At 31.5% G+C, this 72,089-nt stretch overlaps 3 protein-coding genes across 4 annotated transcripts; 1 reads left to right on the top strand and 2 right to left on the bottom strand.

Annotated features, from left to right (window-relative positions):
- Window positions 1–6,255: 6,255 nt before the first annotated feature.
- Window positions 6,256–10,695, bottom strand: LOC124359355 (cathepsin B-like). Its single transcript, XM_046812033.1, has 7 exons — window positions 10,616–10,695; window positions 9,333–9,453; window positions 8,694–8,903; window positions 8,055–8,255; window positions 7,440–7,596; window positions 7,126–7,242; window positions 6,256–6,701 (listed from the first exon to the last, which is right to left on the bottom strand). Exons 2-7 carry the CDS (start codon window positions 9,450–9,452, stop codon window positions 6,496–6,498), a joined length of 1,011 nt encoding a protein of 336 aa, XP_046667989.1. The 5' UTR covers window position 9,453; window positions 10,616–10,695; the 3' UTR covers window positions 6,256–6,495.
- A 4,078-nt stretch (window positions 10,696–14,773) lies between these two features.
- Window positions 14,774–50,139, bottom strand: LOC124361035. Its single transcript, XM_046815073.1, has 13 exons — window positions 48,444–50,139; window positions 47,374–47,515; window positions 46,912–47,121; window positions 42,635–42,835; window positions 41,753–41,909; window positions 40,223–40,339; window positions 37,191–37,390; window positions 23,246–23,422; window positions 22,070–22,279; window positions 21,151–21,351; window positions 18,881–19,037; window positions 16,453–16,569; window positions 14,774–15,035 (listed from the first exon to the last, which is right to left on the bottom strand). The coding sequence occupies exons 2-13, from the start codon at window positions 47,512–47,514 to the stop codon at window positions 14,830–14,832; spliced, it is 2,094 nt and encodes a 697-aa protein (XP_046671029.1). The 5' UTR covers window position 47,515; window positions 48,444–50,139; the 3' UTR covers window positions 14,774–14,829.
- Window positions 50,140–59,190: 9,051 nt separating this feature from the next.
- LOC124359354 (cathepsin B-like) lies at window positions 59,191–69,247 on the top strand. 2 transcript variants are annotated; one of them, XM_046812031.1, is made up of 7 exons: window positions 59,191–59,300; window positions 60,577–60,704; window positions 61,591–61,803; window positions 62,265–62,465; window positions 62,974–63,127; window positions 66,944–67,060; window positions 68,880–69,247. In XM_046812031.1, exons 2-7 carry the CDS (start codon window positions 60,588–60,590, stop codon window positions 69,092–69,094), a joined length of 1,017 nt encoding a protein of 338 aa, XP_046667987.1. In that variant the 5' UTR covers window positions 59,191–59,300; window positions 60,577–60,587; the 3' UTR covers window positions 69,095–69,247. The 2 variants fall into 2 exon arrangements, with proteins under 2 accessions (XP_046667987.1, XP_046667986.1); XM_046812030.1 differs by lacking the exon at window positions 59,191–59,300 and adding an exon at window positions 59,305–59,376.
- The last annotated feature ends 2,842 nt before the right edge of the window (window positions 69,248–72,089 follow it).

The raw sequence follows: 72,089 nt of genomic DNA, 5'->3' as shown, positions 1-72,089 counted from the left end.
GATGAGTAGTTCACTGCAAATGAGAGTCGCGTTCGTATAGTGTTAAATTGGTTAGTAATAATTATTAATAACAAACGAAATTTTTATAATATCCGGTTTTATTAATCTTCATGGGTTGTGCAATGGGATATTGATATCTCGAATATGTTGATGACGTTGAGATGAAGGTGAAATATTTCATAAAACGAGATAAGTTTCTACTATTATTTATTAAGTATCAGGAATAATCTCTTTATAAAAATGGATTATTCTTGTGAAGATAGTTGAACACAAAATATATAGAGTAGTAAGCCTTGAAGAAAGATCAATCTGACAAATGCTGAGTTGCGTATTATTAACTGCTGAGACCATTCCTTGAATGGAGGCTTGGAGGAAAGGAGGCAAATATTTGATGCCGGTATAGTAATGCTTTTTATTTGCCACTACATGTCTTCCAATACAGCCCTTCTGATATAAAAATGTACATCAAATATGTATATTGTGTTGTGCATGTTGACTTGATTTTACCATAATATTTTTATGGACATATGGTTTAACAAATGGCTTTAGAAATCAGAAAAATATAATTTACTATATTACAAAATATTATAATAAATTCATAAAAATATGTAAGGCTTTTTAGAATATATTATAAAATGGAATGAATGGGGTGCATACTCTAGACAAGACGCTAGCCTGAAAGCCTAGTATAGCGTGATGTTTACATGTTTACGTGATGTTTAGTATACCTTTTATTACAATAATTCTTTTTACTATTTGTAATTCAAACAACTCTTCTATATTGTTAAACAGAAAGGTGATTGATTATTATGTTTTTGTTGTTGATTGTTAGTAAATAACCAAATAACTTTTAAAGTTTCTTCATTGATTTTATAATAATTTCCACGTCGAGCCTGAACATAAATGCCACGTTGGAAGCAAATTTAGAGGATGAGGTATCCGGCAAACGCTCACGTTACATTTGCAAAATAGCTTCAGAGGTGCATTTCACAGTTAGATGCTACAACTTTGACACTACAAGACCAGGATGAAAAGTTGATGCTCATTAAAACGATTCGGACGCCTTCAAAAGACAATAATTCAAGGTACTTCTTTTGGTATTACATCAGAGATCGACTTCCGTTGTGAAGTACAGGGACTCTATTTTCAACTCAGACGCAGTTTTTCGGCTGCCAGTTTGAAACAGTAAGAGATAGGAATAAAAGTTAGATACAAAAAATGTTTAGTTTAAAAAGAATTTTTATTTGATATAAAATGTATTATATGTTGCTCTTTAAGAATTTTGAGTGTTAGGATTTTTTGTATTCTTAAATTTTAAATATTTTTGAAATTTAGAAAATCCAGGGAAAAATGCCCGTACCAAATATTTCATTGAACAATAGGTCAATAGCAGGTTAGGAAAAAAATCTGGAGCTGTTCTGTACTGTAGGTAGGGTAACACGGTACTTTATTTTAAAGTCCTATTTCAAAACGTTTTGGTACACCCTGTACATACGGTTAAAGATAATTAACTTTTGTTTGCGCCAAAATTTTCGGTCTAATTAGACCTTTAAATTGATGTATCACACGACCCATGTTTACATTTGAAAATTTACCCCCCAAATTTTTCAAAATTGAAAATAATTTTAACGGATTCGGACAGGCCAAACTATGGAGAAAAGAGATAGAAAAAGTGTGGAAGTCAGTTATTAAGACAGATGTAAATACTGCACGGATGGTCAGACTCACCCTATATAACCTCTCCACACCATGAGAGCCGAAAACAGTAACACAATTTGCCGCTGAACTACAGTAGTTGACAAAAATTGTGAATTTAACTGTAAGTGTGGGAAGTTGGTATCAGAATGTTTATTAAATTTACAATTCATTGGGAGGTTAAGATATTCGGAAATGAGGACTAGATTACTGCAGGATACTACACCAAAAACATTTCAGAAAGTCGTACAATGAGCTAGCTAGCATTTATGAGCTTGATAATCTGAGGGGGGGGGGGTCAGTGAAACACACCTTCAGGTGATTCTGTGCAACGTAATATATCTTTCGGACGGGATTCTTGTGGAAGTAGTGTTCAACGGCCTCTAGCCACAAACTCTACTAAAAGACCAAGTGATCAATCCACTGGAAGATGTTACAAGCGTAGAAATAATGCCACATATTTTCTTCTGTTGTCTTCGTTTCTGGTTAGTTACATAATTGTTATAATTTTTTTTGTTTATTTGCTATATTGTACTTTACCTTCTTGTTACAAACATGTCAAACACAGAAACATTACGGCAATATTGGATAAAACAGTTTGAATTCCACACTATGAAATTAGCTAACTGCTATTGCCATATCCTCTTTTTAGGTGCTTGCATAAGTTCAGGTTTGATACCAAATGGACTGACATTGAAATTTCCTATGTCTGGATTTCCAAATTATATGCATAAATCGATTATTGTGATAGCAACTAACACAAACATAATTCTAACCAACACAGTATACCTCCTTTACAGAAAACAAGTGGAATTGCATAGACGTGAATTATCAAAATACCATGAATTGATAATGGAAAAATTTTCAAATGTTTCACAAATTATCAATAACTTCACGATATCAACAATACATTTTATGTCTAATAAATCAGCAAAACTTTTTAAAAAAACTGTCAGTTTTACGAAATAATTCCATGAATTGTAACAAGCGTCACACATTTAAACCAGATTCTTCAATGGAACCCTTACTATCAAATGGCAATATTAGCAATATTTTTTGATTCGCATGTTAAGTCTTCAAATATACTGTATTATTTTTTTGTAGAACTACTTGTAAATGTTTTTGAAGTAGAGCACATGTTGCAAACTAAACACCTGGGTTTATTGCAAGGATGTGACCCAACTGTCATGGTTTCTTGGTCTTTGTGCTTAGGTAATTTTGGATGGACTAAAATATCTTTCAAAACTGGTGGTTTTCTAAATCTTATTTTTAGAATGTTTTTGAAAATGTTTTTAGTTGAAGCAGAGCTGTCCAATAAACTGTATGCTACTCGAAGTATATTGTTAATTTTATAAAGTCCAGGGTGGTATTTTGTTAAAAACTTTGGATCATTAATGTCAAATTTAGATTTATTTGTTCCAATTGATAGTGATTTAGTGTTTAGTTTGTTGTTTAAAAGTTTGCGTAGATAACCCCTTTTGGAAAATGCTGATAATAAATTATTAATATATTGTTCTAAGTGATATTTGTCAACGCATAAATTTTGGCCTCTTTTAGCTAAGCTCTTTGGAATGGCTTTTTTGACATGGGACGGATGACAACTGTCATAATGTAGATATTGAAATGTGTTGGTGTTTTTTATATTGATCTTAGTTTTCAACTTCTGATTTTCAATAAAAATATCTATATCCAAGAAACTTACAATTGAATCAGATATCTCCCACGTAAATAGTGTTCAGTGATTGTAAAAAATGTTTTAATTGTTCGTTACTACATGTCCATATCATGAAGATATCGTCAATGTAACGTTTCCAAAATATGGGTTTGTATGTTTGTGTTTCTAGAAAATCATGTTCAAGCTTACCCATCACAAGATTAGCATAAGAAGGAGCCATTCTTGTTCCCATGGCTGTCCCTTTTTGCTGTAGATAAAAGTTATTTTGAAACCTAAAGCAATTCATAGTTAGAATGGAATTTATTAATTTTAAAACAAAATCTGACGAAGGAAGTGTATTTTTGGGACGTTTGTTTAGGTAGTATGTAACAGAATCAATTCCTTGTTGGTGTTCAATATTTGTGTACAATGATTGGACATCGATTGTTGCTAATTTAGTATTTTCAGGAAGAGGTTGAGCTACATTTTTCACAAGGTGCAAAAAATCATTACTATTTTTCACGAAAGAAGGAAGATTAGTCACAAATTCTTTTAAATGGTCATAAACAAAAGAAGAAATTCTCTCAGTTGGAGAAGATATTGAAGCTACAATTGGTCTTCCTGGTGGATTTGAAATATTCTTGTGGATTATGAGCAATATGTAGAATGTTGGTGTTTTCGGAGATTTATTTATTAGTAAATTGATGGAATGATCACTTAAGTTTTCTAGTAAGGCATTTTTCTTTATGTAATTAGATATTTTTGAACAAAATTCTTCATTAAGATCTCTATTTAAAATGTTATAAGTAGTTGTGTCACTCAGTTGTCTTTTTGCTTCAGCAATATAATCCTTTATATTCATTATTACAGTTTTGTTAAATTATTGTTTTTTGGTAAAGTATCTGCAAATGAAGGATCAGAAATGTTAGAAATAATTATATTTAAAAACTGCTCTATAGGGTGATCTGGATTCAAAACTGGGGGATCCCAATCTGAAGGTGGCTTAAACTTCAAGAGAGATTTGTGAACCTATATATATAAAGGTTATAAAGTACATTACACATTTGCACATTAAGGATATATATATATATATATATATATATATATATATATATATATATATATATATATATAATGGTAGCACATTCACCCGGCAAGTGAGAGATCCGGGTTCGACTCCCGGTGGAGCAAGTACTTTTTGCGATTCAATGTTTATTGCAATTATATATATATAGATATATATAATATACATATATAATTTTCATCGTGTATATATATATATATATATATATATATCACAAGGTTCCATGCCATGTACTCTATCTCCGTTGTAAAAAGCTCATACCAAAAGTTTTCTTCAGTTCAGTTTATACCAGTAAATACCGGCAAGGGACAGTGACTCTTGCACGTTTAAGCTTGAAACGCCTTGAGGTGTAAGGGAACTTCTCCATTCATCAGCAGCAAATAATCAATACCTATCTAGCCCTTTAGCCTCTCAACAATTCGGGGTTTTTTATATGTTTTATTGCTGAGACAATAATACATCGTATGGCAAACGTCAATTAATAATAATATCCTAAAATTTAAGTCATTCATACTATAATACACATACAGACATAAAATGTTTAAAGTCACACCTCTTTCATTCATCGCCAATGCAACCCACTTCGAACAGCGGTGTCATTCTTCTAATTGGGCGGCCTCCCAGTTGAAAGCCAAAAACTCACCTGCATAATAAAACGCTTGAGACACCAAGAAGCGTTTTAGGCGAGTCTTAAACGCCTTTGGCGTTGGAGCATCTTTGATTGGATTGGGCAGTCTGTTGAGGAATTGAACACCCGCTTGTGAAGGCAGGCGTTCATAAACCACCGTTCTGTGTCTACCAGTTCGGTAGTTTGCTCTGCCACGTGTCTCATACATGTGTATGTCTTGGCCTCTGGTTAAGGTACATTTATTCACACAAAACATAGTTGTTTCCAATATGTAGAGACATGGCAGAGTCAACAGCTGCAATTTCTTGAAAACCTGCCTGCACGACTCTCTGAATTTGATTTTTGCGATGATTCGAATTGCTTTTTTTGGAGTCTGAAAACTCTTTGGAACTGAGTGTTAGCGCAAGCTCCCCAAAGGATCACTATAGAGTGATCCTATAGAGGCCAGGTGGGGTATATCAAGCCATAATACGCCGTAATCAGTACCTGACTCGGGCAGTATTTTGCTAAAGACCTCAGAACAAATATGCCTGAGCAGATTTTGGCGCAAACATGATCAATGTGCACATTCCATGTCAGTCCTCGACCAAGTTACATTCCAAGGAATTTTGAAGAGTAGACTTCGTCCAGTGTGGAGTCAGCCATCAAGATGGCAGGTCCGCACTGGTTGCCCGCAGTGCGCAAAGAAAAATTTAAAACCTTGGTTTTTGAAGAGTTTATTGTGAGGTTGAGGCTGTTGAAGTATTGGACACAGTTGTTGATATCAACAAAATTAACAGTATGCTGCTCCTAAACTCCCTCAGGGCTGTGCATTTAAGACCTTGTTTATGCAGTACCCAGTACAGATTCTATTGACAGGTAAAAAACAAGAGAATTAAATCCTACAGGATTTATGCATGTACTGTTATATTAATTATTCAGTGAAATTTCTAGATTTCTTAAGACTTATCATCTTTGTTTTGATTTCAATTTTTTACAATTTATGTTTTATGCTACATTTTATTGGATTAGAGGTTCAAATTGAAGTAAATCGTAGGAATCTATTTTGGTATATGTATTTATATTACTACTATTATCGTAACACAGATTTGTTTAGTTTTAAACTCTGTAAGTTACAAATTTGTAATACATAACTAAGAGTGAAAGCTTACAACTTTCATTAATGGGTAGTTTTAATAATAATTGTACACAAAATAAGTTTCAGTTTCGTTTTATTTCATACACATATTACATAAATTTGTATTTGCGTTGTCTTCCTTTTTATTTGTTACTGAATATATTGAAAACTATAAAGAGACGTTATTTGGAATGTAAGATTATTACATTAATTGATATTATTTCATTTCAGAGGATTGTCAGCACTGTTTTGTGTTAGAAACGTCACTCAAATTATTAATTATATGAATAATTGATAAATAATTAATAGTTTAAAAACTAAACGTCAGGGTAACCGCCAGACATGTCATCCTCAAAGCCACACTCGTCGTTTCCTCTCTTGATCTTGAAGAAACCATGATCGCCCCAATCACTGTTCCAGGAATTGGCCACCAGCCAGTAAGGGACGTTCTTCTCCACCCCCCAGCCTATCACTTTAACGGCATGACCTCCCAGGTAGCCCCCCGACGTGTGCTGGTACACTCCTGGTAAACAAAACAAACAACGTAGCAAAATCAAATTTTTTAAACAATTTTAACTTTCTGAAAAAATTATTACAATACTTTCTTCATAGAGCATAATCGATATGTTTCACAAAAATACATAAAACAAACGTTGAATTCACATTATAACTTATGCATGTTAAGAATGAAGGAGGGATTTGTAATGTTTTTAATTTATTATACTTTTAAAAAATATTAAATTTATATGGCAAAAGTGAATAGGCCTACATCATAATATGACCATCATTATTAAGATGGCTATATTATTAACCATCATATTAATATATGATTTAAATGTCAATTAAACTTATTCTTAATTCGCAACATTATCGGGAAGGTATAATTTGTTGACTTTTAACTGCAGTAGTAATTGATTACTTACTATAACATGTAATAAAGTTCTTACCAGACTTGTAGCTTAGAAAATCTTCATAAACAGTGAACGATGCTTCCAGAGGACCGTTATTAAATATCTCCTTCTGGGTCTGTTTCACGTTGTTGCTTATCGAAAACGTACTCTTTACTGAAAAATACCACAGATTTTAACATGGCTATTTCAATATATTATCTATTTTACAATGTATAATTGAAATTATTCCAATTATCGGATATATTGTTGTTACTATCACTTAAACTGTTGTGGAACAAAACATACCTTAATTTATTTCAATAATTATCCTGCTTACAATATTTCTGTTGCATAGCTTACTGTAAACTTACCTTTATGATGGTCTTTGATGAAAGAATGATCCTTGTACTTTTTGTTATAGCATTTGCTTTTGCAGGGAGGAGTAGGCAGGTTGCCGTAAGCCTTACAGTTCTTCCTCTTGCCGGGGACATGATGCTCGCAAGTGGGAAGAGTGTAAGGTTGGCAGCCCTAGCAGCATTGATGATATGAGTTTTATGTAAAAGTAATTTAAGATTAATGCAACATTACTGATGCATTTTATTATTTTAAATTAGCATCCCAACTAAAAAAAAATAATAATTTATGTCATTCATATATCCTTAATTATTGTCTGTTTTCAAGTAAATATTTTTTATGTAAATACTAACATGGAACACCCAACTTATTATCCAAATCAACATTATGTTTAAAATATAATACAGCATGGCAGAATAAGTTCCTATCGTCAATTTACATAGACCGTAACTTGTAGCCTGTTACCCTATTTTGTGCATATCTGTACCACAAAGTGCCGCCCTCAGGCTTAACTTGTGAATGGTTGAAAATTTGCAATGAATTTGTTTAAAATCAGCCCAGATAGATGGCGGTATCCTAAATTGTTTTACTACTTACTATATTCCCCCAGTCCCTCCACGCAATGAACTTACCTCGTGAGAGTGATAGTCTCCTCCGGTGACAATCCCATTGCTTTCAAAATATCCCCAAGCCATGTCTGAAAACCCTCCATTACAGCCGTCACCACACTCATAGCAGCAACTCAGTAACTCTTCGGCGGACAGGTGGCCATTAAATGCCATCTTGGATGCTATACAGTAACGGTCCGTGAAGGCGGCAGCGGCTCCAACAGCCTGGTAAATCACATAAAGTTAAATTCTCTCGTTCGTTGTGCGCTTAATTCTTTAATCAATATCGTCATTTATCTCTGAATCAACAATCTATGAGAAGTTACTGAAAGAAAATATTACCGTTTTACGATGCTCTTCTGCTCTCCGATGCTGCAATTATCACAGATAATAATGTCCTTTTTCCAACACAACTATTTATGAAAGGCATAATGAAAATTTTCAAAATGTATTGAAATCTGGAAGGAAAATTAAATCTGTAATAAATTTGACAAAATGGAGGAGCTCTAAAGATAATGTGAGAAGGACATTGTTAGCATAGATGAGATAGAATGTATGAACATAATTACTGGATTCATTAGAAATTTTAGCTAAGTTAATGAGTTTACTTTGTAAATTGTATAAATTATACAACATGTAATATTAATGTAACTGCATACAGACCCAACAAGAACCACATGGTCCCTGGTCCCGAACTTCTTGGAGAGAGATGCACTTGGACCACTTCTCACGAGCATCGAAGTTCTTTGGAAGATCAATTTCGAGGCCATCGTCCACCAAAGCAGGGAGTCGGCTTCCTTCCGGCCGCCTGAACGTGCCGAGTAAATGTTTAATGTACTTTTTCGTGATGGAAGGGTTGAAATTTCTGCCTGCCTGTAAGTTATATGTTTAGAAAAATTAATAATACATATGACTCCGTATTTTTGTTAAACATTTATACAAGATTATATTATCCAAGTATATAAAGAAAATAACACAATAATATATATTCTAATAACTAATATTCCCTATAAATTAATTCTGCAAACTGTGACTAAATCAAATATAGAAACACAAGATTCTGAATTTTTAAATAACTAACTTACTATAGTTATGGTAAATGATAATCTATCGACCTTCAATCTAGTGAGTTCCCTAGTATCTGTTTAGTAATGATAAGGTGGTTCGTTGTATAGTCATCAAATACAACTATCCAAATAACCAAACCTTAACTGAACATAAAAATTGTTTGTCATCAAGGAGAAAATCCTAATTATTATTTTATTTTTAATTGCTGGTTACATTTCATTAAATTGAACTTACCGTCCACGTAGAGTGTCCCGAGTTCACGGCATCAATAATCTCATCTCTTTCCAACTGCTGGTCTAAGTCCAAGGCGGCAGTCACGGCCACCAACAGTAACACTAGATATACAGCCTTCATCCTGGACAGTTAATTTATACCACAAATATGAACATAAGGCTTTTTAAAACATCTAATAAGTATCTATTTTAATTCCACAGTTTCCTCTATTTATCTCCTTGTTATAATTGTCTAGCCATTCAAACACATTAAGTAGAACGGAATCATTTCTGAATAGCCAACATTAACGTGGTGAATATATTTCGATAATTATTTAATTACATTACATGAACATCTTTAATAATAATAAATATATACTACAGATATGATCAATATCTTCATTATTCTTCAAATTTAAGACTAAATAATTGAACTCTTAGCTCTACGCATGTTGTATTCAAACTTAACGTCAAAATATTATATACGTTTTTTATAGATACAATTTATTATCAGTCTTTCACAAGAATTAACACAAGTTTGTTTAATTAGTTTAAAATGTTAGTAAGTTAACATTAATATTATAATTAAAACTCAAAATAATTACTTTGAGTTTTGAATAGGTCTTTATCTTAAAAAGTCCGTTAAATTAATTTCTTTATAATATGCATTAGACATTTCAATCAACACGTTATTTTCAAATAATAACTTATAATTATACAGTAATGTATTTTCAAATTTTGTTGCAATAACCGAAAATGTTTAAGATATGTACGCAATAGTGTTTATGTCATTTTGTGCCAACAATCGATATTTCGTAGCAGAAATTCAGTACAAAAGATTAATCGATATATAAAAATCCATCGCCGAGGCCACAGTACCCAATAAGGAAAGGATCTATGGTAAAACCTTCAATTAAGTTGTTTAAATTTGCGACTTCACGTAAAACTCTTAAATCTGGCTAGAGTACAAACCCAATCAAATCGTCCCGATAAACCTTTATGAATTATTTAAAGTGTGTTTGATCAGTAAAATGAATATTTTTCAAGACGAGTAAAATAAATATTTTTGTGGTGGCACACATTTAATATTGTAAAGCACTACATATTCTTAACGAAATTCGCTATAATCACAATATAATAAATGTCATATATATTCGGAACTTTTTAAAACAGACAGAAATTGAAAAGACTTTTGTAATGCATTTTTAGAACATGTAAAACAGATAGGGTTGTAATCTTTGAATCAAATTTGTATACATTTATAGCATATAAACAGTAAAGTATAGAAATGATTTGATACCTTACCTGTTAACGACTAAAACCTTCAATTGAATCTTTGTATTTAAGTGGAATTCACTATCTAATACATATGAAATCACTCTAGATACCATTTTTTAAACTCTTGAGTGTCTTCAGATTGGAAAATTCACGTTGAATAAAACTCTGATAAGACATCACAACCATTAAGTGGTGTTAAAAAGTTAGAGCCGATCAAGGAAATCCCATTCTGTCATTGACATTGCTCTTACTTTTAGACTTTAATTGTTCTTTAAGATAAGCTAAACTGGTATCCCCATTTATGTACATCTTCAAATGATAACATATTGGAGAGAAAGACTAATAACAGTTTTGTTGAAGTAAGAGGTAGAGAGAGAGAGAGATTCTTGCTTGCTTAATTTATTACTCATTCTGAAATTTTACTTCCACCCTAACACACCCCCTCATTTGTAATGCCACCAAGATTATCGATAGCATTACGACCAATGCGAGCTTCATTACGGGAATTTACAAAAAATGGCCCATTCCCTTTTAAGCCTTGTTATCCCGTTCTTATAGGTTATGGCTAGTGCGAGGGTGTTATAATGGGGATAGTCGATAGAGTACTAGGTACTGATAAAAAGTGCTACAGTCACAGACAGTACTTTGTACTTATCTGCGTATAAGTCCTGCATATAGACTACTCTGTCATCGGCACATACAAGTGTTTTGGTGCATTAAGTCTGTAGCTTAATATTTTGTTAAACGATCGATACATAAATTATCAAAAGTTATCTTTTAGCTTTAGGTCAGATATGGGGATAGATTGATTGAAAGTAGTCTGAGGTTCTAACAGCGTATATTATTTTCCTAAGATATGAGACCTTGCAATGTTTTCTGTAAAAGTCAATTTATTTAGATATTTTACCAATTTTTATCCTCGCGTAATTCAGAAACTCAACTGTATTTAGATATCAGTGCTGTCAAATTGAGTAAAGGTCCGCCTGTTCCAGAACTATCTAGTAAACGTCTAACACATCAGTTTAGTTGAGGCCCACACATCTCTACGAAGAATTCCAACATGTATTATAGTTTGAACTCCGATTCTGGATTCAGGATCCTGACCTCAGTCTGCATACATATTCAATATTTGGAAACGGATATGATGGAAATGATGATATCATATGGTAGCCTGAAGTGATTTAAATACAGTTCCAAAAAGAGATTGCCTATGACACCCCTGTTACTCTAAGAGGAGATAGTTTACAGCTAACAGCGTATTTATTTGGAGTATTTATGCCTCTCATCATTTGAATATTCTGAGTTGTCTTGTTATAAATAAGGTAGTTACATGGAGGTATAAAAATAAGAACCTAATTTTGTTAGGATGGTATTGCAAAAATCTCTCTCTTTCAGCACCTCCAGTTAGATAATGATATATGCGAAAGATTTATTTTTTGATGTATCTCACACAGAACCACTATTGATTCCACATACTGAGACAGCGTTACAAACTAAACAGCATCAGTCTATACGAGAGGAATGTCAATGTATGACATACACCTCAGTTCAAATAGATCTTCAATATCGGATTCATAGCTAACCGTACTTCAAACTTCAAACATTCTAACAGTTAAGGAAACCAAATTAAATCTAAAGCAAAGAGTGTTAGGTTGAAAATTAAGTTAATTTCTGTATGAGGTTATAATAATGTTCTAACGGTAAATTGTCATTATTTGTTATTAACTAAACCAACCGTCTAGATGAATCTTAATTTCACAATCCCTGCCATCTCGGAATTCTCTAGTTCTTTTTTATTCGGGTGGCAGACACTGCACAAAATAGCCATAATAAACATAAAATATTTATACAGAACGTTTAGCAACATTGTAACAACATACAATGTTCAGATTACTAATTGGGTTTGCAAACTAAATGTTTACCATTCTGTATAGTATAATATAGTACTAATTATATTCCAAAAGCGGCAGTCGAAAGGTGAAGTAAAACTAATTTCTAGTATACCACATGATATTGACGGTCATGAGGCATTTTAAACGTAACTCATACCGATATTATGCTCAGATAATAGATTTCCTGAGCATAATAGACAAATGAGTTTCCTCGCCAGCTCTGAAGAAAAGGATAAAATAGGTAACGATTGGTAATTCATATAATACATTTTATTTCGCGGTTATAACGATAATTAGAAAACAACTGCAATAACCTGGTCAAACCCCTACTTGATAAACAAACCTATGGAAGGAATATGTCGATAAACTCCATCCCTCCCCTCCCTCCCGCTATCATGGCTATACATACATATATATATATATATATATATATATATATATATATATAGAGCCATGATTATATATATATGCTTGCCCCGGTGGAGCAAGTCCTTTTTGCGATTCAATGTTTATTGAAATTAAATTATGCTATTGCCACTTATAAAAATTTAATTAATATAAATAGAAGTTATTTGACAGGTATTTGGTCTTCCAATCATATGTTAGTTTGGTTATGGAAACACATATGTGAAAGAAACAGCTATAACTCATAACTCATAAACTTTTTCTGTGCTGTAATTATAGGTTTTAAGTTTGAGACATGTGTGCCTCCCCAACACACTATTCCGTATTCTAACCTACTATGAACTAATGAAAGATATAATGTTCTTAATAAACTATCACTACACATACTTCGAATATAATAGAAGAGTCTTGTTGTATTATTTATTTATTGTTTGAGATGTGTTATGTGATCTTTCCAATTTAAATTTTCATCTAATATAATTCCTAAATATTTTACGCTCCGTGCTTCCTTTAGTTCACAGCAACCATCGTTGCAAAAACCACCACTCATTATACAAGTAATGTATTTCAAAACAATTTTATTTTCCTGTTTATTATTCTTTTTAATAGAGAAATTGATAAATTGAGTTTTTTCTGGGCTCAATGCCATATTGTTTTTACAAAACCACCATTGAATCGAAAGCAAATCCCTGTTCATCTTAATAGCTACTTCGTTCCAATACTCTTCGGAATAAGACAAAGCAGTATCATCAGCGAAAGAAGTGATACTAGCATTTAATTTAGCATTGCACAAGTCATTAATGTATATTAAAAATAACGTAACCCATAAAACCGACCCCTGCGCCACACCGTGTTTGATTTCCCCCATTCCACTTACTACTCCGTTAACTTTAACACATTGCATCCTCCTCTGTAAATAACTTCTAAACCAGTTGTGTACTATTCCTCTAACCCCACAATTATGTAACTTTTCTAGCAAAAGTCTATGATTCACAGTGTAGAAAGCTTTTGCTATGTCTAAAAATAGGCCACTAACTTTTCTCCCATCGTTTACACTTTTAGATAACCTGTCCATAAATTCTATTAGTGCCGCTTCTGTATTTATACCACTTCTAAACCCAAATTGTTTCTGACTAAGTATGTTATTTTTTTCCAAAAAATCAACTAACTTCTGTTTCATAATCCAATTTTAGCAAAGGAAGATAGTAAAGTTATCGGTCTATAATTATTGCAAGCATCCCTTGAACCCTTCTTAAAAATCGGAATTACCATAGCGTTTTTAAGCCTTTCAGGAAAAACCCCTGTCTCAAAGATTAGATTTATAATATACAGGAATACATTATTAATTTCCTTACAATGAATCTTAATCACTGTCGAATTTACTCCATCAAGACCTGGTGTAGTTCCATTTTTCAAATAGTTTACTGCTCTTTCTAGATCATTATCTAATACAGGAGATAGAAACATTGATTTCGACAACGGTTGGTTAGTAAAGCTGTCTTTACAATCCATCAGCTCAAGATTAACTGTTTTATGAGTTTTTTGTTTATCTATTAATTTTTCAGAAATGTACAAGAAATATTTATTAAATGCTTCAGCTACAGCTAAAGGTTCAACTATGCTTATATTGTCTTCTTTTAAATAAATAAAACCATTTACTTTGGTTTGTTGACCACTTACCTCTTTTAAAACCTTCCAAGTTTCCTTAGAATTTCCCTTAAATTGTTCAAAATTATAGGGGTTGCTGTATATGTACACTTAACTCTATATTCATAATGATTTACTATAACAGTATGAAACGATGTGCAAATATTACTATATTGAAGCTTGATTATTACACCTGGATTAGGACGACTGTCGGTGAAGGGGCTGAAATAAAAACATGTTCTCTAGAACAAAATAATTTAATTTGTAGAATTTCCTACTGTTGCAGAATTAATTTTTTTAAACTTCTGGATAGCCTCCGGAAATGTCGCTTTCAAAGTTGCACTCGTTATTTCCTCTCCGGATCTTGAAAAAGCCACGATCGCCCCAGTCGCTGTTCCAGGAGTTAGCCACTAGCCAGTAAGAAGTTTTCTTCTCCACCCCCCAGCCTATGATCTTGACAGCATGTCCTCCTAAATAGCTTCCTGTCTTGTGCTGGTATACTCCTGGTAAAAAGGTAAGGTTAAATTCAAAATCGTCGTTGAAATAGCTGTCTAATACTAACGTAAACATTTGTCTTAAAATATAGTTAGCTGAGCCATAGGGGTTGGCAAATTTTATCTTGTATGTATGTCTGTCCATACGATTTATCGAGTAGGAATAAACATTTATATTCTATCTAGAAAAACTCAATTCAATTATGTTACATGTTCTTCAATTGGATTTGCCTGAGCGTTAACATAACCTAATTACTCATAGGATATTTCTAGAACAACTGTATCTGTGGACTTTAAAGTTTGCATGATATTTAATCTCTCTACATGGACGATATTAAGTGTAGTAGAATTTCTCTCCTGTCTTCTAGTGTGTGCAAAAATTCTCCTCTGTCCGATTATCTTCAGGATCTCTGCAACTCCTGCAAATCCTGTTACGTGACACGAACTGTGGTGTACTTCTACCTTGCAATATGATATATAAAATAAAACATGCTTTAAAAATATATACATACATTTGGGAATATATTTTACATAACTTTGCAGACTAAAACGTTTAAGAAAATAAGAGATATAGTTACTTTTCAATAAGTCTTCAGTGTATAAATAATTCTAGTTATATAAAATGTAAATGTCTGTTTGTACGTCATACGCCATGCCCTATATGTGGCAATGAATAGTCATGTGTTTGCACTTGATCATCAAAGATCAAGTTGTGGTGAGCGTTGTAGCTAAGTGAGTTACAGTATAGTTCTTCATATCAAAGTGAATAAAACATTTTCAGTAACAGCTTTAAAATAAGTAATAATATTTTTACCTTCTTTGACTTTTAATTTGTTATTGACTTACTTCACGCTGTGGAATATGAAACCGAGAAAAACTTTGTTAGTAATTTTCATATTGAAACAACTATAGATTTAACTTGTATTGGTGTTATTATTAATTTGAAGTGATTCAGGTTGTTGATAGATTAAGAAAGATATTGTTTAAAGTGATATCAAGAAAGGCTCTTCTTATTTCGAAAGAGAGTAATCGTCTTAAGGCAATATATGTGAAAGTTTTTGTATATGCAATAAATAGCCATATTAACTAATACTGCATCACAAACCTAAGTTTCTATTAACTGGTGAGATCAGATGCTATATTTTTAATAACGGTTACTCCTCGCAAAAGGAAACTAGCGCAGTAAATCAAGCATAATTTCTGTTACCACTAGACTTGGTTATATTTTGAGTAAGCAGAGTAGCATCGGGGTGTGTGAGTGTATATCGTTTTGCATTATTTATCCTATATTTACAAGGAATAAAACATTGTCAAAATAATTCAATGGATTTAAAATACTTTAATAATTGTAAGTTTCTTGCAATTTTTACATCAAAATAATTTACTTTCGATAAATGTATTAACACTCTTTTATTATTTGTTTTACCTTTCTTGTAGCTTAGGAAGTCCTCATAAACGTCAAATCCAGCCTCGACAGGGCCATTTTCAAAAATTTCCTTTTTTATTAGAGGAAGATCATTTGCTATCATAAATATAGCGCTTACTGTAAAGACAAAGTTTATTAGTATGGAGAAACATCAACTACGAAATGTAAATATAGAATCAAGAGATTAGTTTATGTTACACAGTTATGTTATACAGCTAATTATGCAATAAGAAATAAGACGTCATTATATATCGCAAGCTTTTAAACTATACCACTTTCTATCAAAAAAACCTATCCAAATCTTCAAAAAAAACAATGTTAAAGAACGAAGAGAACATATCATACGATAAAGAGTAACATCCTAATATAGAATGATATTATGCCATAACATAGTATTTATAATGTTAGCATAATGTATATGATGTATTATCGTTGATAATCTTGACTTAAAACACTATTTCACATTTATAACACAGTGAATGTTTTATAACATTTTAAAGTTCAGCTATGTTATTTATTTTTGTACATGATAGTTTACCTAAATTACTTGTTATTTACTACAAAACTAAAACAATCTATTTAATACACATAGCAGTTACTACGAAAATCAGTTTTAATGATACTAATTATAAATACAAAATAAATATTCACAGCCTAAGTTACACAGTATTTTGTAATGTAAATGTTGTATACATTGTATGTGATTCAGTAGTCTTTTTATTACTCCATATACAAATGAAATATGTGAGAATGGTATAAATGAAGAATGATATGTTCTTACTCTAAAGCTCTAAAGCGGATGTCCTAAAAGCGCCCCCCCCCCTAATTTTCTTATGAAAAGAAATGGAGTGATTTACTTTGGGGGATGTTTATATGACCTTCTAATGAGTTTGTTGATAAGATTTTTTACTCCCTACCCTCCCCCCAAATGGGTTATTTTAGGTTTATATCAAATTTATAAATGTAATCTCCTAGTAAGTGAAGAAGAAGAAGAAATGGCGGAGGATAGTTACTCAAATTTTGTGTTTATTCAAGTTTAAATTTGTATAAAACCCCCACAGCTTAAGTTACATTTAAAGCTACTATAATGAAGATAATACATTCACTCACTAGTTATTTTGAAAACTTAAATAGATTTATTATAATGATCAACAGAAATCATCAACTACGATTTACATAACATTTATTAGGTGTTCTTTTGTCTAACTGAAGCCTATTAAGAAGTCCTGGAAATTTCAATAGCTGGTTTTGCCATGTTATCTCTTATTGGTTACTAGTTAGTATATGAGACAAATTCAGTCCACTTTTAAACCGTAATACCATGTGACCTAACTATCCCAAAACATATATCATAATTTTATAGTGACTTGGTGGGTATACTTTTATTATTAGACTACTATTAGACCCAATTTAATGAACAAAGAGTACATTATATGGCAGAAAATGTTAAAAAAAGGTTTTATATGTAGAAATCCATTTCTACAAAAATGTGTTGCATGATGAGTCATTTTCGTTTTAACTTCTTTTTTATAACTGTATGTCTGGCTATGTATCTGTAGGATCTCGATACAATATTTATTATTGACTATAATGAAATAAAGAATAGATTTGTAATCTGTAATAGGAACACCAATTAGACTGAATGTGATGAAGCATGAAAAGCAACTGACCAGCTTACCAGATGTAGCTCTGGTCTAAAATCGCCTGTTTTCTTTTAATTTCTGTAATATAAATAAAGATTAGACTGAAAGCACTGAAGTTACTAGCATAAAATACGACCAACCTGTTTTACCAGATCTTGGAACTTTTGTCTCTAATCACTTGTTTTCCTTCACTTTCTGTAATATAAACGCATATTAGATTGAATGCACTGCATTTACATGCATAAAATGCAAGTAACCTGTTTTACCAGATCTTCTAAATATTTCATGAAAACACTTGCTTTCCTTCATTTTCTGTAATAGAAACACTTGTTTGACTGAATGCACTTAAGTTACAGACACGTATAATAACTAATCAGTTTACCAGATTTTGTAAATCTCTTTAAAAATCACTTGTTTTCCTTACTTTCTGTAATTTCTCTTACACAAAAAAAAACATTTTAAATACACAGAATAGATTGAATTTACTGAAGTTACTTGCATAAAAGGCAACCAACTTGTTTTACCAGATCTTACAACTGTTGTCTGAATTACTTGTTTTACTTCACTTTCTGTAATTCTGATATGTGGTTAGTAACACAAATCTTAACTTAAAAAATATGTATTGGAATTTAAAAACGATTATTTATCTTTACTGTTTATCGCACGACTGACGTATGGTATTTTATAATATAGGCATTATCTTGGAATTATTTTATGTAAATGGCGTATTATGTTCATTCAAGACTAGAATATACAATTTTACATACATAATTTGTATACCCTACCTCTGTGGTGGTCTTCAGTAAAGTTATGGGCTTTATATTTCTTGTTATAGCAGACGCTTTGACATGGAGGAGTGGGAAGGTCACCGTAAGTGCTACAGTTCTTCCTTGTCCCATTGACATGGTGTTCGCAGGTGGGTAAGGTATAAGGTTGGCATCCCTGTTAACAAAACATATATTCTATCACCGAATACATTAAGAATGCTTTACATTAGAAAGTTTGCAACTAAGGTAGCGTGAGTTTTGGGTGGTTTGGTCAACGTTTGAAACGTGACACTATCATACGTGATTTAGTATACCTCCCTGATGAGACAGTGAGAACATCTCTTATCTAGATTACACTGGATGCCTGCTGGATAAACCTAACGATCAACGATCTCTTTATGGGCCTATATGTCCCTGCTGTTGAAACAACGGAACACGAAAACGTCTAGGAACTCATTGTGTTGTGTTTAGCGACTGGCTAGGTTGGTTGCTAATCATCGGTAGGCCCCCTGTTTCAGAACCCAGATAATGGTGTTGCGTTGAAATTATGGCAAATACCAAATGATATTTCCAAGGTATTCTACTGTTTGGTCTTGCTGGACCTGTTTAGACAGACGTAGTGTCCACGTCCTAGTGAGGTTTAGGAGTCAATTCTGTGAAAGCTAATTTCAGATGCTGCACTGTGGCGAAGGTGAAACGGAATCAAATTCACTCACGCTGAATCAAGCATTCCTGCCAGAACTGTGTCAACTTAGCTTTTGTAAATCAAACTCGAAATTATAATTTTGCATTTTAGGAATAGATATGCTAAAACACCCAATTATCATTAAATACTAATATCCCTTTCCCTTTAGTCATCATTACCTCCTATTAAAGTTATAAATCAATTTAACACCAATATAGTTGAATATCATCATAACATATAATTCGCCATTTATTAAAGCAAACAGACTGGAGGTAAATAGATAATTTTCCAGGTAATTCCAAACTGTATATATTACCACAATAACTATTTAAAGCCTTGTTTGTGGTCTCATTTATTTATCTTAACTCCTCCAATAACTAACCCCCAATGTGTGGTCTGTTGTAATTTTAGATCAAAGTAAATATATAAAATACTATATAGTGACTGTACTTCTTCCTTAATTTGTGTTATTTCAACCGACGAGTTACGTTCCAAACGTATGTAGTATGATTGCTTTCTGAACTGTTGTCAATAAATTGAAGAAATTCTTTATTTATTGCGCAGTATTATTTAATGACACACATCAAAATTACTCGCAAATAGTATAATATATTCAATAATACTATTAACACAAAATAAGAGTACCCCACGCTACGTGCCACGTACAGGCTTCACTGAGGTTCAATGCAAAAGTCCATAACTAAAACTATCACGTTATTTACAGATAGAAAGACAGAAAAACCATACAGAACAAAAGTTTTACATATCCTGCACCCCGGCAAACAAAAGAGAAATTGTGTCAGTCTAATAAGTTACAGGCTTCAGCGTCGCTAAGCAAAATTCCATTATTGTACATGAACCATCTTGAACAACTGAAATAATATGTACCTTAAACATGTCTAATTCCCATTCTAAAATGTTCCAAAATTTATTCTCTGAAATGTTTTAATGGATGATAACATATTTGGAGCAATAACAACCGAGATAGTCAAGAACAACTGTTTTTATTTACCTTTGACCTTGAATAACTAAAGTTGTAGACACTATAGTGTATGAGTTTTAGGGAAAATTTTAGCATTCCAAAATTAAAGTACATACACTTATTTAACTTATTATCTTTAATTCCGAGATTAAAAGTGCTACAATAACTGGACAATGTATCGGTTTGTTTGTACGTTGCATTGAGGTTACGAAACAAACTGTTGAGCAATGTATAAAGTCTGTGCTGTATATTTATGAAAAGTAAATATAAAAAGGTCCCGCAGTAAATACAAAATTTATAATACCTCTCAGTTTCTCATTAAGTAACGTTTTGCTCCCCACTTGTTATTCCTATATACTGGTTTTCAAATTTAATTATTCAAATTTAATTATTCAAATTTGGAAGTAGATTTAGACCATTAATTTTAACTAAGCGACTAGGGTATCAGGATATTAATAGTATTTCACAACCTTTGAAAATTACCTAAAATTAAAATATTTACTACCGTAAACTTTATACTATAAAATTAAATAGAAATATTCTATGTTGTTGGATAAACATTCATACTTAAAAATTAATTAATCCATATAATTACAACCAGAAATATGTTTCATCACTTACCTTATGTGAATGGTAATCGCCACCCGTGACGATGCCATTAGTCATAAAGTAAGTCCAGGCATAGTCATCGTCTCCTCCCCCACAGCCTTGCCCACAGTAGCTACAGCAAGATAGAACCTCTTCGGCAGACAGGTGGCCGTTGAATGAGGTATTGGAGGCAATACACAGTCGATCTGTGAATGCAGCAGCAGCCGCTACCGCCTGTCTCACCGAAAATTATAAAGTCTTATAAATACTGAAAGGTTTATCAAAACTGGCAATATGGAACATCATAGGAGACACAGGAACTCCGTAATTTATATATGGAACTGTGTAATCTAAATCATAATGTTTATTCATTTACTATCAATAAGAAAAATTACAATATCTGTTTTAAGAACTGTATTTCAATTTATCATGTTCATTTTGCCTTAACTTTTTGAGTTACTAAAATAGTTCTGCATAACTAGGAACAGATGAAAACACTTTAAAATAATACACGTAGGGTAATATTTCAATTTTACATAAAATTTTGATTATTAAAAATGGCAATCAATTTTAGAAAACTACGCGACATTGCTTTGAAAGATGGTGTTTTCGAGCCTTCAACATGTTGGACTCGTACCGAAAAACCCATTACGTGAAATTTGTGGGAAATAAACAACTGTAACTGTGAGAGGAGCAAATATGGACGTCTTCAGTCTTCCTAATTTTGATAAAAAAATTTGTTTGACCACTGTAAATATTAAATTCATACTTTAATTTAAAACTTGAATTGAGGACTATAGGTACTTTTATATCGATTGATAGTCTAGAATTTGTGATGCGAATATTAGGTATCGATGACTACATTCTTCGATATAAAAAACGGGGTCCGCTTATCGTATCCTGCCTGTTTTAAAATTTAAATCTTTTACATATATTTCAAAAAGTAACTTACCCAGCAGGAGCCACAAGGACCCTGATCCCTTACTTGCTGAAGAGAAAGGCACTTCCTCCATTTCTTGCGGGCATCGAAGTGTTTAGGGAGATCAATAGAGACCCCGTCATCAACTAAAGCAGGAAGCAAACTGTCTCCAGGTCGCTTCTTCCATCCAAGTAGAGATTTCAAATAGTATTTACGTAATGATGGATCGAAGTTCCTACCTGCCTAACATATCACTTTCAATGAAATTTTGTAATCAATAATTTTTCTATTTGAATAGTTAATGAAACAGCTATAAATACTTTTACATTATTAAAAATTGCATAAACGTTTTACCTTTGTTCAATATTAGGAAGGGAGTAACCTTTTATGAAATCTCTGTAAGTTAAGGGTCCAATTTATATAAGATTACGTTATAAAATTATCCTGCTGTATTTTCATAACGAACTAAGTATGTAACTGATAATTTTGCTTGTATACAATAATTGGAAAAAACTTATCATTAAAAAAAATCAGCTAAGTAAGGTGTATATACGAAGCAATGTCCATGAAGAAATTTATAACAATTTCCTATACAGTTTCTTAAAAACATTTATCTTGTGACACTATCATTTTGTTAGCGTAACAATGTATTGCGTGTAACAATACATCATTTTCTCTTCTGAAACAAAAATATATACAACGTAAGTTTTGATAATGCATTTTCACATATATTCCACAAAATAATCAATTTGCGATTGCTATATTTATACATATAAAATTATCATTCAGCCTCGAGTACTACATTACTTTATTACTTTAAATTCAAAACTAAAAAGTACGTCAATCAACATAAACCGTTTGGTGACCAATGGATTAAAAGCAGTAGGAGCCATTACGATGCGATAATCAAAAATATATGTTATGTTTTCAAATATGGAATTAACATATTGAAAAGTAATTTGGAATTTGAAATTACATTTATTTTAATTATTTATTCTATTCAGTAAAAATTAGTTGATATTACGTTTGATTTACAGTGCAGTACATACACTTTATTTATGAATGACATTTCATCATAGAGCACGAACTTTAATGTTTTAGATTGTCTGCTCTTTTTTATATTCACTAATGATATTAAATAAATAAAACTATAAAAAATTCATTAAATTAATAAATTTATACTAACTATGAGTCTAATACAGAGCTTACAATCCAGGTAGATTCTCCAGAGTTCACAGCATTTATGACTTCATCTCTCTCCAATTGTTGGTTCAAGTCTACAACAGTGGACTCGGTTGTAACAAGAATACACAGAAACATGGCCGCCAGTTGTGTGTCCATTGTCACGATATAATATCCTGTGTAACCATAAACTTTGAAGTGAAACTGCGGTTTCAATACCAATAAACTTAATGTAGTAAATTTATTAAATATCAAAATATTAAATGTGGAACAAACTATTATAAACCTTTGTTGATTTTTAAATTTCCTTCGTATTTTTCAAAGGCAATGGGAATATTATGCTAAAACCCAATTATTATGTAAAACATTTTACTATTTATTACCTTGTCAGTGATAAATTGTTATACAAACATTCTTACTATAAATTTACAGAAAATACTTAGATCAATCACTCAGTGAAATAGATGAACTAATTAACTCCAAAATATATAAACCTAACTAAAGTATTAAATTTAATGCTTGTCTGCTCCCATGGCACAACTTTTTCAGGGTTTTAGTCACTGTTAAAGTTTACTATATATAAAACTGGGAATGGGTTGAATACACAAAAGCACTATAGCAAGATATACAAAGCATTCTTTATTTTTAAAATCTCAGAACAGTATTCTTAAAATTAAAACTTCTTTGATATTAATCCTGGATTGAAGCCTAACTGAATGAATAACTATACCAAATAGAATGGCGTTATTTGGGTCTTTCTAACCAGTGATAATTAAGAATACTTTAAATCGCAGTTTTCATCCTAGGACTTCGCCCCTGTAATCATAGTTATCCGATGTAATTGCCGTGATAAATTGAGGTGAAATCTCAAATACAAAGGCTCATCTTATAATACTTGCTGAAAATAGTGTCAGACGCCCAATACGCCTGCAAGACGATAATCCCAGCCCAATAAACCTCAGAATGAGAATTATTTCTTTTTAAAATTGCTAACCAAAAGGAACTAGGTCTAGAATCTTAGGTCTTGGTACGAACAGGTTTGACAATTATATTCTTCTTAACACTTTAAAAACCATTAAAGTTTGGAAATTAGTCAATAGTTATGTCAAAAAACATTTTAGGGACTATAGATGTACTATTGTGTACTAATGTTATCTTACAACATGAAGGGACATTTGTTTAGAGCACATAATGTAAAACCCTCACATAATGTATTATTATGAAAAAAAAAAACTGTCTAGAAAATATTTCCAAAACATTGAGTAGCAATAGTCAACTTAATTTTTAATTTATTTTAGTAAAGTTTTAACTAATAATACTTAAATTAATCGAGTAGTAGATAATTACAGTCAAAATACTGATACTCCGTTATGCAAAATCCGATACCTATAATAATTAAGTAGTCACTTTAAATTTGGATGTAATTTTTTTACGTTATTACTATTGTATTTTTTACTATATTATTCTAACAAAACATATATCTTTTTGGTATAAAGGGAATATTTTTATAAAATCTCATAGTTTTTTTTTATTTTAGAAATAAATAGCCTTATTAATTAAAATTGACAGTAATAATTTAAATAATAATAAATTATAAACATAACAGAATTTCTTTTAAATATTTTAACTATTTTATAAATTCCATACCTCATTAACCATGGTGAAAATACAAAGTAATCAATTTATTGCAAATAACAGTAATAATTTTGTTTCATAACATTAATTAATCATAAATTGTAAAATTTCATGTTGTAATTAAACTCGTTAAACCATTTATTTATTAACAACTTTGAAAATACCACTTTAATGCCATGTATATAATTTGTTCATAACAGTTCTGTATAGAAAGTATTACTGTTTAGCAACTAATTACTACGTTTCTCGAAATCGCGTGCTTTATTAAAGACAAATTAATTATAACTGCAACATATTCAATTAACTTACCTCATACGACGAAAAAATATATGAATAATAGCTAATCTGTTCGATTTCTTACATGATCACTCTGATACTGGTAACTGTACTGTCAGCAAAGTACATGTCAACAGATAAAAGATAGTGTATCTTTTATGTTCAAAAAATATCGCTACCAAGTCGTATTTATATATGTTAACTACTTCAATTAGCTACTTTTACATGCATTGCTTTTCATGTGGAGGGAATAATAACTTCTATGAACTTTCTATTATGAGTGTTGTTTCTAGGACCACCCAATCCAAATATATCACTAAGAAATAAGTTTCACAAGTAATAAAGGTTTAGTTGACATCAATATTATTATTTTTAAATTCTATCTTTTGGTGTTCATATCCACATAATTATGACTTTATGCCAGTATTGTTAAAATAAATACACTAATGATATTTATCAAGTTTTTACTATTCATTGCACATTAAATACTTTAGAATTAGTATAGTATACAATTTTTTAATAATTGCCGAAACTTATACACGAAATTTAAATTTTTGTTCTAAATTCAACCATTTTAACTGTAAATTATTATGTGTTTTCACCCTCCTTTTATTTTTTTTAAATTACCACATATATTTAGAACGATGTGACTACATATATTACTTACATCTATAGAACAATTGCTTTGTAAATTATAAGTATACTTGTAGTAGCCTATATCAATGTTTGGAACAGGGAAATTAATCAATGTATCTGTGATCAAAATATTGGTTTGTTTGCTGGGTAAAATAATCTTTTTTCCTTAAGACAAAGAAAAATAAACGAGGCTTCATTACTCAATTTGTATCTATTTTACAAACTAATAATTATTCTGGTCAACCTTCATGATGCAATAATATAAACACATCTATTCCCCAGACCAGTAATACAAGTTAGGAAATCACACGATTGTTAGGAGCTTTAAACTGTACTACATTTAGTTAAACATCCACTAACTAGTACCAAACAATAAATAAACATAAATACAGATATTCGAATTTGGATATTCTATATTTGTATATTGATTTTAGAAATCACCATTGAATCACAGCAGTATCGATATAATAAGGAAAACAAGATTAATATTAAAGCAATCTGTCTTAAATAAATCCAATAGTACTACTGATTTACCCCATATTGACCTCTAAAGATGCGGAATATTAATTAAAAGAACCTATTAATGTAACCTGTTCTGTGTAAATATGGTTTTATGACGCGAAAATCTTATGTTTAGTGAATTTAATTATTATTTACAATTTTTTTCCTTTTGTAGTGTGAAAGCGTAGAAGCTTGAAAGTAAGTGACAGCATTTCTTATTTCAACCTTTTCTGCAACCGCTGTTGAGCACAGAGTATGAAAATATCCAGGAATAAATTAAAATATTTACTACATATACGTTTAACTATACATTTTAGCATATATTATTTATTAGATATAGAATATAAACTTACTATCTAACTTTTACTACAGACTACTGTATATAAATATATGTATTTAAAGAAAGTTATAAAACATAACTTAGGGTGTATATTATGTCTGGAAACACCCAAATATATCCTTTAATAATTTAAATATAAATTTGAAACCTCTTACAATCGTGATAGAGATTGGGCATCTACTTTTTTGGAACAATGTTTTGTTATGTCACACCAACGGGGGACGTCCTGCCGAGGGTATCGTGAATATTCTTAATGGAAGCCTATACCTTGTGATACATAATTTTAAAGGTAATAGCTTACTGAATTGAATTCCACAAACCGCATCTCAAGGGAATTATTCTATCAGAAAATAGAGCATTTTTAGTATTGAAAATTTACTGATGTTTCAACAATGTAATTTTAACATGGTTCTTGCCACAAAATGTGTTACACTAATTTTTTAGCATTTTTTTAAAATGTTCAATTAAATAAAACAAAAATTTCATTTTAAGCTGGTTCTATTAGCACAAATTTGCCAGTTTTTATTACAGTACAATTATGGAAATACTTATGTTATTGATTTCGTATTACAAATAAAAAATAATGTATGCTGTTAGAAAAGTCTTACAACAAACGTTTTACCTGCATTTTGGTGTCAAAGCAATTTGTTCGAACTGTGTTTCCTTCTACGGTTTGACAATGAGCCAATCTTGTGTAAAATGATTCGACAGAGTTGCTCTAACATTTCTTCAGTTATCAAAGCAATCTCCTCTATAATCCTGTTTCTTAGGTCTTCCCAAATTATGAGGCTTTCTTCTATAAACATTTGATTTTAAATGACCCCATAGGAAATAATCGATTTGGTGACAAATCCGGAGATCTTGGAGGCCATTCGATTTCTCCTCTTCGGCCAATCCATTTATGAGGAAACCTTAAATCCAAATACTCTCTTACCTGTCTCCCATAATGGGGTGGAGCACCATCCTGCTGAAACCATACATTATCAAAGTATTCTCCTGATGCAATTTGAATAGCTGGGATTATTTCATTTTGGAGCATATTGTAGTAAAGTTCGGCATTTAAATTTCCATTGATGAAAAAGGGTCCAACAATTTTGTTACCTAAAAATTCCACACCATAACGTTCAGTTTTTGTGGTTGCTGTGAATGGGACTCAGTAATCCAATGTGGGTTTTCACTAGCCCAGTAACGGCAATTGTGCCTGTTAACATTGCCATTTAGGAAAAAAGTTGCCTCATCAGAAAATAGTATGTTGGTCAGAAAATCTCTATTGTCAATCACATTTGCGCATCACAAGTTCACAAAACTCAACTCTTCTGTCGTAATCATCCTCACTTAACTGTTGGACTAAATGAACTTTAAATGGTTTGTATTTATTAATTTTCAAAATCTTACTCACACACATGGGGTTGCATATCATGTTGCTGTGCAGCTTTTCTGAGCGATGTATGTGGGTCTTCACAATAAATGTTTGCAAAACATCTAGTGCATGTTCTTCATCTGTTGCAGATTGTATCCTACCCGACTTTGGCCGATTACGTACACTCCCTGTCATTTCAAAACGCTCAATAGTTTTTTGATATTGTTGAAACACTTATGGGATTCCTTTCTGGGAAAGTGTCATTAAACAAGTTACAAACTTCCCGATAAGATCTTTGACGATCGCCATATCCTCGCATCATCAACAGGAGTAATTCGTTCTCTTTCAGACAATTCCATTAAAATTCCAAATAAAAACTGAACTACTGTAATTAGATAACTTTGTTGACAGCAATGCTTCAGAGACACTGATTAACTCGAACAGGAATGATATGACCTTTGTCCATTTGTAATTCCCAAGCTTAGACCTGTCTAGTGAAAGCTCCATGCTCAACAAACTGAAACCTGTAGACCAGATGATTAATAACACAATAATGTTTCTCATAGGCTAGTGACCTTTGTCTCTTTAAACCTTCCTGCTGACTGGAAAACACCAAGTACAGATTCATAAGTAATCAGAGAAAGTGACTCATAAGTTTTATTCATTGTAATAAAAACTGGTAAATTTGTACTAATGAAACCAGCTTTAAAAATAAATTGTTTATTTTATTTTAATTGAAGATTTAAAAAATGCTAAAAAAATTAGTGTAACACATTTTGTGGCAAGAACCATGTTAAAATTTACATTGTTGAACATCAGTAAATTTTCAATACTAAAAATGCTCTATTTTCTGATAGAATAATTCCTTTGAGGTGCGGTTTGTGGCATTCAATTCAGTAAGCTATTACCTTTAAAATTATGTATCACAAGGTATAGGCTTCCATTAAGAATATTCACGATACCCTCGGCAGGACGTCCCCCGTTGGTGTGACATAACAAAACATTGTTCCAAAAAGTAGATGCCCAATCTCTATCACGATTGTAAGAGGTTTCAAAATTTATATTTAAATTATTAAAGGATATATTTGGGTGTTTCCAGACATAATATACACCCTGTATATATACCTGTATTATATATATTTTCTTGATTGGGAAACAAGCCAACATGTGCTATGGAACAAAAATACCAGGACCGGCGTAAATTATAATAGCCATAAATATATTTTTTGGCAGATTTTCTTGGTCGTGGTAACAAGACAAACTCAACATTGGCGACAGAAGTATAATTCACTCGAACCAGTAGTGCTCATGCACGTGCAAAGCATGGGGATTTGAAATTGAATGCGAACCCACGAGTAACAGCTTGCAGCATTAATTAGATATAGGAATCAAACATAAGCATTTTTGTTCCAAAATTCCACTCACAAATGTTTTATTAATTTTAAAAGTTTATTAATTGAAGGATAGGAATTATTATCTAACATGGTCACGGACATGCAATATGACATTCATCTTTTTCGTGAATAAATAACATGGGCCGTTGTGTGATTCATATAGTAATGACAGTAATAGAAAACTTTTATTAAATATTCCAGCAGTGGCGAATTTAAACCAATTAGTTTATTCTGAATTTTACTTAAATGAACAAAGTTATAAATGTGTACAAGTAGGGTATTGAATTTGATTTCCTTATACATTGTGGAACGGCATATTTCCAGTTGCTGAAGGAACAAAAAAGGAGAGACGGCATTAGCATGATTCAATAAACCGTTCGGTCCGTGACTACAATTTGATGGAACATGTGAACGCAGTGAGTTCGTGATTGTAGCAAGTGGAATCACAATGCAATACAATAGACATTAAATGCAATTTTTAGGGCAGAAAACCGTCATGTTTCACAACAAGGTGCCTTCAAATCCATGTTTTACTAATTATTTACACGGTACTGATTATGATAGCTGCCATCCACAGTATGTAAAGAAATCTATACCCAAGGGTGTTGCTCTAAGAGCTAAGAATCTATGTACAGATGACACTAACTTCCAAAATTATGTAACAACGTTATCAAATTCATTAATCAACAGAGGATACCGTGCAAAATTGATTAACAGTGAAACAGCTAAGCCTAAAAATACAAACCATGTTTTAGGTGTTTTGGAAAAAGATGCCAAATTTGTAACTCAGTACCATCCTGGAAAGTAAATGTAAATGGAATTATGAAGACCGCCTACAAAATATTGGAACAATCTCCAGAAAAAAGGATCTTTTATAGACCTCCTAGAATTATTTTCAAAAGACCACCAAATTTGAAAAATCTATTAGTTTATCCAAAATATATTAAAGATAACGACAACAGTAAAAATTTCAAATACAAATGCCATCCACGCAATAAACCACAGGAGAATAAACCTGAGGGCAGACAAAGATCTAGTTGCCAGGAAGAACACTAGGAAGCTGTACTGGCGGCACAGCCAGGGAAATTATCCGTGAAAATAAGTACATTCATTTACTTTTTAAAGTCTCTTATACGTTTATTATTTCCTCAAATAAATAGTTTGTCATAGTCTAAGATTTCAGAAATATCCAATATTATAAATATTAAAGTGTATTTGTTTGTTTGTTTTATTTTCACGCGTAAACTACTCAATATTTTACTGAAATTTGACATGGACATTCTTTCTGTTCCTGGAATTAATATAGACCCATTCTCGTTTTGAAAATCCTCCGGGCTACGCCCCACTGGTTTTTAAAGTAACCAAATATCTCATCCTGGTTTCTACTCTTCTGTGTAAATATTGTTTATTATTTCCAATTCTTTTACATTTGTAGTGAGTAAATTTTCTAATAAGTAATCATAATTGAGGCGCTCAGGATACAATAGCCCAATCCACAATGGTTATCTCTTTTTGTTGTGCACTTCGGCATATACCTCAAACAGACTTTTATAAAATGAGTTTCAGCCCAAGTCGTCTTTCAACAAAATCCACTAGATGTCAGCACTAGTTCATTTGTTTTCTGAGGTTTTTGTGAACTGTAAAGTGGCACAACACACAATCCGGCGACCTGAACTACAATCAACTGTTGTGGGTTAAGATGAATGCTTAACAGAACCCTACTCTGTTTATCATCTTGACAACGTGCTAAAGGCAGAAGATTAATACTCTTATTGCCATTTCTTCCCTTCAAATTCACAATGAATGAAGGTAACTGTTTAATTTTATATCCATTCTGAAATATATTCCCACTCATACAGGTATTTATATACTTATTTTAATAACATTTTGTTGCTATATTCTTAAACTAACATTTTGCAGGTATTGTTTATGTAGTACTATGTTACTGAATATGTATACGCATATATAGGCAACACATTTCTCTTTCCTGATGTCTACACAATACCTTCTTATGCGCCTTCAGAGATTATGAGTCATCGGGCTCTAATAATCCTTTACATGAACTTTACACCTTCCATTTGCCAAAAGTGAAAGCTACAATTTCAAAAAATAGCACTAATAGTAATAGGCAGATAAGTAACATCAACCAAGCATACGCCGCAGAAGATCACGATTATCGTCAAACCATAACTTTACTAAAATGAAACGTAATACCTAACTATTTAAATCATGAAGATGATCAGCCAGAACAAAATAGCTCTAGAAAATCATACGGAATGTGGAAAACTGGAAACAAAATATTATAAAATAAACAAAATAACACAGAAACATAGGTAAAACATTTACAAATAAGATTGTTTTGTTATTGAAGCTAAACAATTTGTAAATGAAGAATGTCCTCATTCATTGAAATGCCATGAAAAAATGTCTGATGAACAGTGTAAAAGTATTCACTGAGTATTAGTAGCTTGCAGATCATAATCTCTAAACAGCATTTCTGATCGGTAAAGTTAAAGTTGTAAACAAGGAAAGAGTGTACACACAGAATGACACGGAAAGAAACAGAACACTAGAATTTACAACATGGTTAGTGAAGATGGTGGAGAACTAAGGGTGTGTAAAAATGTATTTTAAACGTCTTAGCTGTGATGGGAGAGTTACTCGTGCCCTCTCAAACATTAGTGTTATACCCTCAAATTTAATGATAGGAAGGGTTTACCAAAAGGTTTATATGAAGATTCAAAAGGTAATGAATCGAATTATTAACAAGTTTCCAGCTTACTCATCCCTCTACCCGAGGATGAAACCCATAAGCCAAAACTATTTATCACCTATTCTAAACAAGACCATTTTGTACAATTTGTAAAAGGAACAGAACCCTGATGACTATGTTTCATCGCCAATTTTTCTGTAATTTTTTTGTAATATGTTTAATTTGCATTTTCATGTTCCATTTATGGATAGCCAAAGAAATTGTGATCATTTAAATATGAAGTTAAAAGCTACCTTACAATGTATTATAAAAGTCAAACAAGAGTTACATTGGCGACAAGCCGAGTTAGCTGGAACTGGATCAAAGAAGGACGATGAAAAAGGAAAGGATCCTTTGAATGACCTGACTGTTATAAGCTTTGATCTAATGCAGACATTACCCACTCCAGTCATATCTACCGACGTTGTATATTATAGATTCCAACTCTGGACGTACTGCTTAGGTATTCATAACCTATCAACAAACGAGGCTTACATGTATGGGACGAGTCTGTCGCTTCAAGAGGGCCAGAGGAAGTGGGATCGTCTATTATAAACTTTGATAAAGTTTATGTAAAGACCTCCAGTTTGACTATGTATTGTGACCAGTGCGGAGGGCAAAACCGCAACATGCTGCACTGTGTGATTTTACGGTTACAAATCCTAAGTATCACTGTACCGAGATTAATCACAAGTTTCTGGTCTCGGAACATACGTATCTAGCTTGTGACCAAGATTTTGGCCGAATCGAGAAGCAAAAAAGTACCACCCAGAAGTGTGTGTGCCTGATGATTGATTGCGATTAATACTTGCGGCTAGAAAACCACCATTCGTTGTCAAAAAGATGGAAAAGTTAATTTTTTTTTTAAATTTTGAACAATATCGCCAACAGAAAAGTGCACAAGAGGTAACAGTTAATAACAAAGTAGTAAAAGAAAAGCAAAAGCTATAGTGGTAAAAGATGCAATGGTTGCAGTTCAAGGCCTTTGAATCTCTTACAATTTAGTACGAGTAATTAAACAATGTAGAAGTACATTTTGTAAAAGTCAACCTCAAGAAAATAAAATCGAGTGATGTTGGAACACTAGATCTTCTATATCCCAGAGGCAGACAAGTTGATTTAAAAGAAGATTTACCGAGTCTGCTTGATTATATTCCTCCAAACAAATATGTATTTTACTGTAAAATTATTATGAGTTCTGCAAATGCTCCATCAACAGCCCCGTAGATTTTGAAGAAGACAGTGAGAAGGAAGATGAAAACGTCGAAGAAGAAAACTCTTAAAAAATGCAAAGCTAAAGAAACATAGATAGATAGGGAATGTTTTTGTAGATTTTTTTAAAGAAGTTACTTGCTAAATGCCTACAAAAAATGCAAAACTACAAAAATGTATGGCTCAAACCACATTGACTTATAAATCATTAATAAAATTGATAATAAACAAATGGCCCAACCCACATTTCAATAAAAAAAATACATGCAAATATGTAAAACAGCATAAAAGTACTATTTTTCATTAATACAAGCTCAAATTGTCAATATCATGTCAAATAATTAAGTGTTTGAAAATATTTCATTTTTGGCAAAGGCTTTAAAACTGAGTATCTCGAAACCATATTAGATTTCAGTGATTATGTAAAGACTAACCTAACTTAGGAAATGTCCTTTGAACTACTTACTTTGAAGCAGTCGACAAGAACTATGCATTATGAAATTTGACTAAACTGAATTCAACTAATGTACCTATTCCAGCCCTAAATGTTCTAAGATATTAAAAACATTTTACTATAAATTTAAAGACTGATATAAAACCCTTCTTAGTTCTCTTCTTTGATCTGTTATATATTTTCTTGATCGGGAAACAAAATAAAATCAACTATAGAACTAAACATACAAGAATTGAAATAAATTAAAATAGCCATAATTATAACCTTTTTGACGTATTAGATCGATTGTGGCAACAAGGAAAACTCAAATTTAACGTCGGAAATATAAATCACTCGAACCAGCAGTGGTGATAAACGTGTAGTAACATTACCGTGCAAAGCGACGGGTAACTGCTAGAAGTGCAGATATGAGAGATAATATAGTCTAACTTTTACTATACATTTAAAAACTGATATTAAACCACTCTAAATTGTCGTTTTTCAAAAGTAGGCATCTCAGAGTTGTATAAGTATCTATGTTTTCTTGATCGTGGGAAGAGGGCAAACTTAACATTGGCTTTGTAAATATAATTAACTCGAAACAGAAGTGCTCATACAGGTGCAAAACCAGAAAAATTGCATGCGAAGCCGCAGATAACTGCTAATAAGTATATAATATTTCGATATTTACGTAATATAACATGCCACTGCCAACTTTCATTACTTATTTAAATTTCGTGGGCTGTAAAATGCAGGAAGAATGATAATAAAATGAAGGTAGTGAATTTTAAGTCAAAAGATTCTAATCCAACAAATATCTTTCAGACTTCTACGGTGATTATCTGTAGCGAAGACTAATAATTGCTTTCTTTAAATCATTGTAACTAAAACCTTTTACAATTTAGATGAATAGCAAAATAAAAAACACTTATTTTAAAATTCGGAGAACCACATAGGAGCTAGCGAAGATGTACAACACAGATTTAAAAATATATATTTTTAATTTTTGGTATATGTGATTGCAATGATATAAAATACATACAAATTTGGGTTAAATGTAGTGTGCAAATAATGATTTTAAAAAATATTTACATGATCACTCAGTGACCGACCACTGTGTAATTACAAGCTCCTGTTATTATAAATTCATTGTTGATTTTGTGATGTGTAGTGCTCTAAACTGCTTTCTGGTTTCTTTTTATTTCATTTAGTCTGTACAGTACTTATTGCTTCTGCTTGTGTTATTGTTTATAAGTGAAACTAAAAAGGTTATATAACTTACCGAGACCAGGTTATGAAATCAGATATAGCATGTGAAGAGAAGACAAGAGTTAGCCAGGAAAAGAATCATGATGAGCACTTCATATGTTAGGAAGAGCACTTGTATACTGAGAAAGAAACGGATCAGGATTATGAAATCAGATATAGCATGTGAAGAGAAGACAAGAGTTAGCCAGGAAAAGAATCATGATGAGCACTTCATATGACAAGATCAGGATTATGAGCATGTGAAGAGAAGACAAGAGTTAGCCAAAAAGAATCATGGGGAAGAGCACTTGCATTCTCATGATGAGCACTTCATATGTTACTGAGAAAGAAACGGATCAGGATTATGAAATCAGATATAGCATGTGAAGAGAAGACAAGAGTTAGCCAGGAATCATGATGAGCACACTTGTATACTGAGAAAGAAACGATCAGGATTATGAAATCAGATGCATGTGAAGAGAAGACAAGAGTTAGGAATCATGATGAGCACTTCATATGAGGAATTGTATACTGAGAAAGAAACGGATCAGGATTATGAGATATAGCATGTGAAGAGAAGACAAGAGTTAGCCAGGAAAAGAATCATGATGAGCACTTCATATGTTAGGAAGAGCACTTGTATACTGAGAAAGAAACGGATCTGGATTATGAAATCAGATATAGCATGTGAAGAGAAGACAAGAGTTAGCCAGGAAAAGAATCATGATGAGCACTTCATATGTTAGGAAGAGCACTTGTATACTGAGAAAGAAACGGATCAGGATTATGAAATCAGATATAGCATGTGAAGAGAAGACAAGAGTTAGCCAGGAAAAGAATCATGATGAGCACTTCATATGTTAGGAAGAGCACTTGTATACTGAGAAAGAAACGGATCAGGATTATGAAATCAGATATAGCATGTGAAGAGAAGACAAGAGTTAGCCAGGAAAAGAATCATGATGAGCACTTCATATGTTAGGAAGAGCACTTGTATACTGAGAAAGAAACGGATCAGGATTATGAAATCAGATATAGCATGTGAAGAGAAGACAAGAGTTAGCCAGGAAAAGAATCATGATGAGCACTTCATATGTTAGGAAGAGCACTTGTATACTGAGAAAGAAACGGATCTGGATTATGAAATCAGATATAGCATGTGAAGAGAAGACAAGAGTTAGCCAGGAAAAGAATCATGATGAGCACTTCATATGTTAGGAAGAGCACTTGTATACTGAGAAAGAAACGGATCAGGATTATGAAATCAGATATAGCATGTGAAGAGAAGACAAGAGTTAGCCAGGAAAAGAATCATGATGAGCACTTCATATGTTAGGAAGAGCACTTGTATACTGAGAAAGAAACGGATCAGGATTATGAAACCAGATATAGCATGTGAAGAGAAGACAAGAGTTAGCCAGGAAAAGAATCATGATGAGCACTTCATATGTTAGGAAGAGCACTTGTATACTGAGAAAGAAACGGATCAGGATTATGAAGTGGATTGGTTAGAAACCTAAGTAAAATCTTTTTTTGCGTTCATTTAATTTTCTGAAAATGTACTTTCTTGACACAAATGTACCATTCCCTCAGTAAGTAGGTGAAATTAATTCAATTTCTTAATATGCATTTAGCAGCTGTATGCATACAAATTATGTAAGTCGATTTATGCAAAAAATATAGAATAAAAAAATGTACGCAATTTTTTTAAATAAAAGTAAAAGAAAACATTTAAATGGATTTGGATATAAAACAAAACCATATTAATATGCAAGGAAGATTAAGTTACATTTTTACGAGTTTTCTGTGTACAATATAAGTTTATTGAAAAACATGTCATTCTGTATTTGTTTTCTTTCTGAAATAAAAGGTCACTTGCATACATAAATCTAACATTACGGAAATAAGAGCGTTTATCTCCTTTTTAGGATGTATTTTTTATCCATTTGCAGGGAACTAAATTTTACCCTTTAAATTCTATAATATACAATGAAACTTGGATTCGTTCAGATAAATCCTGTACATGCGGTAATTCGTGAATATACAAAGTTTCATCTCGTTTAACTCATAGATCTTATTTGTCACATACACTAACTGTTAACGATATTCAAAAGAACATTTATTGGAATATTATAAACATTACAGAGGTCACAAATGAGTCAAAACTTTGTCATATGAACTAAACGTCTGGAGAACCCCCGGAAATATCACTTTCAAAACTGCACTCATTGTTTCCTCTCCGAATCTTGAAGAAGCCTTGGTCACCCCAATCGCTGTTCCAGGAGTTGGCTACCAACCAGTAGGGAACCTTCTTCTCCACCCCCCAGCCTATAATTTTTACGGCATGACCTCCCAGGTAATCCCCGGTCGTGTGCTGGTATACTCCTGGTAAAAAGAAGAACAGTCACAATGTTAAGATCATTTTTACAATGTGTGATTGATACCTTGAAAAAATATAAATAAAATTGGAGTAATTTTATTTTGTTTCCGTCATCTGTGGAAACAATATTTCACTGCTCTCTCATAGCTTACCTTACTACTGTAAGCCCGACTTATACTGATATAAAATAAATCTTATCCGTCCAGACATCCATTTGTGGTCTGTTATAAGAAATTTCTTGAAATGAAATAATGTTGCAGTATGGAAAAGCAACTAGCGGTTTAGTCGAAATGCCCGCTGTAAAACCGATTTATAACGATACAAAATCAATCTTATCTGGCCAGATATCTACGTGTGATCCGTTATAAGAGATTTCTGCTTATACTATTAAATTTCACTGTTAAAAATAACTCAGGATGTTGAACAACATTATAGTGTAACACAAATTCTCCTATAAACATATTGGCGACATATATACATCCGATCGGATAAGATAGATTCTGTATCCGGTTTAAGTAAGGCAGTTGGAACATGGATTTTACTTTTAATAAATATTTATTTTTTTCTATTTTTTGTTTTAGTAATAATATTAAATTAAATATGTTACAAACGAAAGTAGTATACATTATTTTATAAACCTCATCACTGGAAAATTTTTAGATACTATTGCATATTTAAATTATTAGTTTGGTTAAATTTGAATTTTCCTAATGTTTAAACTACATTACATATACCTTCATATATTTTAATAAAAAGAAACCATAATTAGTAAATAGTTATAGTAGTAAAGTGATGTTTTCTATTTCTAAGTACGAACTAAGCAATGATCTTAAGTAAGTCTATATAGAGGTGATATAAACATGGTGTCTCAACTATTGTGTTCTAAACGTTTTAGAAGGGTTAGAGCTGCTACAAGAAAGAAAATGCAACATCCCTTAATTACACACTGGACGATTTAAAATCTAGACATAAAGTTGAACCTATTTAAAATAATTTCATCCATTTAATCAAACAAGACTAGAGGTCCAGAGGTTGTATAAATATTGTTGTTGGGTATTATATATAAAAATATTTTATTCTCAACATCTTTCCTCAACGTCTCACCCTCTTATCAGCAAAGTATGTTCGTTACAATTAAAAAGTTCCCCAATTGTATTTTTTATCAAGAAGAGGTATGATTTGAAGAAGTGGTGTCGCAAATGTTTTTGTGACTCTTATCTGTAAGGAAAATGAGGGGGATCTTGGTAATACCATCATATACGTACACCTAGAGAAATAACGAGTGGTTATACACAGTTAAGCGCACGTCAGACTTTGGTTCAGCGTATGTGGCCTCATGTTCGCCCCATGGCGGAGTTTAAACGAAATCTCAACCCTCTGAGTTACGACATCAACTACTGGGAGAGACTACGCTGAACGCTTAGTCAATTTAATTGCATAGTGTTTATATAAATAGCCTAAATTAATACGTTTTAACAGCAGAACTGTAGATTTTACAATGAATAGATGTCTGATTGCTTGTAAATCTCCCACAATTAGGAATGAATATGTAATCTTAAAGGGTCAAATGTTCAGCAATTTGATACAACATAAACCATTTTAAAATATAAATTCCTACGGCAATGTTTTTAAATATTTTTTAAAGTTCTTTAATAGACACCGATTAAATTATTTATATTTTTATGCCTCAATTGATACTTTTAAATACGGATATGGCGTAAAGTAATTTTTCTATTTCATTGGTATTCATAAAATCTGTTTTTCTCTCCCATGTCAGGGCCGCTGCTCTTGTGTCTAATTAAACTTAATGTCCAACTATTCTGAAATGAATCTGGAGATTTCAATATCTTACAGTTATTATAATACCTGATATTCAATAGCAAATCGAATATAAAAAACAAATCCCCCCACTAACTCACTCTTCACTAAGCCTCCAACTTCACTATATTCCATAAATTTAAAATTTGTTATGCCTCATGACTTAGATAAAAAAAATTAAAACATTTTTATACAGATTAAAGATTCATAGGTGTTTACATGGTGTTGCATATGACCTAGAAGAATTATGTTTTGTTTTTAATCTTCCCAATATTCTAAAACGATGTAATTTTATACACACGTCTTATGCTCTATATAAAGACAGATAAAACATGACGGACTTAGTATTCCAACATGCTAGCTTAAAACATGTTAAATGTTACTGACTTTTTTGAAGCTATTCATTCAATTTCTTTCAGCGATCATCATTAATATGTATTACTGCATAAAAATATCTATAAGTGGTATTTAAGCCATTAAAAAGACACATACATGTTATTTTATACGAAGTTGCATACAAAGCAATGTGTAATTGCTAGATTATAAAACAATATTTATCAATACTGCATCAAATAATTAATTATATTTCATGCACAGTCTTGAAGTTTTAAAATTATTTTGAATGGTTGTTGAAATAAGTATACGAAATTAAGATATGGACAATGTTTTCCTTTCACATTAACTTCTAAATCAGATCGCGCTAACAAAATCACCTTATGTAGGGGAGAATTCCAAAAGAGGGTAAACTTTATTTAACACACTACTACTACTCTGTACCATATCTCAAGACTATAAATACTCTATTGTACTAAATTATTTTTTCATATACTTTTAAATCTATATTTATCAATTTTTCTGAATTATTAAGACTGTATTTTACCATATATGTCAATGATACAAAACATCGCACAAATAATAAAACTTAAGCACGTAAATAATGTATAGGTAAAACTAGTTTGCCTTAAACAATGTACAGTTTATAATGAATAATTAGGATAAAATTATATCGATACACTTACCGGATTTATAGCTTAGAAAGTCTTCATATACATCAAACCCAGCTTCCACAGGACCGTGTTTAAAGATTTCTTTTTGTGTTTTTGCTACATCGTTCACAATCGTGAAAGTAGATTTAACTGAAACATTGCAATAATGGAATTAAAGTTACTGCAACTTCGTATAAAAGTAACTAATAAGAAACTAGATAAACATAATAGTGAACCGAGATGAATCATGAATCGTAGATCCAGCAGTAATCTTGCAAACTCTCAAACATGAAGATTCTGTTCGTGACATGCTTGTGTAAACAACAGAATATTCGACATGCACGAACGGATTCATCTCTTTTGAGAAGAACATTTCTTGCATTTTAAAAACTTTTCCAAAGTTTTACATTCAAATCACATTTTTATTTGATAAATCAGAAGTATCGTCTTCATTCAAAAATTTGTTCTATTTAAAATACTCTTAAATACTCCGTCATTTTTAACTAAATTCAAAAAGGAGAATTTTTTACAATTTGGCTTTTTTTCTCATTTATTATTCTCAATTGGAAAGTTTTAAATATACTAAAAGGTAATAATGTAATACAATAAGATGCAAATTGAAAATGTAACGCAATCGTAAAACAGGTTTAAAAGGATTCTTAGACCTTCGTCTTATGCATTTTCGCGTCTTCCATTGAATTATTGAATTGGAGGTTAAGTGGCAGAGAGGACTTCGGAGGTTAAGTCCTAACTTCGCCTCTGTAAATAAAGACATTTTTCATTTAATTTCATTTCTATTATTTCGCTGACAGGGCAGATTAAATACCCGTACTTATGTTTCCTACTAAATATGAAGCCTTTCATAGAGATTACAACCTCTAATTTACATAGAAATATAATAAAATAATAGGTATTATACACTCATTGAACATAACGGTCAATGCAGTGTACCCACCAATTTCAACTATTAAATGATCAACTAATAAAAAGTAAAGCTCTAAATATGAGTTTCCATTCGTTGCGTTATAAATTTATAAGTACAGGGTGTCTAAGAAGTCTCCACCAATATTTTCAGTTATTATTACTGGACCAAAGATAAATCAAAATATCATATTAAAACTCAATAACTACACTAATAGCCACCATTTTGTTTTTCAACTCAACAATTTTCAATCTGAGAACGGCTTGTTTTATTAATTTTAAACTTATTATATATTTTTATAACCTAAAGACCTAATTATAGAAAAATTTAAATTTTTAGAAGCTTTATTTTCAAAAGGGCAGGTTTCTAAAACCTTTAAACGTAAATGTCTTAAAATCGACATATTACAGAAAATATACATTTATTACATTTTAGTTAGACAAGTTGAAAAATATAAAATATAATGTTTAGCTGTAGACATTATTTATATATTTATATGGTAATACAAGATGTTGATTATTCATAAGTAGTCGGAAAAGAAACTATTGGTAAATGTTATGCTTGCAGACTCTTTGTCGCAACATATTCATTACACTTTCTTTAGAGATCTGACTCTAAGTTATACACATAATGTGTCACACCTTTATGGTGGTCATCAGCGAAAGTGTGATCTTTGTATTTCTTGTTGTAGCAGACATTCTTGCACGGTGGTGTTGGCAAGTCTCCATAAGCACTGCAGTTTTTCCTGCTCCCAGGTACATGATGCTCACAGGTGGGCAATGTATAGGGTTGACACCCCTGCGAGATCAAATTAAAGTTTAACGGCACAAAACTTCAACTAACTTAAGTCCTAGCATGTCAAAATAACACTTTGATAGGATATTTATTATTTTTAGGAGCAACTTTTATGGTAACGAGTAGCATTCATCAGTGCTTTATTGTGCTTGGCCAGTGTTCAACTGTATGATTTCATACGATTTCATACTCGTACTATCAGCTGGTTTGGACAAAGCACCGTTATTTAACCAAAGTTAAAATTATATACAAAGTTAGTACAGATCTTTATCTGCCGCAACTTTACAGCATCATTTCATTTAAGATTAACGAACTTTAAAAAAAATGTATACTTTAAAAAAGAAGACCTCATTTCAATTACAAAATATTTGTGATGTGTTTTATATAAACACACATCATTGTCATGAAGATGCTACTAGGGAATACTGCATGTATTTATTTTATAGCAGTACGCTAAGAAAATGTATGTAAGGAGTGAATAATGTTGTTGAGTTTTTCTTATTTAGATAAATAAATTTTAGTCTGGTGCTAATTAGAAGTTATAAAAAAATATTGTGAAATTTATAGTTTCAAACTCCTATAACTAGCAGAAGATGTGTTTTACGTCCGATTAATAAAAGATAAAAATGTTTATTAATATTTAAAAACAATATCATTAAAAAATAACGGCCACCTACAAACATTTTATTTACAAATCTAAGCAGTTGTTTGCTGTCCATAGGATATACCTCGTGAGAGTGGTAATCCCCTCCAGTGACGATGCCGTTGGTGCTGAAGTACGTCCACGCTTCGTCGTCGTACCCACCATCACAACCGAGGCCGCAGGAAGAGCAGCAACAGAGCAGCTCCTCGGCGGAGAGATGGCCGTTGAACGCGGTCTTGGTAGCGATACAGCAACGATCTGTGAAAGCGGCAGCAGCTGCTACAGCCTAGGTAAAAGCAACCTTGATTTTAATTCATATAAACCTTTGATAATGACGCATCATATAAAGTTTATTAGCTAAACGTTTTTGAACCCTAATACTTGAGGTACTGAAAAGAGTTCACGTATGTCTGCCTGTCTAGGCGGTATTTTCAAAACGACTTGAAATGTTTTCTGCCATGGAATACGACATACTTCTAGCTTCTTTTAAATAAATTCAATAACATTAATAGAATTATTTCAATATCTTACATAAACATATGGCACATAGTGTGTTTCATGACATTTCCTAAGAAGTTTACAATTTCTAAGGAGCGTTTTATACAATTAACTACTTTTAAATTAAATTAATCATTTATTTTTTTAAATAATAACAATTTTTTGCAAAATAAAAACAATTTTCATACGAGATATTAATTGTAATATATATAAAATATTATTAAAATAGATTAATATAATATTAGCCTCACAATTGGTTTAGAATGTTTACTGAAAGATCTGTCAAGAATAACAGATAACACATGCATTTACCACGTATAAGCAAAGATGGCCAATAAAAAATAGATGGGAATTTATGTAGAAATAATATACGAACAGATCATGCGATGATTCAAGTACAAAGTACTATTTGTCCTAGTGGAATGTAGAGCGATAAGGAGGTACTTGTCTGCTAGCCAGCCGCTTATCGCATCGATTACGCAACAATGTAGATCTTTCTAGATAACACAGATTGGACTGAAGGCTATAGTGACTCAAACCCTTCTACCGCTTTTCACCCTTTTGATTATATACTGAAAAATGTAATTTAAAAGAGTAAAGCAGAAGTATTGAAAATAATTTAAACGTGAAAAATTGAAACTCTGGATAACTGATTTTATTTGCATGAAAGTAAGGATTAAAAATAAAATGTATGACAATACCAAAATGCACCGTGGCACTTTAAAATTGGTCACGTACTAAAATATGAGACCAATTCTAGATTTAAAGGACTATCCACAACTTTTTGAAAAGTGTCATGGAAACTCAAAAGCTTGATGGAATATAATAAATGAGGTGACTAATCAGAAAGTAAAAATATACAGAAATCGTTGTAGATATCAATGGGCTTTTATAAAGCGATTTATCAGCTGTCTCAGATGAACTTAACGACTCTTTTCTTTCTTTAGTAGATAAGCTAACTAAAATATAAACCAGATGATGTGATAAGTGTAATAAAAAGTTTAAGAAATGGTACTTCGCCAGTAATAGACAATATTACTTCTTCTATGTTAAAAAATGTATATCCAAAGATTCTGGAGGTAATGGTGTCTTTTTGGAGGTCAGTGCCAGTTTTGAAAAGGATGTTTTCCCCGATCGTCTGAAAGAAGCTGTGGTTATTCCATTGTACAAGGGCGGTTCAAGGCATTGCTGTAGTAATTATAGACCTGTTTCCCTTCTTACTACCTTTGCTTAAACTTATGAGAAATTAATGAAAAAGAAATTAATAAATTTCTTGAACAAACACATTTTTTAGTAACAAACAATTTGGATTTATAGAAGGATTCAATACAGAGTATGCTTTACAATGTTTCATGTATTCTGTCTTTAATGATTTGAACACAGATAAAAAAGTAAGTAGAAAATGTTTATACTTAAAGAAGGGATTTGATACCGTTCACTATGGAAAATTGTTAAGTAAATTAGAAAACTGTGGAATTAGAGGTAGAGTATATAAATGGTATCTAGAAAATATACAGCAATGTGTAAAATCAAACTCAACATACAGCAAATTGGGTTTTGTTAAATATGGGGTAATAAAAGGGTAAGTTTTAGGAGGAATCCTATTTTTAACTTATATAAACGATTTTTGTGATAGAAATTTCAATGGAATCCAGATATTTTTTGTTTATGACACTGCATTGTACTATGTAATGGATAATTGGGAAGACATAAGACAAGATAATACTGAAGATCTTAATGTATTGCAATGGTGATTTGCAAACAACAATATGCTTTTCAATCCAGAAAAAAACAAAATATATAAACTTCAGTTTGAGAAAGGACATCCATTTTACAAGTGAAATTATGTGTTGAAAGTTTTTTGTCAACTAACACAATGTAATATGGAATGTGCAAAGATAGGACAAACATATAATATAAAATACCTAGGAATGTTTCTTTATAAGTAAATTAATTGGAAAAAACCTGTACAAAATCTAAAATAAAAATTGAACATCCAAAGATATTTTTATTTTTTTAAACACATACCGTATATTATAATAAAACATTTTAAGAACATTATGTTTCTCTTTGGTGCATAGTGGAATAAATAATTGTTTGTTTTATTAGGGTGGGACGTTTGATATTGTTATAAATCCAATATTTTTAAAACAGAAAAAGTTAATGAGACTGATAGTAAAAAAGAGTAAAATATCGCACCCAATATTTTATTATCTAAAGATTTTCTAGTTAAGTACCGTACAAGTTTATTTGCAAGGTCCTGAAACAATGTTATGTGGCTAGAAACATGAATTAGAAAATAGTTCACATAAACAAAAATTTAGAAAGTAAGAATCATTACCTGTCCTAAAATCACACTTAACATTTTACACGAAATTCTTCTGTGCTTTAGAACCCAAAAGCATTGTATTTTCTTCCAAATGAGATCAAAAATTCCAAGAATATGGCATTATTTATGGAAAGAATAAAAATTTGGTAAATAAGTTTGGACAGTGTTGATTTCAGTCTTGATATAAAAAGTTAATAAATAATACATAGCTTTCAAGTTTTATTTGCATGAAAGATTTTACTCATATTTTGTTTGTTACGAATTGTATACAACATTTGTATACAAAAATTGTATAAAATAATTTCATACAATGTTAGTCTCGTCTAAAGTTAAAAATATTTTTTTCTGAACTTATTTAATAAGGAGAAAAAAGATTACGCTATTTTTTTAGCCTAATCGCGTTAATATAATAAATTAATAGATGGAACCTCTATAAAGGCATGTTTCATCTGAGTCCCTATTTTATTTTCTTAAGATGATTAATCTAGTACTTATTTTTTATAGTAATAATTTTTGTTATTTAGATTATGTGTAGTTAGAATTTTCTTCGATACGTGTATTTTTAAATGCTAAGTTATATTGATTTTTTTCTTTTGTTTGAATATTGTTCTGTTACTTTTAAGTTACATTTAAACATGTTATAATTGTATATATCTTAAAGGAACTAAAAAACTATTCTTCTTCTTCTATTACAGGCTGGGCATAGATAAAGGGATTTAGTTTCTCGGTATATTCTGGCAGTACACGATTTATCCGCTTACCTTATAAAACTTACTATTTCGAAAATATTTTCATAAAAATAGTATATTTAATGTATACAGGCAAAAACCTTCCCTCAATCATTTCCCCCCGTAAAACGTCTTCCGACGTAAAACACGTCAACATTGAATTCGTTTCTCTGCAGATGGAATTGTCCTAACTATTTCACGTTTACGTGTTGGTAATGAAAAAATAACATATATGGGTTTCTTCTGTCTGTATTATTTTGCATTTAATAATCATATTATATCTATTTATTTTTCTAAAATGTGAATTTTGTAGTTTTGAGGTATACTATTCTATGTAGATGCTGGGTGTCAAACTTTTTGTTAGTTGCACAGTGATGTTGCAGATATGATGGATCAGATCTAGAAGATAACATTCTAGTTTACTACTATTGTTATCATTTTACTTCTTTATAAAACAGTATGGAAAAGTGAAATCCTCTGTGTATATCAAATGTAAATTGCGGATCGAATAAGATCGAATAACGTAATTGAAATTACACCCTTTTATTTATTTACCTGTTGTTAATTTGAAAATAATAAATTTCTTCTTAAAGGTTTATCTTAGATTATGCCTAATTTAGAACCCTTAGCTAAACTTGTTACTTAGCATTTATAACATATTAGAATACTCTGTAAAAGGAATTATATTTTAAATTCAATTAACAATCAATTTTCGCGAACTTGCGCCTTAAAACAATTATATTTATTACATTTTTAGAATTCCTATTTCATATTCATGAATAGTAACAGAGAAATGGCAAAACTTACCCAGCAAGAACCACAAGGTCCTTGGTCTCTGACTTGTTGTAAAGATATACAGTTCTTCCACTTCTTGCGTGCATCGAAATGCTTAGGAACTTCTATGTTATCCAAGTCATCAGGAAGCTGAGGTAGTTTACTTCCCCCAGGACGTCGTTTCCAGCCCAGAAGATTCCTTAAATATCTTTTGTTTAGAGACGGATCAAAATTTCTTCTTGCCTGATTTAAAACATGCAAAGCAATGTTTGTAGTAACTATGTGTGATAGTAGTATTTAAAAATTATGTAAGGTCACATTGATAAGGTGTATATAGTTTGTTCAAAATTATACTAATTATTTACTAACACCAAATTGGTTTCTTAAAATGTACACTCCAATATAAATTTAACAGTTCTGAAAATAGTAGATTAGGTTGTAGATGGATAAAAATTAAAATAATCAGAAAGATGTGTTACACGAAAATAAACTAACCGTCCATGTAGTGTCACGAGAGTTCACAGCCTCTATAATGTCATCTCTCTCCAATTGTTGGTCCAAGTCCACAGCGACTACCAAATTGACTGCCACCACCACCAACAGGACAACTAAGTGGCTTTTAGCACAAATCACCATTCTGTAATGTAACAACACATCAGGGAGGGTATAATTGGGCTACACTGGGACCCCTTAGGCACAGGAAGTAGAGTCAATAGTGCAGTGAAACTACTGTAGTGGTTTTCAAAATAACGATATTACGATTCAACATTCAATGATGTCACTTTAAATATGCCTTTAATGGCAGGGACTGTATGTATAATTATGTATATAATTATGTCATGCGCCGTTACGGCTAGATTAACTTTGTGTCAAGTTATACTTAAAAATCTATCTGTTTAATCGTATTAACTGACTAACAGTTTTAATTGACTAGTTCCAGTTTGCTGTTGAGGTCAAGCATCGTAAGCGGCCAGATTTTAACCCTTTTTCTACACGACTATGGTAAAATTAATCCTACATATAAAGTATTTTAACAGGCACCTAAAATAAAAATCGGTATGTAAATTTATCTACAGTGTATATATATATATATATATATATATATATATATATATATATATTAGCTTCATAGATTTTGTTCCGTGTACATGAGTGGTTCATACTAATCTTCTTTGATAGATTTTCCCCTGTTTATCGAAACTTTTAGTGAGAAGCGATAAATCTATTTTATTTTTACCCTGACTATTCTTCTTACAGGTCCATTTAATTGCTGGATAAATGTTGAAAACTACATCGGTAAAGTTCTAACTGCGTCAAAAATCCAACTCAAGTATTGTGTGATATCCAAAAATAAACATATGGTATAAAAATAACCAAAACATGATTCTGTAATGACTTTGAAACAGAAACTGTAAGTACGTCTTCTAAATACTTTTGCACAATTTTATCATAAATATATATACGAAACATGTTTAACATTTCCATAAAATCAAATATAATCAATTGTAAATAGCACGCACTTAATAACAGCGAATGATAGAATAGTTATTGGTCAGAATACTAACTAGTTTTGAATGAAGTAGACTGCAAACATTGGCAGGACGCTCCCCGGAGATCAATCCCTCGCATTGAGCGGAGTTCTCGACCACTCTTCAAACATTTATCATACTTGAGCTGAGTATGATAATTCGTTGGATAATACTAACAAAACAACCCTCGTTATGGATACGAAAATCGAAATCTCCAGTACAAGTTTCAGTATGCTTCAAATTTTGTTAACTGTAATCAACCACTATAAATCAGATTATACTGTTTTGATAAAAATGTTTTATATTTATATACAAACAAGGCAAAGCTTTTACTCACGCACTCACTCACTTATTACTAATTCCCTAACTTCCTGATATTCCAGAAAGTTTCAGCAGAAATTTAGCACACGTATGCCTGATGACTTACGTATAAAAACTAAAGCATTTTCATAAAGATCAAATAGGGTTCCAAAGGGGTTGCAACGACTAGAACAACTATATTTCTTTTCTCAATTGCTCTATGTCACAAAAAGATTAAATTTGTTATACACGTTACTCATGATTTAAATAATAAAACAAAATGCATATGAAACCAAATTTCATAAAAATCAAACATCCTCAGGGGTTGAAATAGGGTTGTACACCATACAATAACTATATTTTGTTTTTAAACTTTCCAATGGCGTTCAACAATCAAATAGTACACACACTTGTCTTATGATTTCAACTGGACAAATGAAAGATTTTTAATAAAGATCAACTAGTCATAGAATCGAAAATCCCGTTCGGATCCCAAAAGGGTGACCGATCTCTTTGTCACAAAGCTTTGTCGCCTGGACAAAGTGTCTTGCAAAATGGGAAATTTATTTATGACCCAGTTTGCGTTTGATCCTGTTTTCGTTCTATTTTCGGAACTCATCAGCATGTAAGATTATTTAAAATGTAAGTCTAACCTTTATGACCGAAGAAGACTTTTATACTTAAGTATACGGGATAAAAATAACCAAAACAAAATTCAGTAACGAATTTGAAATAGAAACTGTAACAAAGTATTCTAAATACTAAGCACAATTTTATCATAAATACATTAGAAGAGTGATGTTTCTTGATAGAAATCACAACGCTAAAGTTACTGCACGCTATAAATACCTTAGATCGGAATGAAATACAGTAAACGGAAGTAGTTGCTTTTATACCATAGTAGGCTTTTCGGGCAAAAGTATTATATATTTTATTAATCGAGCAACAATCAAACGCTATTATGGAACCGGAAGTAGATCAAATTACCGTAAGTAGACCCTTGTTGACTGAAGTAGACTTTTCACACCGATATAATTTAATGGCCAGGCTATCTTAATTGGGGCAACAATGTAAACTTTATTAGTACGCTGGGAATAACACACCGAGAAAAGATTATAAGTGCCAGAAAAGTCTTTTTGACTAAGTAGTCTTCTGACACCGAGTTTCTATACTTTTTCTGGTCGTGGAAAAAGGCACCCTCTACTATTGCGTGTTTGCAATATAATTTAAGAACATTCTTTTTCGCACATTAAACCTAAAATAAGAGCCTAAGGAATCTTTTTACGATTTGAACCTCTTAGCTGTGAAGACTGAAATAATAGATACTATAAACTTATCTACTTCCGTTTCATTATTATTATAGGGCTCCATCGTTCTACATTATATTTGCTTCCACTAGGATATCAAACCACTAGGAGCAATTCAAACCACATATTATTTACAGACTACACGCGAATTATAATACTAATAAAATCAATTAACAAGTTTACCAACTAAAGCTGACGCAAAATTGTTTCTCACTGACCGGTCCCGTTAGACTTGTCTTCCACCAAAGGAAAAGCAACGTGAGATATGTATTGTCATTAGTTCTGATCTAAAAAATAAATATACGTAAATCAATTAAAAACACAATTATCATAATTATATAAATCATAAATTATACTTTAATTTGTGTCAATTATAGATTACGTTACGTCAGTATATAGCGTACTTTGCAATGTATATAATCATTGACTACTGTTGGCATGGAAGACATATTTCATATTTTAGGTTTTTCATACGGACTGTTTTGACGTTCCGTTGAATCCCCCTTTGTTTTAAATTTAGGTACGAGATAAAAATACCAAAATGCCAATACAAGTTATCTCACACGGCCAACTTAATTTTCGAACATTCCTGTAGATCTACAAAAAAATTGATAACATACCAAATGGTTGTATGAGAAAACAAAATAACTTTGTGTTCGAGTAAACAATACTTTGACGTTAATCGACCAGAGCGTCACCTACAGCTGACGTCGGCCTATACAGAGAGTTTTTCACGTCAATTATATTTCATTTTTTACATTCAGATTTTGCTAGTATTGATGGGTACTTGTACAGACCTCACAGCCTTCCTAAAGGCAACTGGGAAACATTAGTTATGTGATCTAAGAATGTACGGTTCCTGTCACGCACTACACTTTAAGTCTTAACAGTATCACTCAAAAAAAATTGTTGTTTATTTATTTATTTAAACGGTACAACACCAATTTTACAAATATTACTAGTAGATCCGGATGAAACCAACAATAGATAATAAGTAGACAATAAACAAAATAAAAAAACAAACAAAACAAAATCAAGGTATTTTAAAAGATAGGAACTAATTTTAAAACAGAGACTACGAAGCTCATGCACCACGCATCACTTCCAGTCTCTCAGGAAACCAATAAAACCCGTCCGGAAAGAAGAATTCCTGAAGAAATTTACGAAGGAGAAGCCGCTTCGCCAGTCCTCAAGAGTCTGGATATGCCGTGATTTATTTGTTTATTGTTGCCAAGTTTAACGTGCATATCCTTAAGCAATATTTTTATGGATAGTAGGTGAAACAATTCGGAGATATTTCATCGGTTAACCTGAGACTATATTTCCGTAACCAGTGTTCTAATCTCTCCAGATCAAAGTTATCCACTGCGAAAACTTGGTTAATGGAATGAAAAACGTAAGAAAGTGTAATTAACAATTATAAGCGTATGCATGCACCTAGCAAGTGACACACTACCGGGCAGGTCAGCAGTGTAAATAATGAACGACATTACATTTAGAGTTACTTCATTTTTGAATCGCAAGGTATACATTCACCAAAGCGGGCCACATTATGAATTCCTCTTATTCCGGGGCTCTAGTATTGACCATGTAATGAACTAAAATTTTATCCTCGTTTGTGCGGAAATTGTTCTTCGCGTTGTGCAGTATTTACTTACTCTACCATAATGGTTTCTCCTTATTTTGTTGTTTATCTAAACTCAAAACTTGTACTGTGGGCCGCTCACATATATCTCCTTCCTCTCTTCTACACTGTATTAAACAACGAACGCAATCAATTTGAATTGCATTCAACACTTTGATCTTGTATCCATGGTAAATGTAGCCAATAGCCAATGTAAATATCCAGAGAGAACTTATAGACTAGCCGGAGGTGTATGCAAACTCAGTGACCCACTTTGTGTGGTAGACGTCGTTTGGTAAGCTCAACTCCTGTAATTATTATAAAACTCTCTTTATCCCTTTTTTATCCTTGTCGCCTCGGTATTGTTTGTGTATTATTTATATTATACAGGGTGTTCATTAGAAAACTTCAAACTCGTATAACAGACTTAATAGCCCAAGTATCAAAATTCTATAAACGGGAGTTTATAGTACTAATTGGGGGAACAAAAAAAAACAACATTATATTGAAATGGCAACTAACACCTTGTGACACCTCAAATTGAAGGTCATAAAGAAATGCTGTATCTTAGTAAAAAAAATTAAATCGGCCAAGCCGTTTGGTATCTATAGCCAATAATGTAATTTCTTACACAAAAATTATGTCTACAAACTACCGTACTACTGCTAATAACAACAAAATTACTCACGGAATAATGTTGTAAATCCTTTCTAAACTTCAAACCAAATTTTAAAACAATTTTTATTTTCCCTCAATGAGTACTATACACTCCCGTTTACATAATTTTGATACTTGGGCTATAAGTATTTTCATACCAGTTTGAAGTTCTGAAATGAACACTCTGTATTCAGTCTAATTAGTTTTTCCTAACCGTATAGTTTAATTATTTGTTTAATAACAAGCCACAAAACAAATATAAATATTGTTTACTTATATATGCAAATTAGATATGAATGACAATATCACGTCTTTTTCTCATCGTATTTCTTAAAATGCGTTCAGTTTCGTTAAACTTTAAATTTATATTAAATTATTAATAAGTTTTTATTCAAATATTTTCAGAGATTCCATTAATGCCATTATGCCAAGTGTGTGTCAGTAAAGAAATTATAATAAAAATCTGTTTAGAAATTATTAACCTCTTCGTATTTGAAAAGATTACTATGTAACAGTTCAAAAATGTAACACTGAAAAACGTATAAAGCTATCACTCATTAAAGGACAGCCGGGTACAAAATAGATGTGCATTGTGTCAACGTAGGATATAGATTTGAACGCGTTAGTTATTTGCTATAAATATTTTCCAAACCAATCTTTTTATTTTGGTGGGTTATGAACTGATACATTCCTAGTAAATATTTTTGTCTGTCTTACCATCAAATTGCGTTTCATATTTTATTAATGAAAGATACAACATTAATTGTTATTAATTGTTGTTGCATTAATTGTATTAATTGTTACAGTTAACGGATTTTCATAAAATGGTGAAAAAAATTCATTACACAAATGTGACGAATAGGTTAATCATGGTTTATTACATTCTTTACTTAACGAAAATATATTTTTAATCTCTAGGTAATTTATGATATGGCACATGAGCACAACAGTCTTGTAGAATAATAATAACATTTACCAATACAATACTTTCATGACCTCCTTAACATCTATTTTGAATACTAACTAATCGTGAAGTAGCTCCTGAGAGTAGAGACTTACAATAAATATTACCTTTTTATTATTCTCATGTATTTTGTAACTTTTGTAACATTAAATGTCCAAAAAGAACACTTACACACAATAACATTACAACATAACATAACATAATATTAGAACATTAATTATATAATGTTTATAAGATAATCATCTTATAGTGTAGTGAATATTAATGTCTAATACATACAGTTCTAATCGTTGATTCAATTAATTATGATTGGCAGTTCTGTGGTTTATCAATTTCAATTAAAACTTACTCGCTGAACTTAATTTTGGCTAGTTTGTGTCCAGACGAATTAGTTTCCCAATTTCTTAGTATTAGGTTCACTCCTGTCTGGAATGTATTACTATATTTTATAATTTCCATAAAATTAATTCTTAAAGGTCAGTCACATGAAGTAGACTTTGTGACAACTGTAATATTAATCATTTATTTCTAACAGTATTTACGTTTCAATTTCTACAGTACGTATCAATATCATATTTCCACAGTACATATCAGTATCAATATCTCAAACATAATTCATGATCCAACAACATTGTGAAAGGTTTAGGAAATATTATTAGCATTTCAGAATACTTCAAAATTTTGTCTCTAGGACCTTAAACAACGGATTTGTGATTTATTTTTTTAGTTTTAATAAACACCACATTGGAAAAAAATAGAATACCAAGCTGTCCAATCAATTTAGCTTAGGTATTAATAAGATCAATTTTATTTATCGTTCCCGCAGGCCACGTTATTGAGCACAATTTGAAACAGGGGAGGTTCTAGGCTCTGGGAATTATGTTGGTAATGTTATGTAGAAAAGTCCTAATTATCTTAAGAAATAAGACCTATTTATCTCTTAATGTAATTGTCATGATGATACAAGACGATTAGTATATTATGCAATCGGTTGAAAACCTCACGTATCACTGACATTAGAGATTATTAGGAACGATTACCACTAAAACGATAGAATAGTTGTTAAATTTTCGGGGGTTTCTACAGTAGAGTAATGAAAGAAATAATTGAGAACATAACTGCAAGGATGATCACTTCTAATCTTTCTTAAAAACTCCGGTAAAAACTCTATCGAAAATCTTAAAGTTTTAGGGTGTACTCTATAACACAAAGATGGATACGGAAATAAGTCCTTCTCCCAGTTAACATTACAGATCTCAAAGATATTTAGGGACGATTAATTTATAGAAAAACTCAATATATTTGTACATCTGTTCAAATACGTTGTTTCGCAGTTGTGAGGATTAGTCAAAAAACCGTGGTAAAGTGTGGTTGGTGTAAGTTATCCTGTTACGATTTTCACTATAAATCCGTAATCGATTACCTACATAGATCGAGTTTGTGATGATATTTTCGTCCGGGAGAAAAAAAATGTATTGGATACCCAATGTAGTTAACATATTATTGACATAAGTTATAAATGCAAAACGCAAGTTATTCGTGTTTCCGAGAATTTAGAAAGGCCATAAAAGCATGCAAGCTAAATGTTTTTTATTTTACCTGGTAGTACAACTAGAGGTAGTACCAATATTACAATAGAGGATTTTTCTTCCTCTACATATACTATAATTATATTAATAACGTTAAATATGATTTCTCGTGGTATTTTCGAATAATATATATCTCCAGAAAATATCTTTGAGTAGCTTCACTCCTATTTTTTACCACTGAGACAAACAAACACTTGAGACTGCTCATCGATGATAGCAAATTAAATAACTTTTACATAATAATCTGGATTCACTACCTAGTACACATTTATATTGGTTAATATTTTCATAACCGTTTTAACCATCCGTAGGACATTTCAAATTTTGTTACGCAAGTTGAAATGACTTTGGAGCATAACATATCGGTTATGCCATGCTCACATGGCATTGCAGTAACATCCATAACATTGCGAATACAACGTTTAAAACGGATCATAAACCAGAAGGTACAGTATAGGTTTGTTCTTAATTTTTAAAATGCATTCTAAATCGTTAGGTACTTTATTGTCTTTAACGCAGAACACAATTTAAGTGTTTCAACAATCCATTTTATTTTTCTTTCACATTTACCAAATTAATATTAACTATATGACTAATTTACTTACCTTGCGAATGAATAAGTAATGATTAAGAATGCTTTATAAAAGATTTACTTATCTGCAGACCTAATCTCAAAGATAATACTTGTGCGTCGTAGTAAGAGTTGGATAGATTCCATGTGATGTATTGTACTGACTTAAAACTATATTCATCAAATGTGATTATATACAGATTTACCTGTCAAAATTGTTCTCCTCTTGTTACAGGCTTTATATTCAGAATCATAACACGGAACGGATGTGGACTTCGGCGAGTGATGAAATAGGTTACAACAATGAGCCTTCATGAGAGATAAATGTGGTGTCAAATATTAACTTTGATGTCGTTTATTTAATTAGCACTGTCCACGTTGTCCTCAACCAAATGTTCCAGTTGTGTCCATAGAACCCTAATGTAATAGATTATTTCGTCGTACGCAGACTGCTTTATTTTATTCCATACAAAGGATGGGTAAGGTATAATACTAATTTTTTTCTTTATTGAGGAAAAATCTGGAACACGAGGCCTTCTCGTACATATAACCTGGTTTAGTTAGGTTGTTAAACTTGCATCAATTTTGTATATTGGATGAAGCTGATATTTAAAATAATGATCGTACGCCACTCATACATTTACTGTACTACGTTTTTGTTTCAACAGCGTATGTTAATGAATAAGGTAGGAGTTCGCTTCTCCACGTGTCATATATCATATATAGGCTTCAGACTATATACTTAATTTCAAGTCTACAGCTCATTTCGTTAGGCTAAATGTATTTCTGAATCACATGTTAACATTTCTTAATCAGTTTGTTCATATTTACCCAAAGGATCAATGTAAAATGGTCCGCTCAGACAAATCCCATAGAGTGACATGTACCATCATCAAACTCGTTATTACCTCCGAGATAATAGAAAAAAAGCTAAGAAGTAAGTTTTTTCTTAAGATATCGTGCGAATCGATCGACACAAAATAAACTATTCCAATCGCTTACATTATCGAGTTTCTTACTAACCCTGATAACAAGTACTATCTCTGTAGATCAGATAGTTGTCTAGATGTCGTGTAGATGGTCAGAAAAAAATAATTTTTTAAGCCCCTCGAGTGATAATTACAATTTTTTAACAGAGAATAATAACAAGATACCACCGATAACCGTGGAACTGCATACGATTTCGGCAACCATGACCACCAATCAAGTGTGGTGATTAACTGAACTAATCTAATGAATTATGTCAAAGCGGGTTGGTGCTGAATGTGGTTGGGGGGGGCAGAACAATCGAAATCGAAGGGGTCGGTTGACTGCAACTGTGAGCGCCAGTGTTCACGACAAACCGTCAATCTCCATTCGTCATTGTTGTAACAGTTGGCCTACATATGTGCTACGGAGAGGGCACAATTCAGCTCGATGATTTTGATATATTTCATTAGTTAATGCTTATAAGATTCTACAATCCCATAATCGATTACAAATGATTCTTTAACTCTGAATAAGTTAATTGTACATGATGAAACATAGGTTTTTAACTATTAATTATTTTCTATTGTATTTATAATTCTATAGACACAAAGAATTGTAAAAGAAGAATCGTTAAGTCCATGTTAAGTTCTGGTTTCTTATTACCTCTAAGTCCTTGCTCAAAAACATAAAGATAATAAATTGCCACTTAATACTGTGGATACACAGTACAATAATACGATAAAAATCATAATTGCACATCTGCAGACCCATAAAACTATTTTTTACAATTTAGCTTAATAAATATTAAGAGCAAACAATAAAAGTAAGAAATCAATTAAGACAAGGAAACCACAATAAAGTGTGACTTAAAATAGTTACAATTTTAGAAAGTCGTAACAGCAACAGCGGTTGGCTGTGAAAAATAAAATAGCGAGACAAAAAACAATACATGCACTGTAAAATCACATCGTATCAAAAATACGATATATAAATTCGGAAATTACACCAAGGGCAGTAAAATAACGATAATATTATCTATAAATCTCGAAGAAAGTGAATGGCAAGGAACACAGTTTTCGATTTAATTGAATGTAGTTACATCACCACCCATTAAGCTAGATTTGAATCTCACGCAAAACATCAATCCTGTGAATTCACGGTATTGACTCTTAGAAATCGCCAGCACTGACCCCGACTATTTTAAGAATTTTTGTTGGATACATTTAAAGTAAAAGTTCCGTTATATTGCTGATTTTAAAGCATTCGACCTGTTAATGGAACTTAACGATGGTCATTACGATGACAAAATAACACATAATGTTTTATTTTCGTTAAGTTTTCATTACTTTAAGTCATAATTATTCATTATGGATTGACACATCTCAATATATTTTTAATAGCAAGCGTGCCTTTATTTTACTGATTAGAAACAAAACATTGCATTTTTTATCTTTACCTGCATATTTTTATCGTACCTTTTTATTTATCACTCGAGGGGCTCGAATAATTTAATTCTGTCTTTCTGTCAATCCGCACAATATCTCGAGAACAACCTGATTATTACCCTACACTTGGAATTTCCAAGAATCTTAAAGGCTATTCCGGTAATACTGAGTTTAATGGTGCGATGTCACTCCACAAAATGTGGCTGAGCAAACATTGATCCGATTGGTAACTATGGTGAGAACAATACAATTTCAGAATGAATATATTTCTAAATAAACTGAATACAATCATATTAAATTTTAACATGTGATTCAGAAATACATGCGGCCTTACGAAATGAGCTGTAGACTTGAAATTAAGCATATAGTCTAAAGCCTGATATATGACACGTGGAGAAGCGTACCTTGTTCATTAAAATACGGCATTGAGAGAAAAACGCAGTACAGTAAATGTATGCATGACATACGATAACCAATTTAAAAATCAGCTTCATCCAATATACAAAAGTCATGCCAGTTTAATAACCTAACTAAACCTTGTATTAAGAGGAGGCCTCGTATTCTAGATTTTACTTAATAAAGAAGAACTTCGTACTCTACCTTATCCATCCTTTAAATGGAGTAAAATAAAGGAGTCTGCGTAATACGAAATACATATATCATTAGGATTCTATTTTTAAACAAACTGAGTAAAATCATATAGCATTTACCTTTTTCAGGTAGTTAGGCGTACTCCTACCTTGTATACGAATACAAATAATGTAAAGCACATTCTCCAGTCTGTTATTTCCGTAGTACAACAAATTGTCTTAGTTTAATCAACGGAATGCCAACTTACTACTCTTACATTGAGTGATAAATTTGCACTGCAACAGCATTTGTTTGCATAAAATGCAGTGCAGGCGATTCAATCTTAGATACGGCCTGCATCACACATATTCCCTAGGGCCTTTGTCTGCTATATACCTCTAAACTGCATACATTTCTCACAGCCACAAATAGGAAATATATAAAAACAGGAGCTATTTTTTATAATTATTAGATACAATTTTGCTCCTTAACAACCTAAAGTAACAAATAATTAATATGTACTCATACAACATGCATCATCACAAGGTATTATCCTGTCCAATAGTGTGAATATTTATGCTGAATAACGAAGAAACAAATAAAGCGTCTTCTAATACAATATTATTCGTATAAATGATATAAAAGTATGTTCTTTGTCATGGTAATTGATTTGATATACACATTACAGGTGTAATAACATTGCAGGTGTGTGATTTACGTTGTTATTCAAATGCACATATACTTAAATATTAAATATCTGTAACATTTTCTGAGATTAAGTTTATCTATATAAGTGGGAATGTCAAGGAGGTGATGGATGGCTCAGATCACGTGATATGTCACTCCAAATGTGAAACGTGGAGTGAACAGATTGACTCCCAAACTGTGATATTTGAGGTAAGTTTTTCTCTCTGAAGTATCTCATATTTAGTGGCTTTAAGCATGATACATTTAAAAAAACAACCACTGAAATGTGTGTGTGTGTGTGTGTGTGTGTGTATATATATATATATATATATATATATATATATATATATATATATATATATTGCTTATTTACTTATAATATATATACTTATATAAGTACATATGTATGTCTTATAATATAATTATTTAATATATGTATATATATATCAAATATAAATTATTATGAGATACAGGGTATACCAATTATAAATTACTATAAATGGTTGGATCACAATAAAGAAATGTTTCTAATATATTTAAAGTTAACAGTTATTCAATCATTATCTTTAATCGTTACTTTTAGTATTATGTAACCTTTAATGAGTTCAGATAATAAATTCTGATAAATAAATTTGAGTGTGTATGTTATAGATCTAATTGTATCCTTCTACGATCCCAATGTTATTACAACTATATCGTTTTAATTACTTTTTATTTTATTAATACATAGTTTTTAAATGTATTAACACGTAATAATAGATAAAACATATATACGCCGAATTTAAGATAATTTCAGTATTTCACTTTTCTCACTGTCAATTCGTTAATGCTACTTCGTAACCATTCAAGAGTTGCTGAAAAAGTTTTAAAGTGCTGAAATTAGCGCATTTAAAAAAATTTTAATATTTTGGGTTTTAAATTAAATAAATATATCACTTAAAATGTGTAGTCTTCACTATGCTAAATATTTATTTTCAAACAGTTTAGAAATCACCCTGGCTTAGATAGTGCTAAGTATATTAAATGATTATTTAATTGTATTTGTTCTATTCGCTTATTTCAGTATGTATTCTTCCGATGGAATTCATTTTCCTTAACGTTAATGAATTAAATTAATGCATATTTATCTCTTGACATGTCTTCAATAGGAAAAGACCACTTTAGGTTTACTATAAGCGTATATTATTAATAGCATAAGAAATGTTTCAAGTTACTGGTATCATACAATATTGACTTAGAATATTTAATATCTCTGACACATCAGACAACTAGTAGAATTCCACAGAAGATTCAGATTATATTTTCGTCTCAGATTCATCTTATCCTTAAGCGTTTGATTAAAATATTTTTTTTAAATTGAATGATCTAATCACACAATTCATTTAAATTCCTTTATGATTTTAATATACGAAATCTCTTTAACTAAGTAGTTAGATTAAGATTTTCCTGGATATCCCTAACCTAGAAATTATGGTATCTCTTACAGCCGTACTGACAATGAGATCCATTTTATTATTATTGTTCTGCATATTTGCGAGAGCTCTGGCAGAAGAACTATCCGCAGAGTCTCAGGAGGTCATAGACGCTGTCAACTCTGCGCATACAACGTGGCAGGTATATGTTTGCATGTTGCCTAACATCTATATATCCATGCAATAAACCACGCTGTGGCATATGCAACCTGATGCAATCCACAAACTGTTACAAAAGCTGCATTAACCAGAAAAAATATTCTATTGCAGAAGACATCACATGTAACAACTAAAATGTAGTCAATAAATTATCCTGTCAACATTGCCTAAAGATAGCATAGACACATCTTCATCACTTAGGCTGAACAATCATCATGCCGATGTTCAAAATCAAAATTTACTTAAACCCGTGTCCGCACAAGATGTGCAACACAAATCAAACCTTTTAAAATTGTTTCTCTCTAATTCGCATCAAGATGTTTCAAAATTATGAAAATAAAGACAAAATTATTGCTAAGAAGATATGAACAAGCAAACATAATGGATCTTCAATCAAAATCATCAGTTTGATTAAATCTGAGGCACAGTTAATTTAAATTAATTATTAAAACGTTTTTATCTGTATCTGTGTTTAGGAAACGTTACATGTTTTATTTTACTTGCAATGTGTTTATAACCTTCATTCTTATATTTGTTTATATTTTATTTATACAAGCTTTTGTTAATGTCACTGAAAAGTTAATAAACGTGTTTTACTTTCTTTTATAACTATATACAGTATATATGTTTAGTTTTACTTCGGTTTTTATGTCCTTACGGATATGCAACCATTGTATATGACCTATTGTTCTTCAATTCCATTATAAACCCAGTTATGAGTCAATAAACTCCTCCGTTGTAGCCAAAGGTGCAAATTTATAGTACATTGCAATACATTTTTTATCTAAGAGGAGATCTCACGGTTTTTTGTCACCACGTTCAGAGATAATGCATAGAATTATAATGGTCATGTAATGTTTCTCTCATAGGCTGGGAGGAATTTTCATGGGTCTTACAAGAAGAACCAGGTGAGGAGGCTGTTGGGTCTTAAGAAGAGGGAAGGAGAAAGGGTTTTGCCAATTCAGCGATATGAGCGATCTCTGAAGGATATTCCGGACGAATTTGATGCAAGAAACGAGTGGTCAGACTGTGCCTCTTCTATCGGTCACATATGGGACCAATCCGACTGCGGCTCATGCTGGGTGAGTGAAACCCATCTCCACTTGATTTCAACCTCGATTTATAATTTATTATTTAAGCTGTCTTGAAGGATTACTTTCATGATAAATTTAATAAGAAAATGTTTATATTCCTTGTTGCAACCAATTTGTTTATCGAAATAATGGTCTAATTTTAATTGCTCAGTAACATAATATGTGCATTTCTGATATAAAATATTGTTGGATTAGCTTTAATGTTTATGTTATTTTATGTATGTTTATGTATTAATGTTTGTTACACTATATAACTCTGGAAGGTTCCTCAAAAAAAGTTTATTTATGATGTTAAGTCAGTAACAACAGTTTAACCTTGTATTTTCTCCTGCTGTTCAATACCTCTAATTCTAAATCTCACAACATTTATTACAAGAAATTGTATCATACAAAGAAAACCTTTTACGGGTTTTGATTTTTTCCTGACATTGTCATGTGATGAATTTCAGGCTGTATCTGCTGCATCCGTTTTGACAGACAGGATGTGCATAGCCAGCAAAGCAAAGTTCACAGCTCAACTGTCAGCGAGGGAGCTGATGACTTGCTGCTCCCACTGCGGTGATGGCTGCAATGGCGGCTACGACGACCAAGCGTGGAAGTACTTCCATCACCACGGCATAGTCACTGGCGGGGACTACGGGTCCCATGAGGTTAGTGCAGCTCAGTTAAAAATGATGAACAGGACGTTAAAGGCTCCAAAATTTTATTCAAAACCACAAGTTTATAAATACACTCTTTTTGTTATCCATTAAAAGGTAAAAACCAATTTAAATTTCTCTTAAAGGAAATATAGTAAAGTTTCAAATTAGTGAGTTCCAAAATGCAATAAAATCCAAATTAATCTCCACATCTTAGGTATAGAAATATAATCTGGTAAAAGTATGTGTTCTGAATGGAGGAAAACTTATCTTCCTGTTGTTTTTGCATGTTTTAATCTCTTTATTGTAATTATTAAACTAAATATTCAACTTGCAAATTTATGAATATTAATTAATTATTTGTCAAGTGAAACTGAAAACATTCTTTAGCCCAAAGGTATCATTTTTATTTTATTTATTGTTTTGAGCACCGTTAGTAACATTACTTGACACCAGAAAAACTGAAATGTCGGTATACTGAAAATAATGTTATACGGTTATATACAACTGTTACATACAGGGTTGCCAGCCTTACCCACTGAAGCCATGTGAGCACCATGTCAACGGTAGCCGGATTTCTTGTCCTGACATGGGGAACCCTCACACTCCGGACTGCTTCCCCTACTGCACTAACCGCAAATACAAGAAGCCTTTCCGCAAGGATCACCACAAAAGTAGGTTTCAGGGTACAACTAGAGTCATCTTACGTGGTTTTGACAATTTTGATTTTCAAACATATTCATTGATATTTAAAATGTTAAGTGATAAAATAACTGTGTCGAAATTTTTATAAGCCCTTTATCACTGTGCAAATATTTGAGTGCATTTTAGAATAAATTTCTAGCTAAAGAACTATGTCAGTCAACTGACTTTAAGGCGTCATAATGCAACATTGGAATGGACTCATGATAAAATAAGAAAGACACACTAATAACTATATTAAAGGTACTATGTACTGAAAAAGGTATTATAGCGTACAATAGTTAATGTAGATTTAGAGTTTTGTGAGCTTATCATATAAATTTTTATGTTGGTAATTATAGCATCGGAACACTTATAATAAAATACAAAGTAAGATAGATGAAGTATAAAGTTACATTGTAATTTAATCAGACCTTAGTCCGTTGCTATGTCAGTATTGTATAACCTTTTCTATAGTATAAGAGTAAAAGAATCCATATTTTAACTTCATCGAAAATTATTTCTATTACATCTTTGATTTTCTGAGTTTTCTAATTTCACTATAATTAAATACATTTCGAAATTTGTTTATGCTTTTTGACTTAAATTCAAATATCTAACTTATTTTGAATCAAAATTGCAATCTCCGAGAGCTGTAGTGATACTGGTTTCAATGGTTCGGCTACGAACAGATTAAAGCCACATGACATTTATGCTGTAAAACAATATGTTTTTGTCTATTATACGTATTGAATTCTAAAACAATAAAATTGCATTGAGGATGGTTTTTATACTTATACAAATTAATCCAACATCTTCCAGTATTTAATATAACATATTTTTATAACAATGATCTTTTAATGGGAACTGTTTTATAGTTATCTTTATCATTGACTTCAAAACTTTCAAATGATTTAAAAAATAAAAGACCTATGCAATTTATTCGTTTTCCATTTCATTCTCAAAATAAGAATAAATAAAATAGCTCAACAATGATTGTATACTAATTTGTGGTGCAGACACGGAAAGAAAACAATCGTATAAATGTACTGGTTAAGAAATTAATATAATATAAAAGTAATAGTGCATGACAACAGTTTGACCCACATTATCCTACTGGTATCTAAATAGGATACCTTTTATTGTGTAATGACTATCTTCAGTCATCATGGTGGTTATACTATACAGACAAGTCTGTTATCACGGTTAATATCACTATTTATCTTTCAAATACGTAAAGAATGTATATATTCCTAATTTGAATCACTCTTCGGTTTAGGTTTGGGATATAGTTATGACAAAAAGACTGAAATTTGTATGTAAGAAATTCGTAGGAGAATTGTCATAATTTAAAAGAAATGCTAGTGAGGGTATTGGATCAGAGAACAGGCTGACGCAAGCAGTTAGGGAAAATAAAAGTTAAGCGGACAAAGGATACATTGTTCTCCGCCTTAGCAAACTAGCAAACAAGAATCTATTGACCGACGTTAACCATGTTTTAGTTGATTTGTACCTCACTCAGTCCATTGTTTTCCAAAGCGTAATCGATTAATGATTAAATATATTCTCGAGAAAATTGCTGTTTTACTTACTACTTTCAGAACTTGAAAGAAAATAATTTGTTTGGTGAATTTAATTAAGGATAATTTAATTTATTATCATCATCCATCTTATCTAAAATAGGCTGGAAATCCATAGCCTCCTTTAGAACTTTCGTAATAGTTAAAAATCATTATACAGACCGAATTCAAAACAAAACAAAAAAAAACTGCATTCTCGGATCATAAAACTTTCAATGCGCGGGATTGAAAGTAAACCACAAACAAACCAGTAGAGCTACAATAACGGAAGTTACATTAAAATTTTGTGAGGTAATTTCAAAGGTTAACATATAAAGCAAATCATTACAAACAATAATTGATAGTTACTTAGTCAACAACAACAAAAAAGGTATCGATTCTTGAAACTTTGAAAATTTATTCATTCAAGTTTACTGTTTTGAGAATTAAATTTTACACTCTCATATTTGTATTAAAAAAGTTGTTATTAAATCACCGCTAACATTTTAATCATTAACGGGTGCTCAAAATATTTGACAATGATCTTGTTATAGAGAATCTATCTTGAGGTGTAATTTTGTAAACCATTATTTTTTAACATTTCATTTTTGACAACAACTTAATACAGCAAGTGTCGTTGAATTATTGCGGCCGGTGGCTGCCTGCTCGTCTGAACGTGTGAACCACCAGTTTGCCCAAAGCGGTGTTGTTTCCGCATACTTTCACTAAAAATGCAAAGGGTGAACGAATTTCTATAAATTCTGTCGTATATTTCCACTGTATATTTAAAGTTATTATTTGATTTGTTTTTATTTAATTTTTTTAAACAATCTATACACTAGATACAATTAAATAGAAACTATAAATTAACGATCGTGCTCGTCGTATGAATATATTATGTACAAGATGCTCATATAATTAAATAGTGTACGTTAAAACATTAGGCGTAAATACTTCTTTGAGTACCATACTAACGATTATTCCAGTGAATTTATTTCAATTACGAAACAAAGCTTCTCTTATAAGATGATTAAAGATTATATGGGTTGATATTCAATTGCCTACAAATTAGGTGAATACTGAGGTTGATTGGCAGGGATTTAACAAAATCAGACAACGAAAGACTTTATCTTAGTTTTAATTTTCTTGTCAATAAATTTCAAATAAATAAGGATTTTATAAGATAGGTATATATTCTGACTTTGATTTATTTTTTTATTTTCATTTTCATTCTGATATTTTCATAAGCTATTGACGCACATAAATCTTTTGATAAGTTTTATAGATAAATAAATAAATATATATATATATATATATATATATATATATATATATATATATATTCATAAAATCTGGCTATCACATGGTTTTATTATGATGTCCTAAGTATCCATAAATACTGATAACATATTGATAAATATACATTAATTCTACAATCTCATTAACAGTCACACAAATTACAATGTAATTCAATTTGTGTTAATCTATTCATTCATGAAATATAGTGATGACATCGTCAGAACATATTTTATGTTTACCAATATGTTCACTCAGTTTTACACCAGATTTATGGAGTTTTGTTGATTAAATTAAGTAATTAAATTATTAAATAATTAAATATTCTATCATTTCTAATTTTTTTGAGATTCAAAAGTTTTCATATATATATATATATTATATATATATATATATATATATATATATATATATATCTTTTCTAATTTTGTTGAGAGTCATTGTAAAACTTTGTCAAATTTCATTGTTGTAGGGTATATATTCGTAGGGTTGTAGCATAAACATATGTCTGGTTCTTCTAGGGATTGGAACTCCATTTAAACTTAACCGCTATAGTTGTGTAATTTTAATGAAAACTTTTGTGTTTTCTATTTAAGTTACGGAGAGCGTGGGCGTTATATTTAACCTTTATAGGGCATCGGTGAAACCAAAATATAGCTCTTTTAAATGTTGCAACCTATTTAAACCCCTATAGATGACTGATATTTATAAAAAAGTGTTTTTTCTATCTGAGTCCTGATGCATGCGTGTGCCAAATTTCAACTTCCTTACATTTCGGGACGTTTGAGAATTAATGATAAGTGAGTGATTGAGAATTTAGCTTTTTATACAATCGAGCGTACCCCACGTCAAGAATTTCGTAATAACTTTTGTCTAATTATGATATAAGACCAAGACTAATTATTACACATTCAGTATTCGAAGCCTAATAGAATCCCACTGTAATGTTTTCAGCCAAGGAATCGTACCAAGTGGAGTCCATAGTTGAATCTATTCAACAGGAGATTCTAAACAACGGACCTGTTCAGGCGGGGTTCACGGTATACGAAGACTTCCTCAGTTATAAAACTGGTAAGTAACACACTCAAAGTAGTGCAATTGAATTTAGGTTTTTTAAAATGCATTTTTGTGTTAAATTAAGACCTCTTTAAGGTAACTTACCTTAAAACAGAAAGAGAAGAATTGTTGCTATTTCATTTCACATTAAATTACAAGTATTTAAAGTGGAAAATGTAGGCTATTTTTGTTACCAAGGTTGGCATTATGTAATCTCTGATTGTATACTAGTCACAAACAGCAAACGTTAATGAGAATACTGAATAAACTATGTCATACTCTGGAGATCATGTTGATAATTATAGGTATTTGTATTGTTATAAAACGTTCTATTTCCAAATATCTGCTGAATTAATTATAATTCAAAATATTGTCAAAATTGTCTTTATTTGTTAAAATAAAATATTAAAGAAAGTTTTAGTCACATTTTTGTCAACATTAGCTTTATTAAACCATAAGTTAGATGACGTAAACGGCCGTTTTAACCTCCATCTATTACGTACAGGTATTATAATCAGCCGATCCGTTTTATTGTTACCTTTTGTAGCGTTTAGCTCAAAATTTAGATTTGTAACAGCAATTAATTAATTCTTATTGCTAAGACCATCCGTAAACTTAATTTTGTTTCGATAAAAGTGGTATTCTTTCCTTATATTATTTTTAAATTGGTGAGACAATAGTCTATATCCATGTAAAAAGAACATTTCAATAAGCAATTTGATAATTTTTAGAACTTTTTGGTCTAAGAGCTAGGAATGAAGTTGTAGTAGCACTAATTTTAATTTGTAGGGAAATTTTATGTATAAATACAAAATGTTATGTATTCTGTAGATTGAAGAAGGCTTACAAATATTTGTATCAAACAATCGCTGTAGTGTAGGTTCTTCACGAAAATTACTACAAAACCTAAACAAGTGTATTGTCAACATTTCTTTATATATAAAATTGTGTGGAAATCAATCAAATTGGTTTAAAGTGTATTATTGACGATGAAAGGTTTAAAAGGATAACAGGATTTCGGGTATTTGCCTTCGTTGAATGTTACAAAAGAAGGTTTTGTAACATATTACGATGGTAAATGTCCGAAATCCTGTTATCCTTTTAATCAAATTGGATAGTTAAATTCTGAATTTATATGTAAGGTTGCAACTGTAATCTTAATATTATGGATATCGCTTATTTAATTGTAACAATTTAAATAATACAACTGATTGAAATTAAAAAACATTGGAATCTTATTTGGTGTTTCTGTTAAAACAAAGTTAAGTAAAACAACACAAATAATACATTTAGTCAAATGTTTTCTTTTCCAGTAAGTGTTTATTTAGTACACAGCAAAACAATGGTGTTTATTATCATTTTTTCATATTCGTTTGTTAGTGAATTGCATAGCTTTTAGAATTGCATAAAAACTTTTTACTTCATCTTCCTCAGGACGTCCCCTATCAGTGATAAAAATTACATAAAGCGATAAAAGACAGGTAAAACTATAGTATACCTGCATACAAAATCTCAATATTTTCTTTTACCACTCAACAGATAAAATGGTGATTCCACACAGTTTTAACACCCTGTATATGCGTGCAGTAGAAAATAAGTCACCTGTTTACAGAAATATTTATAGATATTAACGATTTATAAATTTATAGCTATTAGATAGAGAATGGTATAACAGTGCATTAATAATTTCACTTATAGTCATTGAGTTTCTACAAAATAAATAGATTAGTATATTCTATACTTTCTTCATTTAAAACATTTAACTAGCCATTTTACTTTTGATTAATATTTTCTTTCCATTGTTTTCTGTGAACAAATATTCTTGCTGTTCTAGGCGTATATCAACACGTAACCGGGGACATGGAGGGTGGACACGCAGTGAAGATCATCGGCTGGGGGGTGGAGAACGGAACCGCTTACTGGCTGGTGTCAAACTCCTGGAATACCGACTGGGGCGACCACGGCTTCTTCAAGATCCGAAGAGGGGTCGACGAGTGCGGCTTCGAGAGCGAGATATCAGCTGGAATCCCAGACTTATCGAATATTTAGAACACATTCGAACACTTTTAGAAAAGCCCTAAACATAAAACGCAAATCAAGGACACATCAAATATGGATTTTTATATCTTCACTCTCAAGAAAGTTTTCCCACAATTTGTTCTGAACTAGGAAATAAATACGTAGATTTTTCTTGGACTAATACATCATGTGTTATATTTGTCTACCATAATTTCCCCCAAGGCAAGAATGTTAAGTAGTTTATAAATAGAAATTGAAATGTTATAAAAAATAAGATTTCTTATTCAGAAGCAGAAATTCAACAATAGTATGATACATTGAAAAATAAATAAGAATGTAGTATTTTAATTCAAAGATAGTTTTTTTTTACTTCTATCATGTTTATTATATATCTGAGTAAAGCGTGTTTTTAAAATGTCAATAGAGAAATATTTACGTCAATCACATGTTGACATTTATTAAGAAAATTCAAGCTAAATAAAACGTTTAAATATTCTAAAATGAAAAGCTATGTTAACTTTACTGTTACTTTCTAAGTACGTCATATTCATGAAAATTTACAATATCCAGGTATCCATGCTATTTAAAGTTGTTGAGGATAGTATTTACCCACGACACTTACACAAATTAATACATTACGTGGAATATTACAAAGCAGCTGATACATTTTTTAATTTACAATCTGTTTTATTCTGTCAAGTAATGTTTGTTTTAATTATTGTCATAACAAGGATTTATTATCATGTAGTGTTAATATACAATGGTATCATCCATACTGCTAAATTAAAAAAATAATTCATGCAGAGAGGGTCGGCAAGAGATTAGGAAATTAATGTGATCATACATGGGTACCTGGGTACATGGGTAACATTCGGGTTAATAGTCTGTACTAATTTCCAATAAGTCATTTAAAAAACTCAACATTTAAAACCGGCCTCACAATTCCTTATATTGCTAAATATTTTTATTTTGATTTATTCATACAACACCTTATTTATTAATAAGGCCAATCCTCTTTAAAGCTTTATTCTGGCCGTTTTTATGGGCCACTGGAAATGCGAGGATCGTATCAAACAAAACAAGGGGTGGGGGAATCTATACAGCACAAGACCAACGGTACTGATAAAAGTGTTACAGACAGACAGGATTTGAACCTGCGCTATTCCCAACTCATATCCAAAGTCCGAAGTCTTAGACCGAGCGGCCATTGGCATTTAAATAAAGTGATGATATAGTGATGATTAATCATAATCAGCTTTTTAGTAAATAATAATAAAATATTTTACATTTTTATACTTATGAGTATAAAATAGAGAGTCGTGCAGAGAATCTTTCAGGGAGCTAGGATTGCTGATTTTGCTCTGCCTCTTCGTCTAGAGGTGATTACGTAATGCAAATTAAAGCGTGATTTAATTCGTGGCGGTAACGTTCTCCAACATGGGACAAGAGGCAGGGACAACTTTCGAACTCGGCAATACAGATTGACATTATAGCAACGCCTCCAGCAAGTGTTGGTGTCACACTAATCAACAAGCTCCATGAGAGTGTCAAAACCTCTAACAATCAAAATCAATTAAAAGCGTCTCAAAATACCTTTTGATGTCATTCTGTCTTAATTTGTACTAGATCTGAAGTCAGTTTGAATGTGTTTGCTCTGGATCTGGTCAGTTTGAATATGTAAAACAATACAATAAAAGGATTATTATTATTGTTATTATTATCAACCTCTTTATGTTAGAATTTTTGTGCGTAGAAGAAGATTCGAAATTCTTAATCCTAAACATTCGGGTTAAAGAAATTAACTGATGATACTGTCACAAAACTGTCACATTGACTGTGTTGTTGATGGCTTTGGAGAGGCGAAAACAAGTGCCCAGCATATTTCTCGAGGTTTAAAAGAGCTTTGATTTTGTACATCATATGAGACTATTGCATCAATCACGGACAAGAGGTGTCCGAGATCTGCCGCATATATTGCTTCCTTCAGTGGCTTCCCTGTCAAGAAATGTATACATGTTCTTTGGTGTTTCGCAAGGTTAAATTCTGGGGCCAATCCTTTTTCTCATTTACACTAACAGATTGAATTCACAATTCAATATGGAGAGGTGATTAAATATGCGGGCGATTCGATTTTCTGCATTAGATAAAAAACGAAACAAGATTTTGAGATCGAAGCATTTACTGAACTAAACGAATGCATCGCCCATTTTTCAAAGATAAATCTGTACATAAACTGTGCAAAACTAACGTAAGCACCTTTTATCTAAGTCAACAAGAAGACGAATTCCAACAATTTGTGATGGTGGAAGAAGCTATCCTAGATGGAGCCGAATACATCAAGTTTCTGGAGACGCATCTAGACCGGGGACTGACCTTGAGCGATCACATCGAAAAGGTTTACTCGAACAGGCATTTATGTATTACATAATCGCACATTTCTGCTCGTTTGTACAACCACATTTGGCCTACGGTTTGAGAATATCGCAAAGCTGTTCCAAATACAAATTTGATAGAATATTTAAAACAGAAAAGAAAGTTGTCAGAATCATTTCGAAATCCAATCTCAGAGATTCGAGTGTTGACCTTACCCAGCCTCTATATTTGAGTTGTCACCCTGTACTGTAGATACTCGTACAAATACGAACTGGTTCAGGGCAGGAACGTCCACCAGTACGAGACCAGAGGCAGAGGCAACTTCAGAACTGAACAACATAGAATGACCTATATTCGAGTCAAGATAATCAATAAGCTACCAGGAGATCTCATACTAATCAACAATTCAAATCTCGATTAAGACACGTTTTTGTTGCTAAAGGCACTTTTTTGTTGAGGTTACGATGGGCTGCTGGGATGAAAATTAGCATTTTATCATTATTTTATTCCTCCTTTTCTTATATCCAAAACATTCAAAATAATATATATATATATATATATATATATATATATATATATATATATATATATATATATATATATTATTAGGTTCATATATCGCCATATTGATTGATAAGTTTAATTTTTACAC

The sequence above is a fragment of the Homalodisca vitripennis genome, chromosome 4, assembly GCF_021130785.1.
Source record: "Homalodisca vitripennis isolate AUS2020 chromosome 4, UT_GWSS_2.1, whole genome shotgun sequence".
NCBI lineage: Eukaryota > Metazoa > Arthropoda > Insecta > Hemiptera > Cicadellidae > Homalodisca > Homalodisca vitripennis.
The sequence above is the reverse complement of the archived record's forward strand: the minus strand, read 5'-3'. Positions and strand labels throughout refer to the sequence as shown.

Bases quoted from the DNA above. Each gene is read 5' to 3' on its own strand.
- LOC124359355 (XM_046812033.1), bottom strand. From the start codon at position 9,452: ATGAAGGCTGTATATCTAGTGTTACTGTTGGTGGCCGTGACTGCCGCC. The intron at 7,243-7,439 runs GTAAGTTTACAG...GGTATTTTTCAG, and splicing joins CATCAAAGACCATCATAAAG to TAAAGAGTACGTTTTCGATA. The intron at 6,702-7,125 runs GTAAGAACTTTA...TTTGTTTACCAG, and splicing joins TTTTCTAAGCTACAAGTCTG to GAGTGTACCAGCACACGTCG.
- LOC124359354 (XM_046812030.1), top strand. From the start codon at position 59,346: ATGATACATTTAAAAAAACAACCACTGAAAT. The intron at 59,377-60,576 runs GTGTGTGTGTGT...TATCTCTTACAG, and splicing joins AAAAAAACAACCACTGAAAT to CCGTACTGACAATGAGATCC. The intron at 60,705-61,590 runs GTATATGTTTGC...TTTCTCTCATAG, and splicing joins CTGCGCATACAACGTGGCAG to GCTGGGAGGAATTTTCATGG.
- LOC124361035 (XM_046815073.1), bottom strand. From the start codon at position 47,514: ATGGTGATTTGTGCTAAAAGCCACTTAGTTGTCCTGTTGGTGGTGGTG. The intron at 42,836-46,911 runs GTAAGTTTTGCC...GCTTTTACCTAG, and splicing joins GACCTTGTGGTTCTTGCTGG to GCTGTAGCAGCTGCTGCCGC. The intron at 41,910-42,634 runs GTATATCCTATG...TTGATCTCGCAG, and splicing joins GGGATTACCACTCTCACGAG to GGGTGTCAACCCTATACATT.